General features: G+C 47.7%; 2 protein-coding genes across 2 annotated transcripts; both read left to right on the top strand.

Moving 5' to 3' along the window:
- The first annotated feature begins 1,421 nt into the window (after positions 1-1,421).
- On the top strand, positions 1,422-16,336 carry LOC144500802 (keratin, type I cytoskeletal 19-like). Its single transcript, XM_078224266.1, has 8 exons — positions 1,422-1,952; positions 2,421-2,503; positions 5,075-5,231; positions 6,450-6,611; positions 8,182-8,307; positions 8,390-8,610; positions 10,407-10,441; positions 16,119-16,336. The coding sequence occupies exons 1-8, from the start codon at positions 1,518-1,520 to the stop codon at positions 16,214-16,216; spliced, it is 1,317 nt and encodes a 438-aa protein (XP_078080392.1). The 5' UTR covers positions 1,422-1,517; the 3' UTR covers positions 16,217-16,336.
- A 15,149-nt stretch (positions 16,337-31,485) lies between these two features.
- krt222 (keratin 222) lies at positions 31,486-57,518 on the top strand. Its single transcript, XM_078224269.1, has 6 exons — positions 31,486-31,605; positions 31,799-31,927; positions 44,716-44,936; positions 47,417-47,493; positions 51,244-51,352; positions 57,305-57,518. Exons 1-6 carry the CDS (start codon positions 31,486-31,488, stop codon positions 57,516-57,518), a joined length of 870 nt encoding a protein of 289 aa, XP_078080395.1.
- The last annotated feature ends 14,571 nt before the right edge of the window (positions 57,519-72,089 follow it).

Consider the following 72,089-nt stretch of genomic DNA (forward strand, 5'->3'; position numbering starts at 1 on the left):
TTGAGGCTGTTTTCGTTAGAGGGTTAAGAAGTGACTTCATAGAGGCATACAAGATGATCAGAGGATTAGATAGGGTGGACAGTGAGAGCCTTTTTCCTCGGATGGTGATGGCTAGCACGAGGGGGACATAGCTTTAAATTGAGGGGTGATAGATATAGGACAGATGTCAGAGGTAGGTTCTTCACTCAGAGAGTAGTAAGGGTGTGGAATGCCCTGCCTGCAGCAGTAGTGGACTCGTCAACATTAAGGGCATTTAAATGGTTATTGGATAAACATATGGATGATATTGGAATAGTGTAGGTTAGAGGGGCTTTAGATTGATTTCACTGGTCGGCGCAACATCGAGGGCCGAAGGGCCTGTACTGCGCTGTAATATTCTATGTTCTATTTGCCTGGATGAGTGCAGCTCCAACAACACTCAAGAAACTTATCACTATCCAAGACAAAGCAGCCCCGCTTAATTGGCACACCTTCCATTCCCTCCACACAGCCATGTGTACCATCTACAAGATGCACTGCAGGAACTCACCAAGGTTCCTTAGGCAGCATCTTCCAAACCTGTGATTGCTACCATCTAGAAGGACAAGGATAGCAGATGCGTGAGAAGACCATCCTTTGCAACTTCCCCTTCTGAGCCCCACAATTCGATTTGATTTGATTTATTATTGGTATTATTATTACATGTATCAGTATACAGTGAAAAATATTGTTTCTTGCACATTATACAGACAAAACATACCTTCCGTACATAGAGAAGGAAAGGAGGGAGTGCAGAATGTAGTGTTATAGTCATAACTAGAGTGTAGAGAAAGATAAACTCAATGTGAGGTAGGTCTGTTCAAAAGTCTGACAGCAGCAGGGAAGAAGCTGTTTTTGAGTCGATTGGTACGTGACCTCAGACTTTTGTATCCTTTTCCTGATAGAAGAAGGTGGAAGAGAGAATGTCAACATCCTGACTTGGAATTATCTCACCGTTCCTTCACTGTCACTGGGTGAAAATCCTGGAACTCCCTCCCTAACAGCACTGTGGATGTACCTGCACCACATGACCAAAGCGGGTTCAAGAAGGCAGCTCACCACCACCTTCTCAAGGGGCAATTAGGGATGGGCAATAAATGGTAACCTAGCCAGCTACACCCACAACCTGTAAAAGAATAGAGAACAGTTATAGACTGGACATCACTGGAGGTGCCGTTGGAACCAGAATTTGCAGAAATATTCTGTGCTGTGGGTGTGTTCTGGGTGTGTGAGGTACTGATTTGGTGGTGGTATGTGGCTGGGGTTGATGTGCCATCATCTTGGTATGTGGGTGGACTAGTCCTCATTCTAACATTCTGGATCTATCAATCTTCATTGTCCTCTGAGCAACCTGATGGTTTACATTCTCCAGTTCCAACCACAGGTGGAGAGACGCCCAGACGGAGTTTGGATAAATTTCCGAGGATTTGGTCCAGGCTGCCACTTGTCTCCTGCTCTTGAGTTGAGTGACCTGAGCCTGATTGCAGTGCCCGCTAACCATGAATGCCTTGTCGGTGCAGAACCGGAGTACCTCCCGCAGAAGCCAGCACAGCAGTGGCTCTCTCATCCTCAGCTCCGCCAGGTCAGGCAAGCTGAGCACGGCCAGTGTGGCGAACAAGGGGCGGCGAGCTATCAGTGTGTACAGCAACTCAACCAGAAGCACCCGCATCTCCACCGCCGGCTCCGGCTATGGGGGCAACCTCTACTCCGGGTCCTACAGCTCTGGGGGGCTGGGAACTTTAAGCATGAATGAGAAGCAGACCATGCAGAATCTGAATGACCGCCTGGCCTCCTACCTGGAGAGGGTCCGCACTCTGGAAAAGTCCAACAACCAACTGGAACTGCAAATCAGGCAGTTCTATGAGAATAAATCAGTAACAGGAGTCAAAGATCTGGGAAGTTACTGGAAAATTATTACTGATCTCCGGCAGCAGGTAGGTAAAAACTCCCAACTCAGGATCCTTAAACCTATCAGTGCAGGGGTGTGGCCATTTATTGCCCATCGTAATTACCCCTTGAACCAAGTGGCTTGCTGGGACATTTCAGAGGGCATTTAAGATTCAACCACATTGCTGTGGGTCTGGTAAGGGCGGCAGATTCCCTTCCCTCAAGGACATTGGGGAACCAGGTGGGCTTTTCTGACAATCACAGTCATCACCACCCTTACTAAATTCATAACTTCACCATCTGCCATGTTGGGTTTGGAACCCGGGTCCCTGGAACATTGCTGATATCCTCCCCAGTGGGAGGTCATCAGCAAGTAGGTAAGTGCTTCAAAAATGTGGAACCACGGAAAGTGAGAGATCTCCTCCCTAGCTATTATTGTATTTATTAATGATTACCTTATAATTATACCCCTACTGTGTATCATTCACAATGATATTTGATGTTTTTTTTGACAGATTAATGAAGCTTCTCTTGCCAATGCCAGGATTCTGCTCCAGATCGACAATGCAAAACTGGCTGCTGATGACTTCAAAACCAAGTGAGTCTTTTTTTTTGATTTTATTGACGTAGATGTACTCATTAAAATGAGGAAAAACTCCCTGGAACAGCAGCCTTCCTCTGAGGCAGCCCCTCAGATTGGGGATGTTTGCCTCCTTACTGCTTCGATAGGTTCTGAGTTGGTTGCTAATTGCAATGTGTGATCTGCAGACTCTTCCATGCGAGGGGCAGGCAGTGTTTGCAGCGTTGGGTAGACGGGTTGTTTGAAGGCTTTTGCTTCCTCCCATGCGTCGACTTCACCTCTGCACGTTCTCCACAAAGTCTCTCGGTTTGTTTGGTGCTTTCCTGAATAAGCCTTCTGCATTTTGGTCAGTTAGAAGCCAGGGTCTCCCGTGAATCATTGGGGATGTCCAACTTCTTCAGAGATGCTTTTAGAACATCCCCAAAGTGTTTCCGTTATCTTCTTGAGAGTCTCTGGCTGTGACCCAGCTCCGAGTAAAGGAATTGTTTCAAGAGTCTGGTGTCAGATATATGAACAAGGTGCTCTGCCCAGTGCAGTTGGTTTGCAGTGATTAGCACTTTGATACTGGGCAAGTTGGTTTGGAAGACAATGATGTGATTCGACAGCCTTTCCTGACACAATGGGCAGAATTTTACGGCCTCACTCGTCCCAAAACCATAAAACCCCCTCACAAGGTCAATGGACCTTGTCCGGCCCTCGCCTGCTCCGAATCCCATGGTGAGCAGGGAGGTAAAATTCAAGCCCATGTTTGGAGGATTTTCCAATCTTGGAGATCCTCCAAGATTTGTTGAGTATAGCTGAGATGTTACACAAAAAACCAGAGGTAAAATGGGAAATGGTTACTTGAAAACAGGTCTTTAAAAATCATACAATTAAACAGCATAGACAGAGGCCATTACATAGAACATAGAACATAGAAAGCCACAGCACAAACAGGCCCTTCGGCCCACAAGTTGCGCTGATCATATCCCTACCTCTAGGCCTATCTATAGCCCTCAATCCCATTAAATCCCATGTACTCATCCAGAAGTCTCTTAAAAGACCCCAACAAGTTTGCCTCCACCACCACCGACGTCAGCCGATTCCACTCACCCACCACCCTCTGAGTGAAAAACTTACCCCTGACATCTCCTCTGTACCTACCCCCCAGCACCTTAAACCTGTGTCCTCTCGTAGCAACCATTTCAGCCCTTGGAAATAGCCTCTGAGAGTCTACCCTATCCAGACCTCTCAACATTCATCCCATTACGCCTGCGCTAGCTCTTTGAAGGAGCTGTCCAATATGCCCCACACTGCCCTGCTCTGTCTCTGTAGCCCTGCAAACATTTTCATTTTCAAACATTTATCCAGTTATTATTCAATTTGCTTCAGCTTGTAGTAACGGTGGAATTCTCCACCACAGAAAGCTGATGGGGCCAATTCGTTAGATATGTTCAAGAGGGAGCTAGACATGACGCTCGTGGCTAAAGGGATCAAGGGGTATGGAGAGAAAGTGGGAGTGGGATACTACAAGTGCATGATCAGCCATGATCATATTGAACGGTGCTACAGGCTCGAAGGGCCGAGTGGCCTCCTCCTGCACCTATTTTCTATGTTTCTATGATTCTAACTCATTGTGTAAATAACATTCTCATCACACCACAAAACCCACCCCCCTCACCTCAACACCCTTCCCCCTGCCACAACCACCCACCCTCCACAACCACCCCCCATAACCACCCAGCAGATTCCCACTCCTTTGATGGTCTTAAATCTATGCCCTTTGCTTACTGACCCACCTGCCATTCCTGTTTAGAGGTAGGGCCCTCTGAGAAGGTGGGATTCCTTCAAAGCTCCAACACACAGGGAAAAGAAAAATCAACTTAACCTTGAGATCTTTCACAAAGCTTTCAGTCACTTCACCCTCCCCACCCCACCCCTCCTTCAATGACTGCATGCTCATTCAATGAAACCACAGGGAGATAAGTGAAGGAAAAAGCTTTCCTAGAACAACATTAACCAGGAAGAGTTTCCACTGGTTTGTAATTTCCTGTCCCTATCTACAAAACAGGTGACATTTACACACATGGATGTATTGACTCTATCCCTTCAACAACATCATCAATCTCGATAGTGAAAGCCAAACCCTAAGGAAGGATCACCATTTTGCCACATTCTCCCAATCGGAATGTGTTCCTTTTTCCTTACCCTCCATTTCCTATCTCCTCACCAATCAGCAATCCATATCATTGCCTCCAATGTGTGCACTTGCTCTTTTGCAAACCTCCAACGCCTTTGGGATGTCCACACCTTCAGCATTGGTAGACATTTCCCTAACCACAGTGTTAGTGACCTCCCCAAAACTTTCAACTAGACCAGTCAGACATTTGAAATAAAAACAGAAATTGCTGAAAAAACTCAGCAGGCCTGGCAGCCTCTGTGGAGAGAGAAACAGAGTGAGCGTTTCGAATCCAATGTAACTTTTTCAGACATTTATTGGAGCCCATGGTCACAGTTGGCACTGATTACGTTGGAGGGCTGCCCGTCCAGACCTGAAAACATCTTTGAGACAGTTAAAAAGAATCTTTATTATTGGTGTCTATCTTGCAGATATGAATCAGAGTATGCCATTAGACGTGGAGTGGAAATGGACATGAGTGGGTTGCGGAAGGTCCTGGACGAAATGACCATAACTCGGACCGAGCTGGAGTCGCAGATCGAACGAGTGAAGGAAGAAACAATTTATGCCAAGAAAAACCACGAAGAAGTAAGCAGCCAATCACCAAACGGCAACAAACGTTTTGTTCTAATTTTAGTAAAATGTCATATGATTGGCCGGTGGGTGAAAAACTTTCACTTGTGATGTGGGAGACTGTGTGTTTTCCTCTGCCACCTTTAGTTGATGAAAATGACCCCTTGGTGCTGAACTTGGGGACATTGCCCAAACCTTTCACAGTTTTCAACAATTGGAGCAAATCGTTTCTCAGCCTTACACAATCCAGAGAGAAAAGACCCGGTTTAGACAATGTTTGCTTCGACACCATTCCATCCCTACACTGCTGACATAGCTTTGAAACAAGAGACTAATACTGCACCCAATGCTCTAGGTGTGGTCTTACAAGGCTAGTTTCAACAAGGTCTCTCATAGCTTATATGTTCTATTGCTTGCTCTTCCTCCCAACAATCTGATACCTTTTTCTTTCAATCTGGGGACATTGTCTGGTTAGCTTTATTGACATGTTAACTATGCCCATGATCCTCTCCTTCTCCAATAACTCAAATACGTTCCCATTTAACACTTAGTTCACTCCAATCATCCTGCTGCCAAATCTTAACAACCTTACGTTAAATTGCATCTGCCATTTCTCTGTCAATGACTGAGTTTCTCAGAATCCTTTCAAATTTATTCACCTTGGTATTCGTTATTTGTCATTGGTCCCAATTAGACATCATCCCAATTAGACATCATCCCAATTAGACATCGTCCCAATTAGACATCATCCCAGTTAGACAACATCCCAATTAGACACCATCCCAATTAGACATCGTTCCAATTAGACACAATCCCAATTAGACATCATCCAATTAGATATCATCCCAATAAGACATCATCCCAATTAGACATCATCCCAATTAGACATTGTCCCAATTAGACACCATCCCAATTAGACACCATCCCAATTAGACATCGTTCCACTTAGACACCATCCCAATTAGACACCATCCCAATTAGACATCGTTCCAATTAGACACAATCCCAATCAGACATCATCCAATTAGACATCATCCCAATTAGACACCATCCCAATTAGACACCATCCCAATTAGACATCGTTCCAATTAGACATCATCCCAATTAGACATCGTCCCAATTAGACATCGTCCCAATTAGACAGCTTTGACACTCTAACCACTAGGATGGAAGATCTATCTGCTTGTCACCCTAACTTCATCACTCTTTCCTTCTCTCCCTCATTCTCCATAGGAGCTGAAGGCACTCCGCAATCAAATCCGTGGCACAGTGACGGTGGATGTGGATTCTATCCCGGGGACAGATTTAACCAAAGTTCTGGCTGAAATTAGAGAAAAATATGAAGTCATCTCAGCGAAAAACCAGAAGGAAGCAGAAATCTGGTACAAGGAACAGGTAATGTGACCAATCAGGACAGTGCTACAAGCTGCCGTGTAAATATAAAGAACTTAGCCAATCAGATCCATAACCAAACAGAAATGAGAAATGAGAACAAAATTCATTAACAATTGTGTGAATATTTTGCCAAGAAGAATAAGTGAGTTTGTGGTTCAATTATAACAAATATTTTCCCGAATGCTCTGTAACTTGGTGATGGCAACAACAACAACTTGAACTTCCATAGAATCCATAGAATCCCTACAGTGCAGAAGGAGGCCATTCAGCCCATCGAGTCTGCACCAACTCTCCGACAGTGCATCTTACCCAGGTCCTATCCCCGTAACCCCACATATTTACCCTACTAATTCCCCTATCTTGGCACCCTAAGGGAGAATTTAGCATGGCCAATTAACCTAACCCACGCATCTTTGGTCTGTGGGAGGAAACCGGAGCACTCGGCTTACTTAAGTCTTATCATGTAGGTGGATAATGTAGATTAGGTGCATTAACCCAGGTAAATGTATAGGGTTATGGGGATAGGATGGGGGAGCGGGCTTGGGTAAGATATTCTGTCAGAGAGAGTCGGTGCAGACTCGATGGGCAAAGGCCTCCTTCTGCACCACAGGGATTCTATGATTCTATGTAATGCTGAGCCAGCCTATCGCAAGGGACCTTGTCTGTATTTTTGATACTTTTTATTGCATCCTCCTTGTAGTTGTCACAGCTTGTTACCTCCATGAACTAGCCAGCAACTATCACTGGAGTTAGGAGCAGGAACCTGGAGAGTGTCCTGATCCTGTAGGAATATTGAAATGCACTTCCTGTCATTCTAAGTACAATCCATGCATTTGATTTGATTTGATTTATTATTGATACATGTATTAGTATACAGTGAAAAGTATCGTTTCCAGTGTGCTATACAAAGCATACTGTTCATAGAGAAGGAAAGGAGAGAGTGCAGAATGTGGTGTTACAGTCATAGCCAGGATGTAGAGAAAGATCAACTTAATGCGAGGTAGGTCCATTCAAAAGTCTGACAGCAGCAGGGAAGAAGCTGTTCCTGAGTCGGTTGGTGCGTGACCTCAGACGTTTGTATCTTTTTCCTGACGGAAGAAGGTGGAAGAGAGAATGTTCGGGGTGCGTGGGGTCCTTAATTATGCTGGCTGCTTTGCCGAGGCAGCGGGAAGTGTAGACAGAGTTAATGGATGGGAGGCTGGTTTGCGTGATGGGTTGGGCTACATTCACGACCTTTTGTAGTTTCTTGTGGTCTTGGGCAGAGCAGGAGCCATACCAAGCTGTGATACAACCAGAAAGAATGCTTTCTATGGTGCATTTGTAAAAGCTGGTGAGACTCGTAGCTGACATGCCAAATTTCCTTCGTCTTTGGCACAGATCAGGAAGATTTTGGATCTTGTAGTAATTATAGTTGAGTAACTGCTGGACCATCAGAAAAGGAGACAGAGAAATGATTATATTTGAAATAACTATGACTGGAAATGGGTACAGCTAACTCCCGAGTTACTCGCGGTTTCCCACACGTTGGACTTTGTTGGATTGCTTACACTTTTAACATGTTTCATTCCAGTGTGCAAGCCTACATCACACAGTGGTGACTAGCACGGAGGTATTACAAACGGAAAAGTCACAGCTTACCGAGCAGAGACGGAAACTGCAGGCATACGAGATTGAATTGCAAACATTGTTGAGTGTGGTGAGTCCAGTTCTGGGTTAGTTTTCTGTTGTGTAGCTATGCAGCTTCTGCAATGTTCACTGATTGCTGCTCTCTGCTATAGAAAATGTCCCTGCAAGACAGTCTTCAGGAAATAGAAGATCGTTATGCTATGGAACTCCACAGACTGCAGGCAATCCTGGGAGAACGGGAAGGAGAGCTGTCAGTTATTTACATGGATATGGAGCGGAAAACTCAAGAATACGCACAGCTCCTGGACGTCAAAAGCAGACTAGAGATGGAGATTGCTACATACCGTCGCCTCCTAGAGGGAGAGGAAACCAGGTGAGGAAATAACTAAACACTGATCTCCACCCAGCACACTCTCATTAACCTCTGGCCTCACTCAGTCACCCCCTTTCCTGAAGCTTTTGTTTTGTTTGTATATCCAATTCAATCCAATCAGAGTCCAATTCAAAGTCTCCACAAGTGAGACATTCCCAATGCAGCTGACAAGACAGGGCTCTCACCTCCTGTCTTGGGCTTGGTCTACATGATCCAAGCTGATTGGAGTAGGCATTGCACCTTCTCCAAGGTTTGATCCCTTTGTATCTTAGCCAAAAGGCCGAGATGCTACTTTAAAAAATTGCTTCAAATGAAGCCTCAGTGTAACTGCATGACTTCAACCAATTGCAGCACAGCAAAACTACACTTGATCTTAGAAAAGGCTGAGAAGCTTTTTTTTAATACTTTTCCAATTCAATTAAATCGAGTCCAATTCAGAGTCTCAACAAGTTGAGACATTTCCGATCCAGGCTGACAAGACAGGACCTCCACTCCTGTCTTGGACCTGAATCTTCATGAGCCAAGCTGATTGGAGAAGGTGCAGACTCTCCTCCTTCAAGGCTTGATCTCATTTGCATCTTAGCCAAAAGGCCAAGATACCACTTTTAAAAATTACTTCAAATGAAGCTTAAATGTAACCTAATGACCTCAACCAAGCACAGCATCCTATCCATACTGCACTTGATCGTAGCCAAAAGGCCAAGAAGCTTTAATGACATTTTTTTTTGTACTTTTCCAATTCAATCAAATCAAATTCAGTCTCAACAAGTTGAGACATTTCCGATCCAGGCTGACAAGACAGTGCAAGCAACCAAATTGTCCTGTCCTGGGCCTGATCTACATGAGCCAAGCTGATTGGAGGAGGGGGAGGTTTCCTCCTCTAAGGCTTGAGCTCATTTGCATCTTAGCCAAAAGGCCAAGATGCCACTTTTAAAAATTGCTTCATATGAAACTTCAATGTAACCCAATGACCTCAACCAAGTGCAGCATCCAATCCATACTACACTTGATCTTAGCCAAAAGGCCGAGGAGCTTAGCTTGATGTAAAGGCTAAGGGGATTCTTTTGGTGAAAATGTGGGTTCAGTTGCTGTGGTTAATAAGACACACCTCATTATACCTGTTACTGAATCAGACACTCAGGCCTTTTGGCTAAGCTCAAGTGTAGTATTGACATGCTGTACTTGGTTGAAGTCATTAGGTTACATTTTAGCTTCATTTGAAGCAATTTTTAAAAGCAGCATCTCGGCCCTTTGGCCAAGATGCAAATGAGATCAAGCCTTGGAGGAGGAGCTATGCCTGCTCCAATCAGCTTGGATCATGTAGATCAAGCCCAAGACAGGAGGTGCGAGCCCTGTCTTGTCAGCTTGGATCGGGAATGTCTCAACTTGTTGAGACTCTGAATTGGACTTGATTTGATTGAATTGGATTTTTTTTTAAAGACACTCAGGTATTAGCTAGACACAATTCCCCTGAAGCTGTGGGGTGCTCCAGCTGACACGGGATTGGGAGAGAATGTACAGCTTCTCAGTTCGTTCGGAGGCTGGTTAGCACCTCTGGAATTCAGGGAAAGTTATTCATTTATTTGAAGATGTCTGGTGTCTCTGATATCTCTTCACCACTTTAATGTTGACAGAGTTCTCTCCATCTCTATATCCCAAATGTCTCACTTTATATCTCCTGCTGAGAATCCTGATTTGTCCCATGTACAGTGCTGATCGCTAATCTTCCGCTCTCAGAGAATTTCCATCGATGGGTTTGCTGCCTAATTGCTAAATATTCTTTGTTTATTTTGCAGATATGTGTCCGAAATCAAAACAGAAGTTATCCCTGGTAAGGGAATGGCGCGAATGAATGTCAGTCAGGATTATGCCAGGGTTTGACCACTTGGGAAACTGCACAGGGAGAGTGGGATCAGATCCCACACAATCTGTCCCATAGTGTACTCAGGAGGGTGGGGGTGGGGGAGGGGGAGGAGTGGGATGTGGGAGGGGGTGGGATGTGGGAGGGAGTGGGGTGGGAGTGCGGGAGGGGGTGACGGAGGGGGTGGGGTGGGGGTGCGGGAGGGGTTGGGGAAAGGGGATGGGTTGGGGTGCGGGAGGGGGAGGGGGTGGGGTGGGGGTGCGGGAGGGGTTGGGGAAAGGGGGTGGGGGAGGGGGTGGGGGAGGGGGTGGGGTGGGGGTGCGGGAGGGGTTGGGGAAAGGGGGTGGGGGAGGGGGTGGGGTAGGGGTGCGGGTGGGGGAGGGGGTGGGGTGTGGGAGGGAGTGGGGGAGATGTTTTAAATCTAGAATTGATCCACTCTCTTCACTTTGAGCTGAAGACAGGCATTGGTCAGTGTGGTTTGTAGAATTTCTCTCAGGGTCAGCTGTGTAAATTGGGCAAGATACAAGGCAGAGACTTTCAGCGTTGGATAACCTTATGTCGTGGTTCACCGCTAGTTAGTGTGATTCAGAACTGATTGAGTCTGTACATTGCGATGACAGTGAGTCACACTCCACATGCTAAAATGTTCCAGGAGCTCAGTGTAATGGGACAAAGGAGGGACAAGCTGCTCACTTCACAAACCACCCAATGTACCAACACTTAGACTGGGCCAGAGCTTGTTGGGTTGGACTCGCTGATATTGTGCCCCGTTAGACATTTTCCTGCATCCATCAGTTCAAATAGTTTCACCTTGTAACTTACTGGGTGTGAGTTGATCACAGTGAGTGGATTCTAGTGAGTCGATCACAGTGAGTAGATTCCAGCGAGTTGATCACAGTGAGTGGATTCTAGTGAGTCGATCACAGTGAGTGGATTGCAGTGAGTCAGTCACAGTGAGTGGATTCCAGTGAGTTGATCACAGTGAGTGGATTCCTGTGAGTTGATCACAGTGAGTGGATTCCAGTGAGTTGATCACAGTGAGTCAATCACAGTGGGTGGATTCCAGCGAGTTGATCACAGTGAATGGATTCCAGTGAGTCAATCACAGTGCAGTGAAGGCAGTGAGAGATCTGGAACACCAGTGAATGACGGAACCAACAAACTATCTCCTTAATCAAAGAGATTTGGGGATTGAGAAGAAATCAATGGAATGAGGGAAAGGAAATCGGGTCAATTCATAAGTTCATAAGATATAGGAGCAGAATTAGGCCATTCAGCCCATCGAGTCTGCTCGGCCATTCGATCATGGCTGATATGCTCCTCATCCCCATTTTCCTGCCTTCTCCCCATAACCCTTCAACCCCATTACCAATTAAAAATCTGTCTAACTCCTCAAATTTACTCACTGTCCCAGCATCCCCCGCACTTTGGGGGCAGCGAATTCCACAGATTCACAACCCTTTGGGAGAAGTAGTTTCTCCTCGACTCTGTTTTAAATTTGCTGCCCCTTATCCTAAGACTGTGACCTCTCATCCTAGAATGCCCCACAAGAGGAAGCATCCGCTCCACGTCTACTTTCTCCACACCTTTTATCATCTTGTAAACCTCAATTTGATCTCCCCTCATTCTTCTAAATTCCAGAGAGTATCGGCCTAAACTGTTCAATCTCTCTTCATACGACAAACCCCTCACCTCTGGAATCAATCTAGTGAACCTCCTCTGAACTGCCTCCAATGCCACAACATCTTTCCTCAAATAATGGGACCAAAACTGTGCACAATACTCCAGGTGCAGCCTCACCAATGCCTTGGAAAGTTGCAACAATACTTCCTCACCTTTATATTCTATTCCTTTAGCTATAAATGTCAACATTCCATTCGCTTTCTTTATTATATGCTGTAGCTGCATGCTGGTTTTCTGTGACTCATGAACGAGGACACCCAGAACCCTCTGTACCGGAGCTTCCCGAAGACTCCCCCATTTAGATAATAAGTCGCCTTCCCATTTTTGCGACCAAAGTGCACAACCTCACACTTATCCACGTTAAACTCCATCTGCCACATTTTGGCCCACTCTCCCAACCTATCTATATCCATTTGTACAGTTCTTAGAACATAGAACATAGAAAAACTACAGCACAAACAGGCCCTTCGGCCCACAAGTTGTGCCGAACACGTCCCTACCTTCTAGACCTACCTATAACCCTCCATCCTATTAAGCTCCATGTACTCATCCAGGAGTCTCTTAAAAGACCCTATTGAGTTTGCCTCCACCACCACTGACGGCAGCCGATTCCACTCGCCCACCACCCTCTGTGTGAAAAACTTACCCCTAACATCTCTCCTGTACCTACCCCCCAGCACCCTAAACCTGTGTCCTCTCGTAGCAGACATTTCCACCCTGGGAAAAAGCCTCTCAACATCTTATACACCTCTATTTGGTCTCCTCTCACCCTTCGTCTCTCAAGGAGAAAAGACCGAGCTCCCTCAGCCTATCCTCATAAGGCATGCCACTTAATCCAGGCAACATCCTTGTCAATCTCCTCTACACCCTTTCAATCTTTCCCACATCCTTCCTACAGTGAGGCGACCAGAACTGAGCACAGTACTCCAAGTGGGGTCTGACGAGGGTCTTATATAGCTGCATCAATATCCCCGGACTCCTAAACTCAATCCCTCGATTGATAAAGGCCAGCACACCATACGCCTTCTTAACCACCTCCTCCACCTGCGGGGCCGATTTTAGAGTCCTATGGACCCGGACCCCAAGGTCCTTCTGATCCTCTACAGTACTAAGAGTCTTTCCCTTTATATTGTACTCCTTCATCCCATTTGACCTACCAAAATGGACCATGACGGATTTATCTGGGTGGAAGTCCATCTGCCACTTGTCCGCCCAGTCTTGCATCCTATCTATGTCCCTCTGTAACTTCTGACATCCCTCCAGACTATCCACAACCCCACCAACCTTCATGTCGTCGTCAAACTTACCAACCCATCCCTCCGCTTCCTCATCCAGGTCATTTATGAAAATGACAAACAGCAAGGGTCCCAGAACAGATCCCTGGGGCACACCACTGGTGACCGACCTCCATTTAGAAAAAGACCCATCTATACCCACTCTCTGCCTCCTTTGGGCAAGCCAGTTCTTATTTCCTCATTGTAGCTTACTGGCCCTCCTATTTTCGTGTCATTTGCAAATTTGGCCATAGAGCCTTCTATCCCTGTATCCAAGTCATTAATAGAGATTGTAAATAGCTGGGGCCCAAGGACTGAACCCTGTGACACCCCCACTAGTTACTTCCTGCCATCCAGAAAAAAAACCATTTATCCCGACTCTCTGTCTTCTGTCCATCAACCAGTCACCTATACAAGCTAATAAATGACCCCTAATCCCATGTGATCTAACCTTAAGAATTTACCTTTTGTGTGGCACCTTATCAAATGCCTTCCAGAAGTCCAGATATACTACATCTACATACTACATCTATCCACTTTGCTTGTTACATCCTCAAAGAACTCTCGCAAATTAGTCAAACATGATTTGTCTTTCATAAACCCATGCTGACTCTGATGGATAGCGTTTTGACTTTCCAAATGTCCTGATATTGCTTCCTTGATAATTGATTCTAACACTTAATGAACAACAGATGTTAAACTAACTGGTCTCTAGTTTCCCACATTTTGCCTCCCTCCCTTTTTGAACAAGGGCGTTACATTAGCATTTTTCCAACCCATTGGAATCTTTCCTGTGTCCAGGGAATTTTGGAATATTATAACCAATGGATCCACCATCTCCGCTGCCATTCCTTTTAATACCCTAGGATATCGGCCATCAGGCCTGGGGGAACTTTTCTGTCCTCAATCCCAATAGTTTGCTGAGTACCTTTTCCCTATTGATGTTGATTGTTCTAAGTTCCACCCTTTCTATTACCTCTCACTTGCCCGTTCCCATAGGAATCGTTTAAGACTTATCTAGATGACCACATGAACAGACTGGGAATAGAGGGATACAAAAGAATGGTCTAGTTGGGCACATTAGCGGCGCAGGCTTGGAGGGCCGAAGGGCCTGTTCCTGTGCTGTATTTTTCTTTGTTCTTTGTTCAGCAGGTAGATGGAGCTTTGTTTATTCTTTTATCCAGAAGACAGTGCCTCCAACAGTGCAGCACTCCCTCAGTAGTGCTGAGGTCAGTACTGAGGGAGTGCCGCACTGTCAGAGGGTCAGTGCTGAGGGAGTGCCGCACGGTCAGAGGGTCAGTGCTGAGGGAGTGCCGCACTGTCAGAGGGTCAGTACTGAGGGAGTGCTGCACTGTCAGAGGGTCAGTACTGAGGGAGTGCTGCACTGTCAGAGGGTCAGTGCTGAGGGAGTGCTGCACTGTCAGAGGGTCAGTGCTGAGGGAGTGCCGCACTGTCAGAGGGTCAGTACCGAGGGAGTGCTACACTGTCAGAGGGTCAGTACTGAGGGAGTGCTGCACTGTCAGAGGGTCAGTGCTGAGGGAGCGCTGCATTGTCAGAGGGCCAGTACTGAGGGAGTGCCGCACTGTCAGAGGGTCAGTATTGAGGGAGTGCTGCACTGTCAGAGGCTCAGTACTGAGGGAGTGCCGCACTGTCAGAGGGTCAGTATTGAGGGAGTGCTGCACTGTCAGAGGCTCAGTACTGAGGGAGTGCCGCACTGTCAGAGGGTCAGTATTGCGGGAGTGCTGCACTGTCAGAGGCTCAGTACTGAGGGAGTGCCGCACTGTCAGAGGGTCAGTATTGAGGGAGTGCTGCACTGTCAGAGGCTCAGTACTGAGGGAGTGCCGCACTGTCAGAGGTTCAGTACTGAGGGAGTGCCGCACTGTCAGAGGGTCAGTGCTGAAGGACTGCCGCACTGTCAGAGGGTCAGGAGTGAGGGAGTGCCGCACTGTCAGGGGGTCTGTACTGAGGGAGTGCCGCACTGTCAGATGGTCAGTACTGAGGGAGTGCCGCACTGTCAGATGGTCAGTACTGAGGGAGTGCCGCACTGTCAGATGGTCAGTACTGAGGGAGTGCCGCACTGTCAGAGGGTCAGTGCTGAAGGACTGCCGCACTGTCAGAGGGTCAGGAGTGAGGGAGTGCTGCACTATCAATGGTGCTGGTTTTAAATGAAGTATCAACGTAAGATTCCACCTGCCTACTCAGCTGGGCTTTATAGATCCATTGGAATTAATGTGATGGAGAGCATGCCTGGGTATTGTTGAAATAGAGAGACATCTTGCTGAATCTATTCAGCTTTGCCCATCGGGACAAACACAAGAACACCAAATTTCAAATAATCACACCAATCTCTGTGACAGGAGTAAAGGTGGCTGATTGTTGGCAAGTTGACTCTGGCACTGTCACTCTTTTCAGGAAGATTCAGTTTAGTGTAACCAAGAACTGGGGAGATTTGCCCAGAGTGTTGGTCAAATTTATCCCTTGGCCGATATTGGAAACAGATTAGTTATCACATCACTGCTTGCTGAATCCTGGTGTGCTGAAATTATCTACCATCTTTCCAATATTCCAACAATGGCTACACTTCAAACGTATTTCATTGGCTATGGGGCTCCTCAGGTCTTGAAAGGTGCTATATAAATGCAGGTTCTTTCTGCTGGTTTATTTACACTGTTTTTAAAAATTTCTTACAGATCCAACAGTGGTGACAACCAAAAAAGTCGTGACCATTACTGAAACCATTGTTGATGGGAAGGTTGTTGAGTCACATCAGGAAGTTAATGTGAAGTAAACACCTCTTATCCAGTTTTGTTCTTGGTGATGATCAGAAGATTCTAAAATCTGTGAAACTTCGACAATGCTTTATTCTTTGGGTTTTTCCTTTTCTTTAATAAAGTAGATTTGAGAGTCACATCATTTGATTTGATTTGATTTATTATTGTCATATGTATTAGCATACAGTGAACTGTATTGTTTCCTGTACACTATACAGACAAAGCATACCGTTCATAGAGCAGGAAAGGAGAGGGTGCAGAATCTAGTGTTACAGTCATGGCTAGGGTGTAGAGAAAGATCAACTTAATGCAAGGTAAGTCCATTTAAAAGTCTGACAGCAGCAGGGAAGAAGCTGTTCTCGAGTTGGTTGGTACGTGACCTCAGACTTTTGTATCTTTTTCCCGAAGGAAGAAGGTGGGAGAGAGAATGTCCGGGGTGCATGGGGTCCTTAATTATGCTGGTTGCTTTGCCAAGGCAGCAGGAAGTGTAGACAGAGTCAATGGATGGGAGGCTGGTTTGAGTGATGGACTGGGCTACATTCACAACCTTTTGTAGTTCCTTGCGGTCTTGGGCAGAGCAGGAGCCATACCAAGCTGTGATACCACCAGAAAGAATGCTTTCTGTGGTGCATCTGTAAAAGTGTCCTCACCTAAAACATATAACCTAAAAGTAGTCATAACCTTTGTCTGCTTTGTCAGTGTTCGGCTGGTCGACGAATGGTTGGGATAATCTGTAAGCAGTTGCTGAGAGTGGTATGGAACCATCCGGAAGATTCTGGTTCCAGTCTCCGGCCTGCCTGAAGCAGAGCATCACGAGGGTTGTCATAATGAGGTTCAAAGCTTTGAAGAATGGATAGTAGCATGTCCCTGATTGCTGTGCAGTGATCCCACTCCCACCCCCAGAAATTCGAGACACTGGCACAGAACTGGAATGGGTATCTTTCTCACATTTCCGATAACGAGTTGCTTTTACCGTAGTCAAACGTCCCAAGCTGCTTCACAGCAACATTAGCGGGTGGGTGAACCAAAAAAGGAGACGGGGGGGTGAGAAAGATCTCAGTCTAACTCGGCCTTGAATGTATTCAATGACTCAGCCTGCACTGCACTCTGGGGACGAGGGTTCCACAGAACCACAACCATAGAGTCATCGAGGTTTCCAGCATGGAAACAGGCCCTTCGGCCCAACTTGTCCATGCCGCCCTTTTTTTTAAAAACCCCTAAGCTAGCCCCAATTGCCTGCATTTGGCCCATATCCCTCCATACCCATCTTAGCCATGTAACTGTCTTAAATGCTTTTAAAAAGACAAAATTGTACCGCCTCTACTACTACCTCTGACAACTTGTTCCAGACACTCACCACCCTCTGTGTGAAAAAATTGCCCCTCTGGACACTTTTGTATCTCTCCCCTCTCACCTTAAACCTATGCCCTCTAGCTTTAGACTCCCCTACCTTTGGGAAAAGATGTTGACTATCTATCTTGTCTATGCCCCTCATTATTTTATAGACCTCTATAAGGTCACCCCTCAGCCTCCTACGCTCCAGAGAAAAAAGTCCCAGTCTATTCAGCCTCTCCTTATAACTCAATCCTCTGGGAGAAAGTCCTCATCTCCGTTTTAAATGGGAGACGCCTTATTTTAGACTGTGTCTCTGTCTGAAAGGAGAGGGAGAACGGAGAGATGGAGTCCGAGCACCAGCAGAGGGACACAGGTCATTGGCAGAAGAATCAATAATGATTGGCCGCATTCCTGGTGGTTTCTTCACATGACCTCCTGCCATTGTCCATCCAACATGTCCGCCCTCACAGCTCATCGTCTTCCTCCACCAATGGGAAAGTGAATAGACTCATCGATGCCTGACATCCCCAAGTTATAAGAAACAGGTGTGTTTGAAGAATGTTTGAATAATAACTTTATTTAATACCCAATGATGGAGGGTACAGGAACAAAATAAAAAGAAAATAAGGAAGTGAAAGGTGTTAAGTTCTTCAGTATCGAGGAGTAGCTTCAAGAACTCACTCCACAGACAGGTGCCAGGGAACAGAGATCTCTGTTGCAGTCTGACTCGCTCCACACTCCAAACCACAACTACCCTCTCAGGGCAGTTCGCGGCAAGATCACCCCACACCCCGGCTCACCTGACCTGTTCCCTTAAAGGGGCTACACCCCAACATACATAACTCCCCTCCCTCTAAACATCAATCCCCGGTAACTGCAATAGCATTTTTAAACGCTTTACCTACAATTACACATTTCTTGTTTTTACATAATTTCAAAATACTTTGTGAGGAAGCCACAGTATATGTACAATGTGATGCAGTCTATCCTTTAGTTCCCCCATCCATAGGCCCATCTGACACTGACATGGTCAACCTGTCCAGGGGGGGAAGGGGGGGGGAGGTCCGGTGGGGGTTGGTTTCCTGGGAACTGGAACCAGCCTCAGTTTCCTCTCTGGTGATTGTGGTCTTGATGAATCCACCACCGGTGACCTTTCAGCCTGGACATTGTCAGTCGCCAATGCCGACTCCCTCCCGGTTTCCTCTGTGGAAGGCAGAGCTGTAGATTCCAGGCCTCCCTCTGCTGGCACCGTCCGGAATACCCCTCGATGTGGGATCACCAGCAACTGGTCCACGTGTCGTAACTGTTCCCGCGATTCCACCGTACAGGCCAACGGCCCTGCCTCAGCTTCTTTCATACTATTTACTCTTTTTCAATAAACAATTATAATAGTTTAGAGATGAAGGGCGAAATTTTACCAGCTTGTCCTGCCCATCGATGGGCGGAGCGTGCTGGTAAAACCACGCGAGAGCCGAGAACTCAGGATCACGCTCGATTCCTCGGCTCTCGCGATTTTACGAAAGCCGGATTTCCGGTGAGGTCAGTCTCTCACCGGAAATGGGTGAGCGGCGAATAATTTATTTAAATATATTATAATGTTCATTTGCATGTGATTAGTGAGCTCGGCGCTCAATCGTCCCAGCTCGCCTTTACGGCCTCGCCTGGAAAGGTTCTGTCCGGCGAGGAAAACACCTGCTCCCCGTGTGCAGTAGCTCCCTCTGCAGGCTGGCTGGTGAATTAAGGCCCACCCACTGCCTGCAGCAGCTAGAAACAGTCCACAACATTTTTTCAATGACTCAGTAAGTAAGAATGGATCAGGAAATCTCCCATTTTCACGCTAGCCGGACAATTAGAATCATTCGTGTAAAATTCCACCCTGTAATTCTAGCCTGTATCTTATTTCACATTCTCCCAGATCATTAAAAGAACAAAATAGAATACAACTGGCGCTGCGAGCAGGGTCCGCTAGAATGTTTAAGAGACTGTTTAAGATAAAGGACAAACCTGAAGCACCTGAGACATTCCAGAAACTGGGTTGGGCCAGCAATGCGGAAGGCTTTGGGTCATAAGCAAATTGGCGGGCCCAGCTGGGGCCTCCCCAGCATCGGGATACTCCCTTAAAAGAGAAACAGCAAGCGCTCCCTTGCGCTGTGAAGGAGTGTTTGGTGGAAACGGGTTTCCCAAAGCAGAAGGATAGCATGTCACAGATGGGTTGGATCGCGTTAACCGCTCTGAGGGATGCATGTACAGCATTAGAAAAATGTGAGCAGGAAAAACAGAGGGTTGCAGGTGCCCTGGACCTTCTCTGAACAACACAATGTAACATTAACTGAAACAGACAAAACTGCCCAAGAAAGGGCTGATAAAGCGGAACAGAACAAACACTGATTGCAGGTTAAGCTACAGGGCAACGTAAGAGGAAAGCTATACACCAGCAGGTGAACCCAGTAGAAGTGTGCGCTCTACTGAACTCAAACTGGGGCCCTGACCATTGGGATGGAGGTATTTGGTATTTGTCTGATTCGGAGTACAAATGGACTGATGGGAAAGATGATAATGAGACAGATCGGAAGCAGACAGCTGCCCAACCTCTAAATACCAATAATCAAACTGCACAACGCGTGCACACTGATTATACAAAGACTGAATTACAAGATTTGGGGAACAGATTTAGACACAGGTGGGGGGAGGTTTAGTCGCGTGGCTGATGAGGTTATGGGATCAGGAGGCAGCGAATGTGCAAGTCACTAATGATGAATAGAAACATATGGGGTCTCTGGGCTCAGACCCCCACATTAATAATGTGCTGCACAACACTGCTGGTTTCGCTCCCCTCTGTCAGCACATTAACCAGGCTGTGACCCATAAATACCCTTCTGCTATGGCCTGGGAATCAGATTTGTTACCCGAGAAAACCAGACAGGAAGGCAGAGCCCGTTTGTGAGATTTAGCCTCATCTACCAACCGCGGTTTCAGGGGCTGGGCCAGAAGATCTTTACAGCTGGTATGCGCAGTAAACCTCTACACCATGGACCCCCTCAACTGCAAGAAGCCCTCCTGACTTTCTTGGGACCAGCACAGGGACGAGCCGTAGGAGACATAATATTGTTGTCTGGACGTCTGGAGGATGTGGAAGAGGGAAAGGCTAGAGTAACAAAGCAAAAGTAACGGAAGAAGTAGGCGCCACGGTAGCACAGTGGCTAGCATTGTTGCCTCATAACTTCAAGGATTTGGGTTCGATTCCGGCTCGGATCACTGTCTGTGTGGAGTTTGCACATTCTACCCGTGTCTGCATGGGCTTCCTCCGGGTGCTCCAGTTTCCTCCCACAGTCTGAAAGACGTGCTGGTTAGATGCATTGGCCATGCTAAATTCTCCCTCAGTGTACCCGAACAGGCACCGGAGTGCGGTGACTAGGGGATTTTCATAGTAACTTCATTGCAGTGTTAATGTAAGCCTACTTGTGACAATAATAACTTAAAAGGAGGAGACAGAGTCATACCCAAGAAAGTAAAGAATAAGATACATGAAATTTGATTTGATTTATTATTGTCACATGTATTAACATACAGTGAAAAGTATTGTTTCTTGCGCGCTATACAGACAAAGCATACCGTTCATAGAGAAGGAAATGAGACAGTGCAAAATGTAGTGTTGCAGTCGTAGCTAGGGTATAGAGAAAGATCAACTTAATGGGAGGTGGGCCCATTCAAAAGTCTGACGGCAGCAGGGAAGAAACTGTTCTTGAGTCGGTTGGTACGTGACCTCAGACTTTTGTATCTTTTTCCCGACGGAAGAAGGTGAAAGAGAGAATGTCCGGGGTGCGTGGGGTCCTTGATTATGCCGGCTGCTTTTCCGAGGCAGCGGGAAGTGTAGACAGAGTCAGTGGATGGGAGGCTGGTTTGTGTGATGGATTGGGCTACATTCACGACATTTTGTGGTTCCTGTGGTCTTGGGCAGAGCAGGAGCCCAGACCAAGCTGTGATACAACCAGAAAGAATGCTTTCTATGGTGCATCTGTAAAAGTTGGTGAGAGTGTAGCTGACATATCAAATTTCCTTAGTCTTCTGAGAAAGTAGAGGCGATGGTGGACTTTCTTAACTATAGTGTCGGCATGGGGAGACCAGGACAGGTTGTTGGTGATCTGGACACCTAAAAACTTGAAGCTCTTGACCATTTCTACTTTGTCCCCATTGATGTAGACAGGGGCATGTTCTCCTTTACGCTTCCTGAAGTCGATGACAATCTCCTTCGTTTTATTGACATTGAGGGAGAGATTATTGTTGCCGCACCAGTTCACCAGATTCTCTCTCTCATTCCTGTTCTCTGTCTCGTCATTGTTTGAGATCCGACCCACTACGGTGGTGGCATCAGCAAACTTGAAAATCGAGTTGGAGGGGAATTTGGCCGCACAGTCATAGGTGTATAAGGAGTATAGCAGGGGGCTGAGAACACAGCCCTGTGGGGCACCGGTGTTGAGGATGATCGTGGAGGAGGTGTTGTTGCCTATCCTTACTGATTGTGGTCAAAATGTAAAACCCTCAGCACCAAGGAACAGATGCAGCAGTTTACTGGACAGTTAGGCTATTGATGAGGATACATACCACACTTAACTAGCTTACTGCAACCCTGTATGCAATCAGTAGGAAAAAGGTACAGTTTGAGTGGGGATACAAGCACCAAGTATCTGATGTTGCAAAGGAGGCTACAGTACAGGCGATGTATTTGATCCCCGTCTACCAAATGTGCCGACGGAGTTACCGGTATCCGTTACTGGGGATGTTGCTACATGGAGCTTGTGGAAAATACAGCATGGGAAGGCTACCCATTAGGATTTTGGTCGAGGAAGCTACCGGAGGGAACTACTCGCCATACCTCGTTTGAGAAGAAATCGTTAGCGTGTTACGGGGTTCTGGTTGAAGCAGAGAGCCAAACAGAAAATGAAAAGATTACGACCCGACCTCCCTATTTTAACATGGGTCCTTTCAGACAATGTCACCCATAAGGTCGGGAGAATGCAGCAAAGCTCAATCGTCCAATGGGAATGGTACATTGTGACAGGGCCATCGAAGGAAAAGGTGGAATTTTGAAACCACATGAGCAAGTGGTGACTTACCCCAGTGAAGGGATGAAAGGTGAACTGAATCCTCTGTCCTGAGCCCATTGGAAGGTTCCTTGCACCCCCAGTTGTCCAGATTTCTGACGTGCCCATTTACTTAATTCTAACGCATCTTCTGCGCATGCAGCAGGACGTACTGGCAGATCACCGGTGGTATATTGTGTAGATTGGGATGGAGTCGCATGCGGGCGTCAACATGGTAAACAGTTATTGTTGCCACCTGGGCTTTCAGCCAATCTGTTGCCAGAGGGGTTTCCCCACAAGGATTTTCCTAAAATTGTGACATGGTGCAGACATGGTGCCAGAAATTGCGAATCAATGTGAAGTCTGCCAAACAGGAAAGAAACATCCTGTATAAGGAAATGTGTTTGGCCATAAAGCGAGGTACTGGGCCCTCCCAAATCTGGATTCCACTGGACTCCTACTGTCACAGCAGAAATACCAATATTTATTGATTATAGTCTATTGATTAGGGGCAGCACAGTGGCACAGTGGTTAGCACTGCTGCCTCACAGCGCCAGAGACCCGGGTTCAATTCCCAGCTTGGGTCACTGTCTGTGCAGAGTCCGCACGTTCTCCCCGTGTCTGCGTGGGTTTCCTCCGGGTGCTCCGGTTTCCTCCTGAAAGACGTGCTGGTTAGGGTGCATTGATCTGGACAGGCGCCGGAATGTGGTGACCAGGGGAATTTCACAGTAACTTCATTGCAGTGTTAATGTGAGCCTTACTTGTGACTAATAAATAAACTGTAAACACCTATTCTGGGATATTATTCGCTCAGCCGTGCACTTGAGCCAATCAACAGAATCCTATTAGGGGCTTTGAACAACGAATTGCCTGTCCTGGTGAACCAGTAGAGATACAGTCAGATAACGGCTCGCATTTCACTGGACCAATGCTGCAAGGGTGTGCAGCTGACAATGGAATACATTGGGGATTGTCTGTGACTCTCAGACAGCCGGTCTGATTGAACACATGAATGGGCTGTTGAAACAACAAATCCAGTTTCTGACCAATCAGCACACACTCAAAGCGTGGCTAAACATATTAGTCATGATGTGGAGATGCCGGCGTTGGACTGGGGTAAACACAGTAAGAAGTTTAACAACACCAGGTTAAAGTCCAACAGGTTTATTTGGTAGCAAAAGCCACACAAGCTTTCGAGGCTCTGAGCCCCTTCTTCAGGTGAGTGGGAATTCTGTTCACAAACAGAACTTATAAGACACAGACTCAATTTACATGAATAATGGTTGGAATGCGAATACTTACAACTAATCCAGTCTTTAAGAAACAAAACAATGGGAGTGGAGAGAGCATCAAGACAGGCTAAAAAGATGTGTATTGTCTCCAGACAAGACAGCCAGTGAAACTCTGCAGGTCCACGCAACTGTGGGAGTTACAAATAGTGTGACATAAATTCTGATTCTAGGATCGCATGATAAAGACTCAGGAGGAAAAAAGCAGAAATATTTATGTGAAATAGTGTGACATAAACCCAATATCCCGGTTGAGGCCGTCCTTGTGTGTGCGGAACCTGGCTATCAGTTTCTGCTCCGCGACTCTGCGCTGTCGTGTGTCGCGAAGGCCGCCTTGGAGAACGCTTACCCGAATATCAGAGGCCGAATGCCCGTGACCGCTGAAGTGCTCCCCAACAGGAAGAGAACAGTCTTGCCTGGTGATTGTCGAGCGGTGTTCATTCATCCGTTGTCGCAGCGTCTGCATAGTTTCCCCAATGTACCATGCCTCGGGAGCAGAGCAGAAACTGATAGCCAGGTTCCGCACACACAAGGACGGCCTCAACCGGGATATTGGGTTTATGTCACACTATTTCACATAAATATTTCTGCTTTTTTCCTCCTGAGTCTTTATCATGCGATCCTAGAATCAGAATTTATGTCACACTATTTGTAACTCCCACAGTTGCGTGGACCTGCAGAGTTTCACTGGCTGTCTTGTCTGGAGACAATACACATCTTTTTAGCCTGTCTTGATGCTCTCTCCACTCCCATTGTTTTGTTTCTTAAAGACTGGATTAGTTGTAAGTATTCGCATTCCAACCATTATTCATGTAAATTGAGTCTGTGTCTTATAAGTTCTGTTTGTGAACAGAATTCCCACTCACCTGAAGAAGGGGCTCAGAGCCTCGAAAGCTTGTGTGGCTTTTGCTACCAAATAAACCTGTTGGACTTTAACCTGGTGTTGTTAAACTTCTTACTAAACATATTAGCACAGGCCTCATATAATCTGGATAATCGGCCACAAAAAGGAGGAACCCGCATGAGGAAGATGATAAAAGAACTTGCCCCCTTTCGGTTCCAACATCAGACCGGGAACAGAATACGCCTGTATGTAAGGGTGGCAAAGTGTGGGTACATATCCCAATAAGAAGTTTAACAACACCAGGTTAAAGTCCAACAGGTTTATTTGGTAGCAAAAGCCACACAAGCTTTCGGAGCTGCAAGCCCCTTCTTCAGGTGAGTGGGAATTCCCACTCACCTGAAGAAGGGGCTTGCAGCTCCGAAAGCTTGTGTGGCTTTTGCTACCAAATAAACCTGTTGGACTTTAACCTGGTGTTGTTAAACTTCTTACTATGTTTACCCCAGTCCAACGCCGGCATCTCCACATCATGGCTACATATCCCAAACCAGGCCCCACACAAAGGGGAAATAATTGCTCCAGGACAAGGTGATGCCATTTGGATTATTGTTCAGGGACAGGACGTATCTATCTGCATAAACTGCAAATAACCAATCTTGATGTTGTAGATGATGTGGCTGCTTGTGTGTCTGACTGTCTGCTCTGGATACACTTGGCCAAGACCTCCGAAGTTACCAATCACTCTGTACGGGGGATGGAAGCCATCCAGTAAAATACTCACTCAAAACGATAGTACTTGTGCAGGAGGAGAGGAAGGTTATTTGTATAATGTAACTGTGTATTGCAATCATTGTGTGGATAAAGCTGGGCCGGGTCGTATATTGATAATCACCCAATGTGCTAATTCATTCTTAAATATTGTCTCTTTGGACCATGGCACAATATTATTCAATGTAGGCACGCCCACGGAATCGCGCATCTGCCTACAACAATCGAACTTACCAAGTCACGCACATTTATTGAACAAAACTCACGAGCTTCGGTACACCAAAGTCAAGAGAGGCAGAATGAGCTAATGACCTCTGCTGAAGGCAAACTTGAATGGATATCGGATGAATTCAATCCCCTCACTGTCTCCCACTGCTGGGGTATTTTTAATGGATGGTCACCTGGAACATCCACTGTTTTTACTTCAATATTCCATCCCGTTATACTGCTACTTTGTACCCTTTTTTGTTCATTCTTTTATTTGTCCTGTGGTGCAGAGTGTGTGCATTGTGAATACAAGTCTCTGTCGGGAGGGAAGCTGTACAGGTACAGAGCGGATTGCTGCATTGACTGTTGAATCTAAGGGTGGAATGTATAGAAATTAAAGAGATAATATAATCACCAGCCAACTGAGCAATATCCGTGCCCTGGGAATCTAAGGATGGGCTACAGCTGTATTTTGCACCATAAGATAGTTGCAATGTAATAAGTTCATAAGATATCGGAGCAGAATTAGGCCATTCGGCCCATCGAGTCTGCTCGGCCATTCGATCATGGCTGATATGCTCCTCATCCCCATTTTCCTGCCTTCTCCCCATTCCCCTTCAACCCATTACCGATTAAAAATCTGTCTAACTCCTCCTTAAATTTACTCATTGTCCCAGCATCCACTGCACTTTGGGGCAGCGAATTCCATAGATTCACAACCCTTTGGGAGAAGTAGTTTCTCCTCAACTCTGTTTTAAATTTGCTGCCCCTTATCCTAAGACTATGACCTCTCGTCCTAGAATGTCCACAAGAGGAAGCATCCGCTCCATGTCTACTTTATCCATACCTTTTATCATCTTGTACACCTCAATTTGATCTCCCCTCATTCTTCTAAATTCCAGAGAGTATCGGCCTAAACTGTTCAATCTCTCTTCATACGACAAACCCCTCATCTCTGGAATCAATCTAGTGAACCTCCTCTGAACTGCCTCCAATGCCACTACATCTTTCCTCAAATAATGGGACCAAAACTGTGCACAATACTCCAGGTGCGGCCTCACCAATGCCTTGTATAGTTGCAGCAATACTTCCTTACCTTTATATTCTATTCCTTTATCACAGGTTAAGTTGTCCTGCTATTGTTCCAAGCCCGTATGTCTATACCAAGTCTCACACAATGGTGTTTTGTGCTACATTAGAAAAGGGGGGGGCTTCGATCTGAGTAAGTTGGACTTCACCTTGGAACGGGATCGCGAATGTGCCAGGACCGTTTGAGCTCCAGACCAGCCGTTGTTCGTGGGGTCTCTGATGGGCAGGAGGGTGCGAGACTCGTTACTTGTATTTCTTTCATATTATTTGCTCTTTTTCAATAAAGCGTTAGAGTAATTTTGAGGTTATAATTCTCACCTGTCTCTTATTTAACATTCTCCCCCAACATTAAAAGAACAAAACGGAACAGCTGGTAGGATGCAGCCCTTAAACGATGAATTCCACGCAGCTCTGTGCAGTCCTCAAAGTCCCACGACATGAATTGTGGTCCGTTGTCACTTACAACCACGTCTGGATATCCAAACATCGCCAACATGTCATCCAACTTGTCCAGAGTCGCTTCTGTGCTCGTCAATTTCATACATATCACTTCCGGCCACTTCGAATGCGCATCGATGGCCACCAGCAACATCTGACCTTCTACTGGCCCTGCAAAACCTATGTGGACCCTTTCCCAAGGCCCCTTTGGCCATTCCCATGGGTGCCATGGCAACGCAGGTGGTGCCTTCGGGATTTTGGAACATAACTCACACTCGCCTTTTCTCCTCAATGCTGACTTTTGGCCACCGTACGTAACTGCAGGCCACCCCTTCACCCGCACCACCCCTGGGTGCCCTTGGTGCAGTTGCTCCAACGCTTTTCTCCTCAAGGAAAGAGGAATGATGACCCAATGCCCCACAACAAATAACCATCCTGCACTGATAATTCTCACTGCTGGCTTCAACGTTGCCTCAGTTCCAGATTGTTCTGTCAGCTTGTCCTCTCCTTGTGGACCAGGTTGACTACTTGACTCAATATGGGATCCCTTCCTGTGGCTTGTTGCACGTTAGAAGCTGTAACCGGTACCCTATCATCTTGTGCAAAGTACATGATCTGGATGACCTCATCCGGAACCTCTGTGACACGGCAGCGGCAGCCTAGGTAACGCATCCGCATTTATATGTTGCTCCGACTGGCGATAGCAGATTTCGCACAAACAGTCTGACAATATTAACGCCCACCTCTGCAACCGAGCTGTGGCCACCAATGGAATCCCTGAGGGAGGTCCCAAAATCTTAGTCAGTGGTCTGTCAGTAAGACAAATGTCCTGCCGTACAGATAGTGGCGAAACTTGGTAACCCTGAGATTGATGCCCAGTGTACGTGGTTCTCCTTCACCTTCGAGAGTGACCTCGATACAAATGCAATGGGCCTCTCTTCTCCATTCACCATCACATGGGATATCACCACTCCTACGCTCTATAGTGACACATCGCAGGCCAGCTGTAGAGATAATTTGGGGTTAAAATGGACTGGGAGCCTGGACTCCTTCAATGTCTTCTTCGCTGTTGGGTAAGACCTCTCACACTCCGGTGCCCACTGCCACACCTCGCCCTTCACAAACAATCAATGCAGGAATTTCAACATTGTCACCAAGTCAGGCACAAATTTGCCAAATAGTTTATGAGTCCCAGGAAAGACCTCAACTGGGACAGGCTTTCCAGTCTTGCCGCCTTCATTAAGGCTTCCAGTTTCTTTGGTGCTTTATACAACCCTCTGCACCAGGACAGCCGGCTCCCTCTGCACCAAGACAGCCGGATCCCTCTGCTTTAGGACAGCCGGATCCCTCTACACAAGGACAGCCGGATCCTTCTGCACCAGGACAGCCGGATCCCTCTGCACCAGGACAGCCGGGTCCCTCTGCTTTAGGACAGCCGGATCCCTCTGCACCAGGACAGCCGGATCCCTCTGCACCAGGACAGCCGGATCCCTCTGCTTTAGGACAGCCGGATCCCTCTACACCAGGACAGCCGGATCCCTCTGCACCAGGACAGCCGGATCCCTCTGCACCAGGACAGCCGGATCCCTCTACACAAGGACAACCAGATCCCTCTGCATTAGGACAACCAGATCCCTCTGCACCGGGACAGCCAAATCCCTGTGCATTGGGACAGCCAGTTCCGTCTGCACTAGGACTATTAGATCCCTCTGTACCAGGACAGCTGGATCCCTCTGTAACTCAGAGTGCTGAAATCTCTCTCCATTGAAACAAACTGGCTCGTGTGTCTCTGGTGGTGGGTATGGCTTTCGGATTCTGCACATTTACTCCTGTATTTTTTTCGCTGTGCTGTCCTCGCTCTCTCGGGCTTGTGTTGGAGGTGGAAAGAGCATCTTGTCTCCGGGCTCCTGTCCTCTTCCCAGTGGCCCCCATAAGTGACAGGGGAAAGAGAGCGAGTGACGACATGAATTTCCCCCAACATGGGGGCAGCCTTGGCCCTGACGTTACTACCTCCATGAATCCTTCCTGGTTGGAGGCCCAAATCCAGTCTCCCTACCTCCAGCGGCCCAGTCCCCTCCTCCCCTGGCAGCCAGGCTGGCCTCTCCCCAAACTCTGTCACTTCCTTTGAGTGTGGGTGATGCCCTCCCCTCTCCTCCCCCTCGCTGGTTACGGCTGAACTCCTCATTCCCAAAGGGAACAGGGAAATTGGGGTCCCGAGCGATTGTATCGAGCTTTTATTTCCACACTGAGATTTCTCATGCTTCTAGTGTGGGGATAAGCCACCAGGCTGTGTGGAATCTGCAGGTTGTCCACAGGGTTCAGAGCCGGCACTCTCCAGGTCACTGAGCCCATACACATACAGGAGTAAATCTCAGAGGGGAATGTTATTTGTTGGTAGCCCCCGGCATGTCCCACCTGCAGACGCTGTGACTCTCTCCGTGTGGAGGGGTGATGGAGGCACACTGGCCTCTGCAGACTGGATGGACTGATTGCAATGAGGCTGTGAGGCTTTGTGTCACCTCCGAGGCCCACATTCCTGCACGGTATCACGGTGAGTGCGAGCAGCTGAACATTTACTGACCCTGACAGCACCGATTAGATGTTTTTATATTTTTTATTCGCTGGCTGGTCCAGCATTTATTGCCCACCCCTAGTTGCCCTTGGAGGGCTGTTGAGAGTCAACCACATTGCTGTGGCTCTGGAGTCACATGTAGGCCAGACCGGGTAAGGACGGCAGATTTCCTTCCCTGAAGGACATTAGAGAGATTGTTCTTCCCACCACCCCGCCAACCGCTGCACCACCCCCACAACCACCCCCACCGCCCCCATCCACCCCCCTCACGCCCCCCACTCCCCGTCCACCCCCAGTGACCTGTGCTGGAGGCCCCTCCCCCCTCTAGTGACCATCCCCCAGGGCGGCACGGTAGCACAGTGGTTAGCACTGCTGCTTCACAGCTCCAGGGACCTGGGTTCGATTCCCGCCTTGGGTCACTGTCTGTGTGGAGTTTGCACATTCTCCTCGTGTCTGCGTGGGTTTCCTCCGGGTGCTCCGGTTTCCTCCCACAGTCCAAAGATGTGCGGGTTAGGTTGATTGGCCATGCTAAATTGCCCCTTAGTGTCCTGAGATGTGTAGGTTAGAGGGATTAGTGGGTAAAATATGTAGGGATATGGGGGTAGGGCCTGGGTGGGATTGTGGTCGGTGCAGACTCGATGGGCCGAATGGCCTCTTTCTGTACTGTAGGGTTTCTATGATTCAGACAGGGTTGGTCTCCCCGCCCGGCCTCCTCCTCCCATCAGCTGCTACGGGATGTCCCTCCCTCCTGTCCTGTTCAAGAAGATGCCCAGGAATGAACTGTTAAACTTTGGTGCCCAGGTTCCCTGCAGCCCCCATGGCCCCTGCTCTCCGCACCCTGCCCGCCTCACCCCCCCCCTCCCCTCCCACCCCCACTTCCTGCTGTATCGACCGAGCTATTTGTTAAGTTTCTGCCAGGAGCCTGGGTCTGAGGGTGGGGTGTGAGCCTCTAGACTGCCCCACCACCCCCCAGGGAAACCCCTGACAGCATAATCAGTGACTACCCCCCCCCCACCCCCCCAGGATCACGTGATGCCTGGCAAATTCCCAGCAGCCTCTGCAGCATTCCCACCCCCGCCCCTCCTTTACCCCCCTCCACCTCACCGCAGGGTGGGAAAACCCTGCCCCGTATTTCAGGCAGGGAAGTTTCATTGGTTGGGAAGCACTTTGGGAATGCCCCGAGGCTGCAGAAAGCAGGGTAAACACACAAACCCCTCTGAGGGCAAACCAATATTCCTGAATCTGCGTGTGTCGCTGTGCGGTTGGTTTGTGTGAATCTGTACACACACACAGTTCTGTGTCGATGTAGGAAAGTGAGTGAATGAAGAATTGGACTGACAGAGCAACTCAGGCCCAAACAGGCAGCCTGCTGCTCAGCAGGAAACTCAGCCCCACGTGTCCTGATAGGCTGCATGATTTAAAACTGCACAACATTAAATAACTGAGGTGCCTCAGTGTGGACGGGACGGGGCTTTCGGAGCGCTGATTGTTGCTGCCTGTGCGCAGGTTGATGTTGTCAGTGTTAGCTGCGCTGGGTGCTGGGGGTATTTTAACGGGGTTGTTTTTGAGGGCAGTGTTGCTTTATGTTCAGGATGCTGCTGCCTTTGCCCTGCAGTAGGTCTGAGCTCCGCAGTCTCTGCCAGCCTCTTCATACCCAGTTAGTGCCATGGAAGATGGAAGCAGAAGAGGGCTGGAATTGTCCCAGCTCTTGGCGGACATTAAGAAGCATTATGAGAAGATTATACACAGAAGTCGGATGGAATTAGATGCATGCCTTAGCACTCAGGTAGATTTCTTTGAATAAGGCCTCTCGGTCTCTGTGGGAAAGGCTGTGTTGGATGATTACCTCATTGCAATACTGGACCCTGATTCCTATTCACCTCGTCGTGTCTGGGATGTCAGGGCAGGGACGCAGTATTCCGGACACTGGGTGGGAAATGCAAACACTGTCGGTTATTTCTCATTCTCTCTCACTGCAGCTACTGGAAGTCAGTGATGCAGAGGTGAATAAGGATGAGGATTCTCTGCGGGTTGCCAGGGCTGAGTTAAACGATGCCAGACGCCAGTGGCAAAGCCTCCAGGTGGAAATCGAATCTCTCCTCGCATTGGTAAGAATGACTGCGAGATATTGATTAGAACTATTTTTAAAAATTGTTCCTCTGCCTTGACTCCTGGTTTGAGTGAAGTCCCAGCAGAGCCTCTCACTGTCCCGTCTCTAACACACAAGCCCTTCTTCATGCACGAGTCTTGACAGAAAGTGGCTGCAGCAATTCCACTGTAGTGGGCTTCACACGCAAAGCAGACTCCTCTTTGCCCAGTTTCCTTATTGGTTGACTTTCCAGTAATGGTCAGTGATCAGGGCGGTCACCCCTTGTCCATTCACCCACACGGCAATTCAGGGCCACTGGATCGACTAACTGAACATTACCCAACATTCAGTCTACTGGAGGTTGGCCATTTGTCAGTCCTGTAGGTGGGATTAGGCCTGTGGTTATCAGTGTGTGAGGCCCTGTACACCTGGCAACAGCACCCAGAGAATAGACTCAAATGTTAACATGATTCAGCATCTTGAGTTAACAGAATGGGTGGGTGCAAAGAGTAGAACATAAGAACGAGGATCAGGAGGAGGCCATTCAGCCCCTCAAGCCTGCTCCACCAGTACAATCATGGCTGATCTCATCCTGGCCTCATCTCCAGCTTCCTGCCCGTTCCCCATAACCCCTCATCCCGCTACTAATTAAAAACCTCTCGATCTCCTTCTTCAATGTGTTTAATGTTACGGCCTCCACTGCACTCTGAGGTAGAGAATTCCACAGATTCACAACCCCTCAGATAGAGTCATAGAGGTTGACAGCATGGAAACAGGCCCTTCGGCCCAACTTGTCCACGCTGCCGTTTTTTTTAAACCCCTAAGCTAGTCCCAATTACCCGCATTTGGCCCATATCCCTCTATACCCATCGTACCCATGTAACTGTCTAAACGCTTTTTAAAAGACAAAATTGTACCCGTCCCTACTACTACCTCTGGCAGCTTGTTCCAGACACTCACCACCCTCTGTGTGAAAAAATTGCCCCTCTGGACACTTTTGTATCTCTCCCCTCTCACCTTAAACCTATGCCCTCTAGTTTTAGACTCTTCTACCTTTGGGAAAAGATATTGACTATCTAGCTGATCTATGCTCCTCATTATTTTATAGACCTCTATAAGATCACCCCTCAGCCTCCTACGCTCCAGAGAAAAAAGTCCCAGTCTATCCAGCCTCTCCTTATAACTCAAACCATCAAGTCCCGGTAGCATCCAAGTAAATCTTTTCTGCACTCTTGAGTGAAGTAATTCCTCTGCATTTCTGTTTTAAATCTGTCACACCTTAGCCTATTGTTCTAGAATGTCCAACAAGGGGAATCATCCACTTAACATCTACCCTCTCAGTCCCCCTTTAGCAACACCCACCCCACCCCCCAGCCCCTCCCCACTCACTCCCTCCCCCCTCCTCCCAAAGGGTCCCCATATACAAACTGGAGCGAGAGCCTGTTGTTGATACACTTGCTGCCAGTCCTGGGCCACTTGTACCGGCTTGGCTGCCTCCATAGGCAGTTCCTCTGCTCATATCCGGAGCTCCTGACAGATTAAATACAGAAAATCAAACAGCCAGGGATGGGAAACATCTCCAAATGTCAGGTTCCAGGCTGTGCCGGCTAAACCTTCTTCAGATTCCACCTCAGACCTCCTTCCCCAAACTGGAGCAAATTGCTGCACTTGTTTCTGGGGAAGTTTTAAATCAGCTTCACCCAGGTGTCCGTGTTTCCTGGGTTAGAGAGAATTACAGCAGAGAAACAGGCCATTCGGCCCTTTGGGGCAATGCTGCTGTTCCTGTCCCACTTGAGCCTCTTCCCCAGAGCCAATCAGCATCCACCCCCAGTCAGCAACAGGTTGAAGGAAAATCTGAGTGTTCAGAACTCGGGTCAGGGCTGAAAGCAGGAGGTAAGGGGTGGGGGGGGGGGGGGGGGGGGGAGAGAAGGGGGAGGGAGGGGGGAGGGGGGGTGGGGGGGAGCGGGGGGGGGGGGAGTGGTGGTGGGGGGGCACTGGGGGGGGGTGAGAGGGAGAGACAGGAGTGAGGGAGAGGCAGAGAGAGTGTGGGAGAGGGGGAGAGTGGGGAGGGTGATGGGGGAGTGAAGGGGTCTAGTGGGGAGGGGAGGGGATGAGTTTGTGGTAAACCACTGTTAGCTTAGTGCCTGTGTGTGTGTGACATGCCTGGAATGCCCCTGCCGGCTCGGCCTGGGACTCCTCTCCCCTGGTCCAGGTATAAAGGTGACTGCTCCCCACCCCCTGCCTCAGTCTCTGGGACCAGTTCATCGGCATGGGTGTGCTCCAAGTCTTTTGCTAATAAAAGCCTATTTGTTCCAGCATACATACTAGTCTTTGCTTGATTGATAGTGCATCAGAGTTGGAAGAGGAGGTGAGGGGCGAGGGTTAAGCTGGAAGGGAGTGAGAGGGAGCGGGTGAATGTGAGTGGGAAGGAAGGAGTGGGGGAGAGAGGAGAGGAGGAGGAGGGAGTGAGGCGGAGGGGCTAAAGGGTTTGTAGCTGTAATTGGAAAGGTATGAAGTTTAGCAGTGTCACAAATAGGCTTCCATTAACACTGCAATGAAGTTAAAAGGAGTTGAAATTAAAGCATGTCCAGATGATTGGAGCAAAGAGTAGAATTTTATGAATGCAGAATGAGATTCTGGAATGTTCTGTCTGAGATGGAAACAGGTTCAAGAATAACTTTCAAAAGGGAATTGGAGAAATCCAGTGAGGGGAAGCACTTCAGGATGTGGGCACAGAGCTGTGCAGTGGGAGCTCCTTCCAGACACTGGGATAGGGCCTGTGAGACAGGCCTTTCCCCTGGGGGCCTTGTGAGAGATGCCAGTCAGAGGTCACTGGGAAGGACTGGCTGCTGCTGGAAGGACAGAAACTGAAGTCCCAGGGTCGCTGAGCGACCCAGGCTGCAGGGGTGTGTGTATGTGTGTGTGTGTGTGTGTGTGTTGGTGGGGGTTCACAGGCTGGGGGTCAGGGAGGGCCCCCTTCCCGACTTCCCGATGTTCAGCCTCTTGATCAGGCACTGAGTGCCTTTGATTGAGGGAATCCTCCCCCCCAACCTCAGTCTCCATGGCGACAGGCCTATTTTCAACCAGCTGCAGTGGGACGAGTCCCATAAATCTTCATTAATCAGACATTTAAGGGCCTCGGTTGACAGTGGGTGGGGAGTTTGACCATGGGCCTTCCTGCCCAGAACTTAATTCCAGTGGAGGGGGGGGAAGGTAGTGGGGTTCCGGTACATTCTCTGCCCCTCTCTCCCACCTCCAAACTCACCACAGCCAAAGCATAAAACTCCGCCCTCAGAATCTGAATCAGTGAAATGTTTGACCCAGCACTATCTCTGAGCATTATAATCTGCCAGAACAATTTCTTCACTGGGGTTTGTAAGTTGGACAAGCAATGAAAAATGGCAGGAGTTTTACTCTGCAGTCTGAATAGACAATCTGCTGTTACCCAGATTCCCACTTCCAAACAGCTAATTACCGCAGAGACATCCTGGGATCACTTCAAATCTACCTTGTGTTCGAAAGGCCCCAGATCTATTTGGATGCAAGTAATTGGCTGTAAATGGTCAGCATTGGGAAATCAAACACTGTGTTTTTCTCTGTTTGAGTTGTATTAATCAGCAATAAAGTGTGAAGGGATTCCAAGGAGACAGACCTGGTTTAATATCTCATCCAAAAGACACGGGTCCCACAGTGAAGCGTTCCCTCTGACACTGATTGCAGTCCTGATCCAGCACTGCCCCTCCAACACTGCAGCCCTGTCTCTGTACCAGCCTCGGAGCGTCAGCCGAGATTAAGTATTTTGAGTATCAAAGAGTCACCTCAACCACAACCTCCTGACCCTGAGGTGGGAGTGCTTTGCACTGAGCTGCCAGATATATCTAATATACAGATGGGAGCGTATGGTGTGCTGAGGGAAGTCATTATACAAAGTTACAGCGAGTAACTCGGGGAGAGATACAACAAGGTCCAAAGGGGCAATTTTTTCACAGAGGGTGGTGAGTGTCTGGAACAAGCTGCCAGAGGTAGTAGTAGAGGCGGGTACAATTTTGTCTTTTAAAAAGCGTTTAGACAGTTACATGGGTAAGGTGGGTATAGAGGGATATGGGCCAAATGCGGGCAATTGGCACTAGCTTAGTCGTTAAAAAAACAAGGGCGGCATGGACAAGTTGGGCCGAAAGGCCTGTTGCCATGCTGTATACCTCTGTGACTTTGACTCTATGAGTAAATATGTAACAGGAAACACAGACTGTGCACAAATCTCCTCATGTATGATGTAGATATGGTAGAGGATGTCTTGTGGTATTGTTTTGGGTTAGGGCGGCACGGTGGCACAGTGGTTAGCACTGCTGCCTCACAGCGCCAGGGACCTGCATTCGATTCCCAGCTCGGGTCACTGTCTGTGCGGAGTCTGTACATTCTCTGTGTGGGTTTCCTGCGGGTGCTCAGGTTTCCTCCCACACTCCAAAGATGTGCGGGTTAGGTGGATTGGCCATGCTAAATTGCCCCTTAGTGTCGGGGGACTAGCTAGGGTAAATGCATGGGGATAAGGCCTGGGTGAGATTGTGGTCATAGAGGTTTACAGCATGGAAACAGGCCCTTCGGCCCAACTTGTCCATGCCGTCCTTTTTTTTAAAACCCCCTAAGCTAATCCCAATTGCCCGCATTTGGCCCATATCCCTCTATACCCATCGTACCCATGTAACTGTTTAAATGCTTTTTAAAAGACAACATTGTACCCGCCTCTACTACTACCCCTGGCAGCTTGTTCCAGACACTCATCACCCTCTGTGTGAAAAAATTACCCCTCTGGACACTTTTGTATCTCTCCCCTCTCACCTTAAACCTGTGCCCTCTAGTTTTAGACTCCCCTATCTTTGGGAAAAGATATTGACTATCGAGCTGATCTGTGCCCCTCATTATTTTATAGACCTCTATAAGAGGTTTCATTGAAACCAAATAAGGTCTATAAGTGGTGGTGGAGGCGAACTCAATAGGGTCTTTTAAGAGACTCCTGGATGAGTACATGGAGCTTAATAGGATGGAGGGTTATAGGTAGGTCTAGAAGGTAGGGATGTGTTCGGCACAACTTGTGGGGCCGAAGGGCCTGTTTGTGCTGTAGTTTTTCTATGTTTCTATGCTTCTAAGATCATCCCTCAGCCTCCTACGCTCCAGAGAAAAAAGTCTCAGTCTATCCAGCCTCTCCTTATAACCCAAACCATCAAGTCCCAGTAGCATCCGAGTAAATCTTTTCTGCACTCGCTCCAGTTTATGTTTAATCATAGAACCCTACAGTGCAGAAAGAGGCCATTCGGCCCATCGAGTCTGCACCAACCACAATTCCACCTAGGCCCTACCCCCATATCCCTACATATTTTACCCGCTAATCCCTCTAACCTACGCATCTCAGGATACTAAGGGGCAATTTTAGCATGGCCAATCAACCTAACCTAATAATATCATTTCTATAATAGGGTGACCAGAACTGTACACAGTATTCCAAGTGTGGCCTTACCAATGTCTTGTACAACTTCAACAAGACGTCCCAATTCCTGTATTCGATATTCTGACCAATGAAACCAAGCATGCCGAATGTCTTCTTCACCGCTCTGTCCACCTGTGACTCCACTTTCAAGGAGCTATGAACATGTACCCCTAGATCTCTTTGTTCTGTAACTCTCCCCAATGCCCTACCATTAACTGAGTAAGTCCTGCCCTGTTTCAATCTACCAAAATGCATCTCCTCGCATTTGTCTAAATTAAACTCCATCTGCCATTCATCAGCCCACTGGCCCAATTGATCAAGATCCCGTTGCAATTGAAGATAACTTTCTTCACTGTCCACTATGCCACCAATCTTGGTGTCATCTGCAAACTTACTAACCATGCCTCCTATATTCTCATCCAAATCATTAATATAAATGACAAATAACAGTGGACCCAGCACTGATCCCTGAGGCAGACCACTGGTCACAGGCCTCCAGTTTGAAAAACAACTCTCTACAACCACCCTCTGGCTTCTGTCAAGAAGCCAATTTTGTATCCATTTAGATACCTCACCCTGGATCCCGTGAGATTTAACTTTATGCACCAACCTACCATGCGGTACCTTGTTAAAGGCCTTGCTAAAGTCCATGTAGACAACATCAACTGCACTGCCCTCATCTACCTTCTTGGTTACCCCTTCAAAAAACTCAACCTAATCAGTCCAACTGATTAGGGACCTGGCTGGTGCAGACTCGATGGGCCGAATCGCCTCCTTCTGCACTGTAGGATTCTATGAGGGCAACTGAAACACGTTTAGCAGCAAATCCTTTAAAAATCAAAGCTGGACAAAGGGTCATCTGGACTCGAAACGTCAGCTCTTTTCTCTCCTTACAGATGCTGCCAGACCCGCTGAGATTTTCCAGCGTTTTCTCTTTGGGTTTCGGATTCCAGCATTAATTTTCTTTTATCCTTTAAAAATATTGTTGTTAAAGTCAGTGGGTTGGAAAGTGCGGAGTTGAATCTGGCAGCAGGTTTTGCCTGTTTTTAAGTTCCGGCTCCCGGTCTGTGACTGAGATTCTCTTCTTATTCTCAAGATTGTTTCACACAAATTCTAATTCAGACAGATCGGCACCAAATCATTATATTCTCCCAAACCTCCTCCTGCTGGTAAAGGAGAGGACGGATTTTGGGAATTGTCAGATTTCCTGCTATTATTCAGTCCTTAAAGATAGAGGACAGGCTGTTTGCCAGAGTTAAATGAGGGCCAATCATCCGGATAGGAGTACAGGGACAGGAGGAGGCTATTCAGCCCCTCACACTTGTCCCATCATTCAGTGAGGTCACGGCTGATGTGTGAACTCCCTCCACCAAGTTGCCAATAGCCAGCGTTACTCAAATCATTACCCTCGCTGATCCTTTATCTTCTCGTATAATTGTTAAAATCTTTTAGTGATAATCTTGATATCCCAAACAAATTGCTTTTGGAATTCCTTTTCTTCATCTCTCACTGTCTTCCTTATCTTCCCCTGCTCTTTGTTACATCTCTCCCAGACCCTGGATCTACATTATTCATTGTATTTTTAACTGTTCGTTCCTTTGTTATCTTTCATCGCTTTTGTGAAGCAGGGTTGTTTTATTCAGTAACTGGATCTCTCTCCCCTTGGGGCCTGGATGAAGCGAAATTCCTTTTTGAAAACCTCACACTGTTTGCCCCCCTATCAGCTTTGACCAGGATTCTGTCAGTTTGCAGGTATGCAATAAACCACCCCTCCCCCCGCCCCCTTCACCAACACTGACACACACACACACACACACTGACACACACACACACACACACACCAACACTGACACACACACACACCAACACTGACACACACCAACACTGACACACACACCAACACTGACACACACACACACACACCAACACTGACACACACACACACCAACACTGACACACACACACACCAACACTGACACACACACCGACACTGACACACACACACACCAACACTGACACACACACACTGACACACGCACACACCAACACTGACACACACACACACCAACACTGACACACACACACACCAACACTGACACACACACACGCACACACCAACACTGACACACACACACGCACACACCAACACTGACACACACACACGCACACACCCCTCCCCCCACCAACACTGACACACACACACACCAACACTGACACACACACACACACACACTGACACACACACACACCAACACTGACACACACACACACCAACACTGACACACACACACGCACACACCAACACTGACACACACACACGCACACACCAACACTGACACACACACACGCACACACCCCTCCCCCCACCAACACTGACACACACACACGCACACACCCCTCCCCCCACCAACACTAACACACACACACACACACACCCCTCCCACCATCAACACTGACACACATACACGTACACACACAGATACACACACATACCCCCACCCCCCCCTCCCCCCGGTCTCACTCTCTGGTAGCTCACAGCTAAGCATCTCCACCATGAGTTACCAGAGGGAGTGTTGAGGGATACGTGGAGAAGGGGGGGGTGTAATGGGTGTGTGGAAGGAAATGCTGGTTGTGGCTGGCTTTGCTCTGCTCCTGCACCTTCTCGCTGTGTGGCTAAATGCTCAGTCACTGAACCCTGCACACATAGAACATAGAACAGTACAGCACAGAACAGGCCCTTCGGCCCACGATGTTGTGCCGAGCTTTATCTGAAACCAAGATCAAGCTATCCCACTCCCTATCATCCTGGTGTGCTCCATGTGCCTATCCAATAACCGCTTAAATGTTCCTAAAGTGTCTGACTCCACTATCACTGCAGGCAGTCCATTCCACACCCCAACCACTCTCTGCGTGAAGAACCTACCTCTGATATCCTTCCTGTATCTCCCACCATGAACCCTATAGTTATGCCCCCTTGTAATAGCTCCATCCACCCGAGGAAATAGTCTTTGAACGTTCACTCTATCTATCCCCTTCATCATTTTATAAATCTCTATTAAGTCTCCCCTCAGCCTCCTCCGCTCCAGAGAGAACAGCCCCAGCTCCCTCAACCTTTCCTCATAAGACCTACCCTCCAAACCAGGCAGCATCCTGGTAAATCTCCTCTGCACTCTTTCCAGCGCTTCCACATCCTTCTTATAGTGAGGTGACCAGAACTGCACACAATATTCCAAATGTGTTCTCACCAAGGTCCTGTACAGTTGCAGCATAACCCCACGGCTCTTAAACTCCAACCCCCTGTTAATAAAAGCTAACACACTATAGGCCTTCTTCACAGCTCTATCCACTTGAGTGGCAACCTTCAGGGATCTGTGGATATGGACCCCAAGATCTCTCTGTTCCTCCACAGTCTTCAGATCCCTACCTTTGACCCTGTAATCCACATTTAAATTAGTCCTACCAAAATGAATCACCTCACACGTTGCAACACTCTCCATAAACCACTGCTTCTCACCTCTCTCCACTTTCCAAAGCCTCCGAAAGATGATCTCTTCAGTCTGTATCAATGTTAGTTTATGGGTGTTCCTGATTTCACTTTGTGGGTTCCTAAAGCCTCCCATCAACGCCCCGCCTCCCCCCCCCCCCCCCATTCAGCCCATCGAGTCAGTGCAGACTCGATGGGCTGAATGGCCTCCTTCTGCACTGTAGGGATTCTATGATTCTAAACATCATCCCGATGGTTGCACGGTTCACCAGGAAAGTTCAGTGAATATTTTTAATGCAGCACTGAACAGGAATGAACAATTAGAGAGGATTTTTCACAGCGGGTCCACGTTAGCCACACACAGAAAGAACAGTTCTGTCCACGGTTAATGCAGACAGGGGCAACACGACTCAAACCCAGTGTTGTCAGGAACGTCCTCTCTGACAAATCCTCGGGAGGTGACCACTGTGCGTCCGGGAGAGGAAGCAGAAACCCTGAACAATGCTCCCAGAGATTGTAAGGAGTCTCACAACACCAGGTTAAAGTCCAACAGGTTTATTTGGGAGCAAACAACACTGTCGATTGCGACTGGCATTTGCTACCAAATAAACCTGTTGGACTTTAACTTGGTGCTGTTAGACTCCCCAGAGATTGTCACAGACTCAGAGTGTGAAGGGTTAATTTTGACCAGGTATAACAAAGTATTTACAGCCCACCTGATCCATCCCACTCAACACGAGGTTCCTCAAACCCTCCCTCATCTCATCCCATCACAATAACATTCCATTCCATTTTCCTTCATGAACATGTCCCATTTCCCTGGAAATGCCACACTGTCAGAGGGTCAGTACTGAGGGAGTGCTGCACTGTCAGAGGGTCAGTACTGAGGGAGTGCCGCACTGTCAGAGGGTCAGTACTGAGGGAGTGCCGCACTGTCAGAGGGTCAGTACTGAGGGAGTGCCGCACTGTCAGAGGGTCAGTACTGAGGGAGTGCTGCACTGTCAGAGGGTCAGTGCTGAGGGAGTGCCGCACTGTCAGAGGGTCAGTACTGAGGGAGTGCCGCACTGTCAGAGGGTCAGTACTGAGGGAGTGCCGCACTGTCAGAGGGTCAGTGCTGAGCGAGTGCCGCACTGTCAGAGGGTCAGTACTGAGGGAGTGCCGCACTGTCAGAGGGTCAGTACTGAGGCAGTGCCGCACTGTCAGAGGGTCAGTGCTGAGGGAGTGCCGCACTGTCAGAGGGTCAGTGCTGAGGCAGTGCCGCACTGTCAGAGGGTCAGTACTGAGGGAGTGCAGCACTGTCAGAGGGTCAGTACTGAGGGAGTGCCGCACTGTCAGAGGGTCAGTACTGAGGGAGTGCTGCACTGTCAGAGGGTCAGTACTGAGGGAGTGCTGCACTGTCAGAGGGTCAGTACTGAGGGAGTGCTGCACTGTCAGAGGGTCAGTACTGAGGGAGTGCCGCATTGTCAGAGGGTCAGTACTGAGGGAGTGCCGCACTGTCAGAGAGTCAGTACTGAGGGAGTGCTGCACTGTCAGAGGGTCAGTGCTGAGGGAGTGCCACACTGTTAGAGGGTCAGTACTGAGGGAGTGCTGCACAGTCAGAGGTGTTGTCCTTCAAATTAAATGTTAGCAGTGAGTTTATCAGTTGGTTTATTTTGTTTTGCTTTTTCTGAACATATTTCAAAAAATCTGAGCACTGCATTTCGTTAATCTTTCTTTCGCTTAAGTTTAATATTCATTTTGCTCTGCTGAACCTCACTCTCGCCGCTGGCATTGAGTGAAGCAAACAAAGACAGTTCATTGAATATTAGTTTCTGGAAAAGTCGAACAGGATTTCAGTTTGTTTTCTGAAGTGTTTGAAGCCACCAGCAGCAAGAGAAACTCTGGTTATCTTCTTCCCGCTGACAATCGCCTCACCATCACATTGTGGCTCCAAATTCAGCTCCAAAATCATTCTGTCCTGAGCGGGAGAGTGAACCAACTTTGCAGCTTAATGATCAATGTTTGGAAAGAAATCTGAATAAGCGTGGATTCCCGAGCATTCTGGATGCAGCTTGTTTCCTGGTGGAAGTTGCCAGTGATTAATGACAACAATCCATCTCACGGTACTCCGGGTTTCTCAGCCAGGCCGAGGCAGCAATCATCTGACTTTCCAAACAAAGTTAGTGAAATATCTGAGAGAGAGGCAGGAAAATAATAAAGGGACGTTCCTTTGGTTCTGCCACGGGATGTGGGCATCGCTGGCTGGGCCAGCATTTATTGCCCATCTCTAACTGCCCTTGAACCGAGGGTCTTGTTTGGCTATTTCAGGAGGCAGTTGAGAGTTGACAACATTGCTGTGGCTCTGGAGTCACATGTGGGCCAGACCAGGTAAGGACGGCAGATTTCCTTCCCTAAAGGACATGGGTGAACCAGACGGGTTTTTAACGACATCAAAAGAGAAAATGCTGGAAAATCTCAGCAGGTCTGGCAGCATCTGTAAGGAGAGGAAAGAGCTGACGTTTCGAGTCCAGATGACCCTTTGTCAAAGCTGACTGTTTTTCCTGGGTTTTTACGATAATTGATGATGGTTTCCTGTCACCATTACTGAGACTAGCTTTATGTTCCAGATTTACTCATTGATTTCAATCACATTAGCTGCCGTGCCAGTGACTCCAACTGACTCTGGTCCCATCTTGACTTCCAAATCAGCTCACATTCCCGATTCACTGCCTGGGATCCTCGACAAGACTCACCAACACTGTTCACAATGCTCCAAAATCCCAATTCAGACCCTGAGACAAAGCCCAATAACACAGCCTGATCCCAGGAGTCCTGTCCCCAGAGACACGCTGCCCCCCAGTGCTTCCAGACCCCGGGTCTCTGCAGTTCCAAAGGGGAGGTGACAAGTCTGAAAATTGGGTGAAGAAAATAGAGTTAAAAAGCAAAGTGAAGCAGAGATGTGGGTGTGACAGCTGCTTTAGCATCTCCCTCTTCTCCACTTGGAATGTTCACATCGAGATTCCTGTTACAAAATAAATGAAAATACTGCAGAGCCTGGAACTCGAAAAAACCCCAGAAAATGCCGTAAATACTCAGCAGGTCTGGCAGGACCTGTGGAGACAGAAGCAGAATTAACATTGGGCTCAATGTTCTGGAACGAATCATGGAATCACAGCACGGTGATAGCACAAAAGGAGGCCATTGGGCCCATTGTGTCTGTGTTAATCCTCTGCAAGAACTGCTCAGCTAGTCCCACCACCCCCACCTTTTCCCCAGAACCTCACAAATTCCTTTCCTTTTAGATGAGGGAACGGTGGCACAGTGGTTAGCACTGCCGCCTCACAGCGCCAGGGACCTGGATTCAATTCCAGCCTCAGGTCCCTGTGTGTGTGGAGTTTGCACATTCTCCCCGTGGGTTTCCTCCCACAGTCCAAAGATGTGCGGGTTAGGTGGATTGGCCATGCTAAATTGCCCCTCAGTGTCCAAAGAAGTGTAGGTTAACTGAATTAAACTTGGTAAATGTGTGGGGTTATAAGGAGAGGGTGGAGAGGACGGCCTGGGTGGGATGCTGTTTCGGAGAGTCAAACTCGATGGGCTGAATGGCCTCTTTCTGCACCATAGGGATTCTATGGTTTTGGTTCTATATGACCATAAAAATCATCAGTGAGAAACTGTGACCATTAGAAATAAAGGTTTGTGCAACATTCGCTAAACTTTTACAATTACAACAGAGATAGAGCAATGAGTGTGTGCGTGATGGGCGAGTCTTGTGAAAATAAAAACAGGTACATTGATTGAGAGATTCATTGCCCTGGGTTGAGAATGATCACGGCTCCTGTTTTGAATTGATGTGTTTTCACAGCAGAAGGGTTTGGAGAACTCACTGCAAGTGACTGAGCAGAGGTATGAGGTCCAGCTGAAGGGACTGGGCTCCGTGATTCACCAACTGGAGGGAGAGTTACAGGACGTCAGGAAGGACATCGAGACCCAGGCCTGGGAACACGAGCTATTGCTCAACACGAAGATGAGATTGGAGAGAGAGATATCGATGTACCGCAGTCTCCTGGATAGAGAGGAGAGCAGGTGACATTCCACCATTCCCATTCCCTCAGATCTGTTTGATTTGATTTATTATTGTCACATGTATTAGTATACAGTGAAAAGTATTGTTTCTTGCGCACTATACAGACAAAGCATACCGTTCCTAGAGAAGGAAACAAGAGAGTGCAGAATGTAGTGTTACAGTCATAGCTAGGGTGTAGAGAAAGATCAACTTAATACAAGGTAAGACCATTCAAAAGTCTGATGACAGCAGAGCCTAAGAATCACCAAATCTGTAAGAGATTGTAATAGTGCATTGTTAGAGAGTTTAAAAGAGTTAGAATGAAGTTTTAGAAGCATAGAACCAGAGTAAAAGATAGAATTAGAAAGTTTGCTGGGCACAGCTCACAAGAAGTTGCCTCACTCCGGTGCCATCTTGGATGAGTCACTTGAATTCTTAACATCACCTTTATGTTAAATCGCGTTTTTGTAACTTTGGAATTTGAAATTTTCTGATATTTAGTATCCACCTTGCTGGTAAGGTGGATACAAAACCGGCTCGGTCAAAGAAGACAGAGGGTAGCAGTGGAAGGGTGGGTTTCTGAATGGAGGGCTGTGACAAGTGGTGTTCCTCAGGGATCAGTGCTGGGACCTTTGCTGTTTGTAATATATATAAATGATTTGGAGGAAAATGTAACTGGATTGATTAGTAAGTTTGCGGACGACACAAAGGTTGGTGGATTTGCGGATAGCGATGAGGACCATCAGAGGATACAGCAGGATATAGATCAGTTGGAGACTTGGGCGGAGAGATGGCAGATGGAGTTTTAATCCGGACAAATGTGAGGTAATGCATTTTGGAAGGTCTAATACAGATAGGAAATATACAGTAAATGGCAGAACCCTTAAGAGTATTGATAGGTAAAGGGATCTGGGTGTACAGGTACACAGGTCACTGAAAGTGGCAATGCAGGTGGAGAAGGTAGTCAAGAAGGCATACGGCATGCTTGCCTTCATCAGCCGGGGCATTGAGTTTAAAGATTGGCAAGTCATGTTGCAGCTTTAGAGAACCTTAGTTAGGCCGCACTTGGAATATAGTGTTCAATTCTGGTTGCCACACTACCAGAAGAATGTGGAGGCTTTGGAGAGGGTACAGAAAAGATTTACCAGGATGTTGCCTGGTATGGAGGGCATTAGCTATGAGGAGAGGTTGGAGAAACTTGGTTTGTTCTCACTGGAGAATACTGATGCAAAGTACTCATTTAATACCTCGCCTATTTCCTCTGGCTCCACGCGTAGATTCCATCCCTTGTCCTTGAGTGGGCCAATCCTCTCCCTGGCTACCCTCTTGCTCTTTATATATGTATAAAAAGTCTTGGGATTTTCCTTAATCCTGCTGGCCAATGCTTTTCATGACCCTTTTTAGCCCTCCTTACTCCTTGCTTAAGATTCTTTCTACTTTCAGTGAGTCAGGAATGTGCAATATGAGAGGTTAAACCTATCAGGGAAAGCTGGAAAGGATATGCAGTGTCAGGGTCTGGCACATATCGGGTTAATGTGGGATTGTGTACAGTATTACCCACACAGTGAGTAATATTGACTATGGGTGAGTGTCATGTTGGGCAGAGGTCTGTGTACCGGTCAGCTTGGACACAGCTTGTACCCTTGTTTGTATATTTGTACATCGTTCGAAGAGTCGATGAGGAATTCTAGTTAATCCACATGTGACAATCAGACATCAGACCGACAGCCTTCAGCCGACTGGCTCCTCCTTTACTCTGGAAAAGAAATGACTGAGGAGAGGCCTGATGGAGAAATAGACAAATGAAAGGTTTTCATTTAAAGGGACTTCCAGCCCCATAACCCTCTGAGAGCTCTGTGCGCATCTCATTCAGGCCATTTGAACATCCCCAGTGGAATTGCTCTGTCACTGCCTCAGCTTCCTGTACCCAGAGCTCAGAAATTCCCTCAATAAACCTCCCCACCATCTGCCCACCTCTCCCTCTTTAAGGAACTGATTCAAACCTTTCGCCCAAGTCTCATCCGACACATCTCAGCACCAAGCTGTGTTATATTGTGTCCGTGTGAAGCCCCCGCGGAACATTCGTTAAAAGTGTGATATAAATAAAGGGAATTGTTGTTGAAAAGTGGAATTTAACACGCTGCAGCTTCAATAGCAATGGAGGTCAGGAATTTACCTGGCAGGATGGATACTGGGGAGAGGCTGGAGGTGACCCAGTTGCTGTGTAACAGACTGAGTTTTAATCAAGACGCTCATTAACCACTGGCTGGAATATCAGAATAATGGGGAAACCGCTGGAATTCCCCTGGATTTAACCCCAGTATCCATGTGTCAGCGTGGCTTTGAGAGTGTTGTTGTTGGATATAAGATGACATAAGCAAGGTTGCTGGTGGGCCATCCACGCAATGATGGTCAATGATGGTCAATGATGGTCAACAACAAATGTTTACTCGATACTAAACAAACATTTTACAGCTTTTACACATTTTCTATATTTCAGACTCTCTGGTGCCGGCTCTGATAGGCAGCTACCTTCCCACAGCAGCTTCACTCAGAGAGACATAACCCTGCCTTCGGGTAAGTCTGACATGTGCCTTAATTCACAGTTTCGTGTGTGAGGCTTGTCCACACAACAGCCAGGAATTTCTAACCCCGTGCCGCAGACAACACCATATAGCTGGACGTACATGTCTCAGCGACAGTGTAAAGGGAGCTTTACTCTGTATCTAACCCTGTGCTGTACCTGTCCTGGGAGTGTTTGATGGGGACAGTGTAAAGGGAGCTTTACTCTGTATCTAACACTGTGCTGGACCTGTCCTGGGAGTGTTTGATGGGGGACAGTGTAGAGGGAGCTTTACTCTGTATCTAACCCCGTGCTGTACCTGTCCTGGGAGTGTTTGATGGGGACAGTGTAGAGGGAGCTTTACTCTGTATCTAACCCCGTGCTGTACCTGTCCTGGGAGTGTTTGATGGGGACAGTGTAGAGGGAGCTTTACTCTGTATCTAACCCCGTGCTGTACCTGTCTAGATCATAGAAACCCTACAGTGCAGAAGGAGGCCATTCGGCCCATCGAGTCTGCACCGACCACAATCCCACCCAGGCCCTACCCCCACATATTTACCTGCTAATCCCTCTAACCTACACATCTCAGGACTCTAAGGGGCAATTTTTAACCTGGCCAATCAACCTAACCCACACATCTTTGGACTGTGGGAGGAAACCGGAGCACCCGGAGGAAACCCACGCAGACACGAGGAGAATGTGCAAACTCCACACAGACAGTGACCCGAGCCGGGAATTGAACCCAGGTCCCTGGAGCTGTGAAGCAACAGTGCTAACCACTGTGCTACCGTGCCGCCCCGGCTTACACAGAGTAAAGCTCCCTCTACACTGTCCTGGGAGTGTTTGATGGGGACAGTGTAGAGGGAGCTTTACTCTGTATCTAACCCCGTGCTGTACCTGTCCTGGGAGTGTTTGATGGGGACAGTGTAGAGGGAGCTTTACTCTGTATCTAACCCCATGCTGTACCTGTCCTGGGAGTGTTTGATGGGGACAGTGTAGAGGGAGCTTTACTCTGTATCAGATAGAGTGTACTCAGTGCCTTCAGAGACAAAGGATGGAATTGTATGGCCTCCCGCCGCTGGTATCTTCCTGTTCTGCTGAAGGGGGTGCTCTTTAAACGACTCCCTGTATTCTCTGCTCCTCCCGCATCACGATATGACTGTCAAATTCCACTCACAGAGAGAATCTAATATTTTCCCAAGTGCACACTGGTTTCAGACCACAGGAAACAGGAGCAGCAGTCGGCCATTCAGCCCCTTGAACCTGTTGTGTCAAACGACCAGATTGTGGCTACTCTGGTTATGGTCTCAGCTGGACTTTCCTGTCTGTTCCCCGTAACCCCCGACCCCCTTGTCGATCAGACATCTCCAAAGTCAGGCTTGAACAAATTCAGTGAGACACCCTGTACTGCTGCCTGTGGGAGAGAGTCCCACAGACTAACCTGCCTGTGGGAGAAAGAATTCCTCCCCAGGTAGAAGAGTCTAAAACTAGAGGGCATAGGTTTAAGGTGAGAGGGGAGAGATACAAAAGTGTCCAGAGGGGCAATTTTTTTACACACAGAGGGTGGTGAGTGTCTGGAACAAGCTGCCAGAGGTAGTAGTAGAGGCGGGTACAATTTTATCTTTTAAAAAGCATTTAGATAGTTACATGGGTAAGATGGGTATAGAGGGATATGGGCCAAATGCGGGCAATTGGGATTAGCTTAGGGGTTTAAAAAAAAATAAGGGCAGCATGGACAAGTTGGGCCGAAGGGCCTGTTTCCATGCTGTAAACCTCTCTGACTCTATCTCTGACTCCACAGGGAGAACTCTTACTTTGAATCTCTGCGTCCTAGTTTCAGATTTCTGCATGAGGGGAAACATCTTTTGAGCACTTGTCCTGTCAAAACACCCCAGAATCTTATATGTTTCGCAGAGTCACAGATTTGTTATGGGATAGAAGGAGGCCATTCAGCCCATCGTGTCTGCACTGGCTCTCCAAATGAGCATCGTGACTTAGCGCCACTCCTCGGACTTTTCCCCGTATTCCTGCAGGTTATTTCTATTCAATTAATCACCTCATGCCCTCGAATGCCTCGACTGAACCTGCCTTTGTCACACTTGCGGCCAGAGCATTCCAGACCCCAACCACTCGCTGTGTGGAAAATTTTTCTCTCACATCACATTTGTTTCTTTTGCAAATCGCTTTAAATCTGGACCCTCTCGTTCTCGATCCTTGTACGAGTGAGTTCAGTTTCTCTCTATCTACTCTGTCCAGCCCCTTCATGATTTTGAACATAGAATCACAGAATCATAGAATCCTACAGTGCAGAAAGAGGCCATTCTGCCCATCGAGTCTGCACCAACCACAATCCCACCCAGGCCCTATCCACATACCCCTACACATTTACCCATTAACCTCTCTAACCTATGCATCCCAGGACACTAAGGGGCAATTTTAGCATGGCCAATCAACCTAGCCTGCATATCTTTGTACTGTGGGAGGAAACCGGAGCACCCAGAGGAAACCCACGCAGACACGAGGAGAATGTGCAAACTCCACACAGACAGCGACCCGAGCCGGGATTCGGGATTCGGTCCCGGTCCCTGGAGCTGTGAAGCAGCAGTGCTAACCACTGTGCTACCGTACCGCCCCGTCTTGATCAAATCTAAAGGTTTCAATGAGATTGCCTCTCATTTTTCAAAACTCCACGGGTATAGACCCAACTGTTTAGTCTTTTCTCATAAGACAATTCTTTCATCCTAGGAATGAACCTAGTGAAACTTCTCTGAACTTCCACCAGTATCCTTCCTTAAATAAGGAGGCGAGAACTGCAGTTGGTGGGGGGGGGGGGGGGGGGAAGGGAACGGACGAGAACTGCAGTTGGTGGGGGGGGGGGGAGGGAAACGATTCCCCCAGCCACTGCGCTGCTCAAATGGCATTCTGAATGCACCGGGGCTGGCCAGCGAACAGGCCATAGGGGAGGTCAGAGAGACAGCGATGCGGGGATTGTGGGGCTGGCCAGCGATCGGGAGACCGGCAATGTGAGGCTACTGCACATGTCCTGATCTCCGCTCTGACAGATCAGCGCATAGTAAGAAGTTTAACAACACCAGGTTAAAGTCCAACAGGTTTATTTGGTAGCAAAAGCCACACAAGCTTTCGGAGCTCCAAGCCCCTTCTTCAGGTGAGTGGGAATTCTGTTCACAAACAGGGCATATAAAGACACAGACTCAATTTACATGAATAATGGTTGGAATGCAAATACTTACAACTAATCAAGTCTTTAAGAAACAAAACAATGTGAGTGGAGAGAGCATCAAGACAGGCTAAAAAGATGTGTATTGTCTCCAGACAAGACAGCCAGTGAAACTCTGCAGGTCCAGGCAAGCTGTGGGGGTTACAAATAGTGTGACATGAACCCAATATCCCGGTTGAGGCCATCCTCGTGTGTGCGGAACTTGGCTATCAGTTTCTGCTCAGCGACTCTGCGCTGTCGTGTGTAAGGCATACCTTTCTTCCTGTCCAGTGCGAGGAGTTTCTCCCCCATTGGACATTAATTTTTAAACAAAGCCGAATCAAAGTTTCTGTGAGAGTTGTGGGGCCAATCCCAGTCCACCATTCCCCCGCTCCCTCACAAGGCAGTCATCCCATCGGCGTTAGGGAGTGGGCTGCTCCTATCCCTCCTAAACACCATCGCCTTACGGTAAAGGATGGATAGCCACTGAGTTCTGACTGTTGATAGACTTGATCCGCAGGGTTTGATGGGACAGCATCTCCAGCAGTTGCTGCCATCGCGAGTCGCCTGGAGCAGAGGATCGAGATGGTGACAACTCAGGAAATATTAGGGTGCAGTTCAGTGGCTGAGAGTTCGAAAGCTCATGGCAAAATTCAGTAAGTGTGACCATTCCTATTCCGTTCTTAACAGAGCATTGAGTATGTCAAACAAAACTGCTGCCAAACTCATGGCCCATTCCTCATTATTGTGGTCGATGGTCATTATTCCTCCACCAAGTTACCGGTTTTCACTGAGCAAAGTGGGTTGGATTTTCACCACCAGGAAGGGTAGCTCCAGTTGGTTTAAAGGGCCCCATTATGCTCAGTCTTCACTCGGGGTGGGGCAGGGGGTGGGGGGCGAGGGGTTGGGTTGGGGGCAGGGGCAGGTCGGTCCCGCCAACCTTGAAAGCCGATCACAGGGGGCTGCGGTGGTGGAGCTGTGCCAAGGTGAGCTGATTAGAAAGCCATCTGGGAAATCTCACCTGTACTCATTGGCTGAGCTCCAAGACTCACAAATATATAAGCTTAAAAAGGGGTTCTGTTTTGACAACTGAATTGGGTGTTTACTTTGTTGATTGCCTTTTATTTGGTTAGAAAAAGTTATTTTTTCTGTAATCTCTGTCTCCATGTCTGTATGCTTATTTGGACAAGATTGAGAAGTGTGAAGTGGGTTAAGCTTCTTTTATTAATATTATAATTGCCATATCAGATTGACACTTTAGGAACTTTAGGAACTTTAGGAACAGCAATTTATTCCAAAGAGGATTTCTGAATGGGAGATTCTTTTCTCAGCATTTCAACACTTGCTGCTTTTTTGTGATTCATTGGTCCTGTACACAGTGAATACTGGGTGAATGGGCAGAGAGGGGAAATAGAAGCCATAGAGGGGGCATCGGAAGGGCGTGGAGGCTATGGACAAGACCTTTTGAACTCACCTTTCAAAAGCTTCCCGAATGGTTCATGATTCCTGTGAGGGGTCTGGAACCCTGAGTCACGGAGAGTTTGGCCCAGCTCCAGTACAATATTATTAAACTAGAAAGAGTGCAGAAAAGATTTACTAGGATGCTACCGGGACTTGATGGTTTGAGTTATAAGGAGAGGCTGGATAGACTGGGACTTTTTTCTCTGGAGCGTAGGAGGCTGAGGGGTGATCTTATAGAGGTCTATAAAATAATGAGGGGCATAGATCAGCTAGATAGTCAATACCTTTTCCCAAAGGTAGGGGAGTCTAAAGCTAGAGGGCATAGGTTTAAGGTGAGAGGGGAGAGATACAAAAGTGTCCAGAGGGGCAATTTTTTCACACAGAGGGTGGTGAGTGTCTGGAACAAGCTGCCAGAGGTACTGGTGGAGACGGGTACAATTTTGTCTTTTAAAAAGCATTTAGATAGTTACATGGGTACGATGGGTATCGAGGGATATGGGCCAAATGCGGGCAATTGGGATTAGCTTAGGAGTTTAAAAAAAGGGTGGCATGGACAAGTTGGGCCGAAGGGCCTGTTTCCATGCTGTAAACCTCTATGACTCTACAATCTGCGCCTGGATCTCTCTCCAGAGGGCAATTCTGAGGGACCAATGTCGCTGAGGAGCTGGAGCCACATCTCGATGCAAAGCCGAAAAGGACAGGAGCTGTCCTTCCCGACTGACACTCGAGAACCAGCTGTTGTTTTCAGATTTTTAAAACTAACTTCAAATTCCTGCCCTGCTGGGATTTGAACTCACATTCACCTGGTTATTCTTTCAGCACAATAACCCCCACATTACTGTACCCTGGCCAGTATGAGGTGATCTGGTTTCTTTCGATGGCATGCTGTTATCAGTGAGTTAATTTGTCAAACTGAACACTATGGGCGGTATTTTACCGGCACGCCCGCCCAAGTTCCGTCCGATCGCGCCCGAGGCCAACAGAGAACGCTGTTCTCCGAGCCGAGCCTGCCCCCGGAATCGGGGCCGGTAAAACTCCGGCCAATGTGAGCACTCGATAGGGATCTTGTATCCACTATCTACAGCAACACATGTTGTATAAAGAAAGAATTGCATTATGTCGCACTTTACGCAACTTCAGGATGTCCCAACATTCTTCACAGCCAATGAAGTACTCTTGAAGTGTAGTCACTTTTATAAAATAGAATTTGTTGCAGAGAATTTGTGCCCAGTAAGCTCTCACCATCAGCAATCCCATTCTAACCAAATATTCTGTTCTTTTAGTGACATTGGTTCAGGAGTTAAATATTGGCCAGGGCTCGAGAGAGAGAACTTCAAGTTAGTGCAGTGGGATCCTTTATGTCTCTCTGAAAGAGACAGTTTAAAGATTTATCCAAAATCTGACACTTCTGGCAGCCTCACACTCACTCAGTACTGTGCTGGAGTTTCAGTCCAGAGTTTGTAGACTCTAGGTTAGGGTTTGAACCCACAACCTTCTGATTCAGAAGTAAGTCCTTTACCTACAGATTAACCAATAGGGTAAGGTGTTGGAGAGCTGTTAAATGGAGAACCAGCACAAATCAATTTATTTGTTAGAGAAACGGCAACGGCTAGATGATAAATATCAAATTCGCATACATCAGCAAGTTGTGGGGATTAATGCAGAACTTTGAGATTTGCCAGAAATGATTCAGTTGAAAATTATCAGCGATTAGACAATAAATTTAGGGATTATGTCAACCAACTTTCCCACCAACTCACAAAGGTTTGCCTCCACCCTACAAAGCTCCTTTCAAAATGCTATCTTGTGAAAGAATTCTGCCCTCCCGCCCTGGAAACACAGCGACAGATTCTCCACCAGACAGACACGGTGCACCCGGGGGATCCCAGGAACTGCAGACACCGACCCGTTCTGTACTGAACAGTCCACAAGTTGTCAGCGTAACCTGGGGCTTGAGAGGAATGGTTAAAGAACGGAAAAGCAAAATTTACAATTCTATAGTCTTTCACAACCTCAGAATGCCTTAAAGCATTTCACAGACAATTATTTTCTGAAGTGCTGTAAAGCAGGAAACGTAGCAACTAATTTGCCCGGAGCAGCATTTCCACAAAGGACAATGTAATAACAACCAATCTGTTTTACTGATCTTGGTTAGGGGATAAATGTTAGTGAGGCCAACTGGGAGAACCCGTCTCCTCCTCTTCAACACTGCGACACAGAATCGGTCTGCCTGAGAGAGCAGATGGGCTCTCAGCTTGAATCCTTTTCCAAAACGTTGTCATTTCTAATAGTGCAGCTTCCTGTCAGTACAGGAATGAAGAGTGTCGGCAAGGATAAGGAGCAGAACTCTCTGATGTGAAGCTCTAACATCCATAATTTCAGAGCACTCCTCACTGAGCCACAGTTCGAGGTGTCTGGGGGCACATGAGGAAGACACGATGGGTGTTGATTGTCCCCTTCACCCTGTGAGCAACTCCTGTTATCACCCGGTGCGGAGAGGGGAGGGGAGGGATGGCGACCTCCTCGTGAACCTGCTCCTGGGCCTGGCGAAACGCGCCATTTACCGGTCCAGGCAGCGGGCGATCAAGGGGGCCGTCCATCCTGACTGTCTGCCCCTCTGCCGCGGCTACGTTCGCGGCCAGGTGTCCATGGAGAGGGAGCATGCAGTGTCCACGGGCGCGATTGACGCTTTCCGCGCCCGCTGGGCACCGCAGGGGTTGGGGTGCGTTATAAACCCTAATAATCACATTTTAATTTGATGTTTTTAAGTTTCCTTTGTACTTTGATTTCTGTTCGGGCTGTTCCCCCTCCTTTTTGGGGAGCTGCCCCTTTTACTTTGTCCTGACTTAACCTGAGTTTGTTTATTTGGTTTGACCTAAAAAGAGGGCAACTCCTGTTATGGCCACTAAATCTTGCAAGAGGGTCATAATGGGATTTACGCCGGCAAAATTTCAGGACGCGATGTTCCTGGGTCCTCCCAGAAAGGGCAAAGTGCATGAACCGAATTTCCATAGATTAGAATAATGTTTTATGACATTAACGGCTTTACGCCAGAGCTTCAGGCGACATCTGATGCTCCCGCTGCTGGAGTGATGTCGCGTCAGCGGCAATCGCTTTTGGTTTCCAAGAACAATGGGGGAAGGGGGGAGGTTGGCCTTCTCTGTTCCAGGGGTTCAGGGTGCTTCCCTTGTCTGCCGGGGTCCCGATGTTCGTTGCGGGGTGGGGTGTCCTTTAGCTTTGAGATTGGGGGGTCCTTTTAAAAATGGCATCCCAATTTCCTGATTTCCGTGGAGCCGGTGCAAAACACACCCTCCTGCTTTATTTTCACAAAGTGTCAAAAGATCTGGAGTGAAAACCTGGCTGTGTTTCTGGGGAGTGACACGCCAGTTTTCAGTCAGAAGCTGACACTTTGCCATTTTTTTGGAAAATTCCGCTGGATAGCTTGTTCATCTGTTGAAGGCTGCAGATTATTGCATCGCCTGATCTATACCGCTATGTAAGGGAATATTGAGCGGTCAAGTTAACAACAGAACATCTGAATTTAAGCAGACCGGAATTGCTTGGTTCTCAGAGTTTGAGGTCAGAAACATAGGAACAGGAGGAGGCCATTCAGCCCTCAAATCCTTAACACCATTGAATGAAGTCATAGCTGAACTACAACCTCGTTATCTATCTTTGACCCAAATCCCTTAATAAGTTTGGATAGCAAAAGTCAATGGCTGGAGTTTTACCGGCACACCCGCCTGAACCTGGGGGTGGGCGAGGCTCGGAGAACGGCATTCCCCGTTTGCCTCGGACGAACCTCGGGCGGACATGCCAGTAAAATTCCCCCCTATGTATCTCAGATTGAAATGTAACAATTAACTTGGCAAGAATTGTAGTTTGCAGAAGCAAGTTCAGAAATTCTACCTCCCTTTGTGTGTCGAAAGATTTTCTAACTTTATTCCTAAATGGTCTGGCTCTATTTTTAAAATTCATAGAAATCATAGAAACCCTACAGTGCAGAAGGAGGCCATTTGGCCCATCGAGTCTGCACCGACCACAATCCCACCCAAACCCTACCCCCATATCCCTACATATTTACCCCTTGATCCCTCTAACCTACACATCTCAGGACATTAAGGGGCAATTTTAGCATGGCCAATCAACCTAACCCGCACATCTTTGGACTGTGGGAGGAAACCGGAGCACCCGGAGGAAACCCACGCAGACACGAGGAGAACGTGCAAACTCCACACAGACAGTGACCCAAGCCGGGAATCGAACCCAGGTCCCTGGAGCTGTGAAGCAGCAGTGCTAACCACTGTGCTACCGTGCCGCCCATTCTGCCCCTAGTCCGAGACTCTCCAACCTGTGGAAATAATTTCTATCTATCCTCTCTCTTCCCCTGAATGCCTCAAAAACTTGGATCAAAGCATCCCTCAAGCTTGTAAACTCCAGGGAATACAGCCTTAGGTATTGAAATTTCTCCTCAAGATTTAATCCTTGATGGCCTGGTCTCATTCTCGTGGATCTACGCTGCAGTCCCACCAAGAACATTGTACCCTTGTGGCGTCTGGAACAACTGACAGTAACTCCAAGTGTGGCCCAACCAGTGATTTATATATCAGTATACATGAAGAGTTATATCAGATAGATAGGGAGAAACCATTCCCCCAGGGACAGAATAACGCGAAGAAAGAATTAAGATATTCAGAAACAAAGTTGTGATCTGGAAAGTTCTCCCTGAGAGGGTGGTGGAGCAGGTTTGATAAGGGAATTGGATAAATGCTGGCTGGGTAGACATTAGTCATGATGTGGAGATGCCGGCATTGGACTGGGGTAAACACAGTAAGAAGTTTAACAACACCAGGTTAAAGTCCAACAGGTTTATTTGGTATTCCGAAAGCTTGTGTGGCTTTTGCTACCAAATAAACCTGTTGGACTTTAACCTGGTGTTGTTAAACTTCTTACTGTGGGTAGACATTTTCAGGGTATGAGGGAAGATTAGGGCAGTGGGACTGACTGGATAACTCTTTCAAAAAACCAGCACAGGCCCAGTGGGCCGAAAGCTTCATTCAGTGTGCTAGGTTCTATCAAGTCTATCAATCAATGCTGTGCTAACGTGTTCAAAGTCTGTCTGCTCAATGTACTTGTGATTGTTTCAGAACAGAGAAGGTGGACGAGGTTATCAAAGAGTGGGAATGTTCCTTTTTCAAGGATAATCCACACCTCCGGAAGAAATCCACCTCACTGCGGTTTGACCTGCACCTGGCTGCGACAGATGAAGGTTGCTCGCAGACCAAGCAAGGCAGCCTCCCCGACATCGAACTCAGGCTGGTGATGAGAAAGTCAAGCAGCATTCCATCTCTCAAATCATAACTGTCGCCAAAGCACAGCGTAACGAGCGCGACATACAACACGCACTATCCTCCATCTCTACTTGAAGCTCTCGCATTGTACTAATCGGTGTATAAGTGGGGGTTCAGTGTGGGGGAGGGGTGTTCTTTCAATATTTATTACATTTCTAAATGAACGAAGGTGCATGAAAAACCGACTGTAAGTTTATCAGTTTATCCGAGAAGTGTTACTGCGAATCAAAATACTGCAGATGCTGGAAATCTGAAATCAAAACAGAAAACTGTGGGAAAACTCTACAGGGTCAGGCAGCATCTGGAGAGAGGGGATTAGCCTCAATGTTTCAGGTCTGATGAACTTTCTGAAGAACTGGCCATCGACCTGAAATGTTCACTCTCTTTCTCGCTCCCCAGATACTGACCAACCAGCTGAGTATCTTCAGAAATTTCTGCTTTTAATTTTATTCTCTCGCAAGTTGTTTTTCAGTCGACTGTTTCCCAGTAATATTTTCCGGGTGGAAGTGGGACTCACTCATTATTCTGTTTCAAATTACAGAGTGCAAAGAAAATGATCTGTGAACCCGTGTTGCATCTGACAAAGCAGACGGCAGGTTTCATTCAGGGAAGGAGGTTCCTTGGTGACGATACTATCATTTCTTCATTGACGTTATCTACAAGGCAGGGAAAATGCTTCGGACTAGAAACGTATCTGAAATGGCAGGGTGCAGCTCGCGATACAGGACTGGCTGCTCATCATCCCGCGCTGGACAACCAGGTCCATTGGTGAACTCCTACCCCTGAGTGACCCTGAGTCTGGGGTTAGGCAGGAAACCAGCTGATTAGGCAGGCAGCGTGTTGTTGAGTAAAGAAACCCACCCATTTCATTCTGATTTTCATTACATTATTTCATATCGAGTTGACGTTTGAACAAACTTTGGGTTTAAGGCCAAATGTCTCCTGGGTTTTCTCCACTGAGGGAGTGAACCAAGGTGACACTGGGTTCAATCCTGGCCCTTACCAGAGGTTATCTCTTTTTAGCAGCGGCTGATAGTTCCACAGCTGGAATTGACCTCAGCACTTTCGTCGGGGGGGGGCAGGGAGTGATGACTAAATCAGACCTAGCTCCTGCTCCTGATTCTTAATTATTTCCCCTGACTATATAACTGCATAGAAAATGCCAGAGTGGCCAAGAGTGGGCAGTGTTCCTTCTGAGAATTACTGTCAAGATAAGCGCTGGCAAGCAATGATCGCAGCACCTTCAGGGGGAGGGAGATAAGAAAAATAAGGAAAAATCTATAGTCAATTCAATGTGAATATGCAAGGCCTTAAATAGCTAAATATTGTAAATGATAAGTTGGTTCCTATAATACTCAGAGATTGAATGTACTCAGGTAGGCTAACACCCTTACCTGTGGAATGTATCATTTATTGTTTATTCAGCAAGCAGGGATTAAAAGTGAGGAGCCAGGCTGAGATGGGCAGGGAAAGTATGGATTGTGTTGTACAGGGAAGGCTCCGACTTCAGAGCCGAGTTTTACAGGGACTGGACAAAACTTCTGGTCCACCTCACTTAATAGTGATTTTTTTGAAGTTAGAGTGGTTTTTTTGGAGTGAGCAGGGTGAATGCTGTATAAATTCCATGGGCGCCTGTTAGTCTGATTTCTGTACCTGTAGCCACTTGATGCAGATCTTCGTAACAACAGTAACAATTGAAGCCATCAACATTTGAAAAACAAACAAGGAAGGATTCAAAATGCATGAAATGTGGGCAGAGTTATTCAGAGCAGTGAAAGGTAAATGAGAAAGGGCAGAATGTATTCTATTCTAATTCGGCAAATTAACCAGACAAGTTGCAAAGTACTTGGATGTGGCAAGAGATGATTGGATTGTCAGACCTGTGAATAGATGAGATGTCAAAAATCCACAGTGAGAAACGAGGAGTGTTCCCATTTCACGCTCTCACCTTTTAACACGAAGCATTTAACATGAAGGCGGCACGGTAGCACAGTGGTTAGCACTGCTGCTTCACAGCTCCAGGGTCCCGGGTTCGATTCCCGGCTCGGGTCACTGTCTGTGTAGAGTTTGCACATTCTCCTCGTGTTTGCGTGGGTTTCCTCCGGGTGCTCTGGTTTCCTCCCACAGTCCAAAGATGTGCGGGTTAGGTTGATTGGCCAGGTTAAAATTGCCCCTGAGATGCGTAAATTAGAGGGATTAGCAGGAAAATATGTGGGGGGTAGGGCCTGGGTGGGATTGTGGTCGGTGCAGACTCGATGGGCCGAATGGCCTCCTTCTGCACTGTAGGGTTTCTATGATTTCTATGATTAGTTTGATTATTTTCTATCGTTTGATAAGTGCATTTGTCCACTTTGAGAACCAGCAGTGTCTGTGGCAGAGTTCCTTCGAGGATCGGCCAAATCTGCCTGTGACAATATACTTCAAACAGAAGCTGCCAGTAATTTAAAAATATAACTTATGCCGGCGACGGATTAATATCTTAGAGAATTCAGGGTGCAGCTGTGTTCTGACAACATGTTTCCAGAATGTCCTGTTTTTAATTACACACCTGTCTAATAGCACCTGTCACCCTGTCTTACCCAGCTCCCCGCCTGCGCTCACTGACTTACGCTGGCTCCCAGACAACGCCTCAATTTTAAAATTCTTATCCTTTGCTTTCAAATCTCTAAAGAGCTGTCCCTATCTCTATAATCTCCTACCGCCCTATAGCTCTCACATATCTGCGTTCCTCCAATTCCATCCTTTTGTCCAACTCCCAATTTTAATCACTCCACCATCAGTGATCATATCTTCAGCTGACTAAGATCTGGAATTCCCTCCTTCAACCTCTTCAGCTCCTTTAAGATGCTCCTTAAAATGCACCTGTTTGATCAGGTGGCACAGTGGTTAGCACTGCTGCCATTGGGACCCGGGGTTCAATTCCGGCTTTGGGTCACTGTCTGTGTGGAGTTTGCCCGTTCTCCCATGTCTGCGTGGGATTTCTCCAGGTACTCCGGTTTCCTCCCACACTCCAAAGATGTGCAGATTAGGCGGATTGCCTATGCAAAATTCATAGAAATCATAGAAACCCTACAGTGCAGAAGGAGGCCATTCGGCCCATCGAGTCTGCACCGACCACAATCCCACCCAGGCCCTATCCCCACATATTTACCCACTAATCCCTCTAACCTACGCATCCCAGGACTCTAAGTGGCAATTTTTAACCTGGCCAATCAACCTAACCCGCACATCTTTGGACTGTGGGAGGAAACCGGAGCACCCGGAGGAAACCCACGCAGACACGAGGAGAATGTGCAAACTCCACACAGACAGTGACCCGAGCCGGGAATCGAACCCGCCCCTTAGTGTTGCCCCTCAATTGCCCCTCAATTGCCCCTTAGTGTCCCAAGATGTGTAGGAATTAGCGGGGTAAATGCATGGGGTTATGGGAATAGGGTGGAGGTCCTGGGTAAGATGCTCTGTTGGAGAAACGGTGTAGACTTGATGGGCCAAATGGCCTCCTTCTGCACAGGAGGGATTCTATGATTCTATGTACCCTAATATCTCTAAATAACACTCCTTTTTCTATGGAATGCTTTACTCTGTTAAAGACACTTTCTGAACATTGTTGTATAGCTACTTCCTTCACACATGATCTGCACCAGTCAATTCCTGATAAAACTGGCTCACAGAGGGGGAAACAGGAGAGATATTTGAACAAGGTTTTGTCGCTAGCTCCAGCTAAGCATTCTAAGGGTTAATTTAATAATACAATCCAACATTGCAAACTGCACAACTCATCTATCAGGATATTGTAATATTGAATTTACAACATGTAAATTGTCACAGAACCTCGTAGTGAATGCACCTGAATTAGAACCAACATGATCTGGAACAAGAAATCTTAACCTGAAAGCTTGGACAGGCTGGGCTTGTGTCCGCTGGAGTTTAGAAGAGTAAGAGATGATTTGATTGAAACATATAAGATCCAGAGGGTTATTGACGGTGGATGTGGAGAGGATGTTTCCTCTTCTGGGAGAATCTAGGGCGAGGGGTCACCGTTTAAAAATAAGGGGTCGCTCATTTAAAACAGCTGAGGAGAAAGGTTTTCTCAGAGGGTGGTGAGTCTTTGGAACTCTCTTCCTCAGAAGGGTGGTTGATGCGGCATCTTTGAGTATTTTAAAGACAGAAATAGGTTCTTGATAAGCACGGTCATCAGGTAGGCGAAATGTGGAGTTGAGGTTACTGTCCAATCAGCCATGATCTTATTGAATGGTGCAGCCGCCTTGAGGGGCTGAGTGGCCTCCTGTTCCTGATTTGTATGTTTGTAACAGGAAGAAGGAACAGATTTTGGCCACAGGTGAGATTTATGGAATGATATTGATGATGTATATTTGGTCCAATCGGACCCCGTTATGGTTTCTGCTCCACACCCACATGGAAACACTGTGATTGGTGGGCTAGTTGTGCTGAGAGTATTTTGTTGAAGCTCTCTTTGTTAATGCCACCAGCTGATGTGAAATAATTGCATCTGTGTTCCCATTAGAGTGATTTGTCATTTGAATATAACATTGTGTGTGGGAGTCACTCGACAAATCATCACCACCCTGAGCACAGACTCACAGGAGTGGGTGAAACGGGAGGATGCCTGAGAGCAAGCTTTCCGCACGGAACATGTACTTGTGGAATGCAGTGATTGTTGCAAAGCTAACAGTGTTTTCAGGGAATGATTATAACTCGAGGGTTGGGTTTTGAGTGGATTCCATGTTTCCCAGGAAGTTGCATTTCCCTGAGCCCCAGGAAGCTCGGGCTCGGAACATTGCTAACCAATTAACTGTGATTATTGTCACCTACAATACCATTGACAGGGAACATAAGGCAGCCAGATTTGTGGATGAGATTGTTTCTCAAGATGCTGTTACGCAAGTAAACAGCCTTCCTCTTTCTGGGTTACATCATCTCTAACGGCCAAACTGGTTCCATCAGCTGGTGTGCTTTGACAACACTTCCCGAGACAGGGGCAAGATCAGTAACCCCCAGCCGGGATGGTCAATTGTACAAATTCCTCAGCCCCTCAGTTCCACCATGCAGTCTAGGATCAGGTGTAGACCAGTCTGGTTTTGGACAGCAGGTTCCCTTCCTCTGGCCATGGACAGAGTGGATAGTCAGAAGCTTCTTCCCAGGGTGGAAGAGTCAATTACTAGGGGGCACAGGTTTAAGGTGCGAGGGGCAAGGTTTAAAGGAGATGTACGAGGCAAATCTTTCACACAGAAGGTGGTGGGTGCCTGGAACTCGCTGCCGGGGGAGGTCGTGGAAGCAGATGCATGAATAGGATGGGAATGGAGGGATATGGTCCTCGGAAGCATAGGGGGTTTTAGTTCAGACGGGCAGCATGGTCGGTGCAGGCTTGGAGGGCCGAAGGGCCTGTTCCTGTGCTGTAATTTTCTTTGTGCTTGTTCCCTGAGGACATTAGTGAAGAGACTGTGGGAGTTTTATGACAGTTTTTTATGGTCGTGTTTTGTGGCTCCCGCCCCCTGATTACTGATGTATTGAATTCAGTTTCACAAGTTGCAGGATTGAGTTTGCACCCACAGCTTGTGAACCAGCATCATAACCACAACCCACAACACCTCACAACATCATTAGAAATCCAAATACACCTATTTGCTGAGATATTTTTAAGGTGATTGGAACCACTGTAGTTTTTAAAGGGTTAATATAACAAGCAACTAATTAATTCAACATTACATTTTCTGGTCTGCTTTCAGTAAATGGGAAATATCCACAGTCCAAATTAGAAAGGGTTTACACTTTCTGTTTCCCAGCAGTTTATAACAATGTGATGGGATCAGGGTTGAATAATGAGAGGTGAAGTTTACCTGGAGGTCCCATCGCTGATATTAATGAATGAACCAAATTCCCATTTGTGTAACTTTCCTCTGTACAGTTTTAATGGACGCAGTTACCAATTTAAAATCATCGGGGCAATGTCTCTGTTGTAACTGCAGAGGAATATAACCAGCAAAGTATTGGACCGTTAATACTGGCAGTTTCTGAGTCCCTGCCATTCATAGAATCCCTACAGTGCTGAAGCAGGCTATTCGGCCCATCAAGTCTGCGCTGACTCTGACAGAGTATCTTATCTCGCCTCTCTTCCCCACCCTACTGTCGTAACCCCACACACATTTACCATGGCCAATCCACCCAAACTGACACGCCTTTGGACACTAAGGGACAATTCATTCTAAAGCTTTACAATAAAATCCGTTAATTTAGATTTGGAAAACATACCATTGAGAGAAGTAGCATTCTTTCAGTTTTGGAACTGACTCATCAACAGTTCAATTGATGATTGGTTTGCAATAATTATATAAGAAAGAATTACTTTTCTCAAGAACTATCCATAATCACAGGATATCTCAACATTTTACAGTCTAGAAAAACATTGAAATGCAGTTACAGTGAGAAACACAGCAGCTAATCTGTACACAGCAAGATCCCACAAAGCAATGTTGCGATGACCGGATAATCTTTTCAGTGACATTGGCTGAGGGATAGGTATTTCCCAGAACAGAAGGAAAACCTCTCCTGGTCTTTTTGGAATAGGGGCAATGGGGTATTTTACATCCACCCTGCAGAGCCTTGGATATGTCTCATCCAAAAAAACCCAGCACCTCCTACAATGCAGCACTCCCTCAGTGCTGCACTGGGAGGATCCTGTGGAACTCAAGCCCACGGGCCACTGACTCAGAAACATGAGTACCCACCCAATGAGCCTCAGCTGATGATAAAATCTGCCTAGAGTATCAAACAACAGATAGGTCCACACGGCATCACAGGTCCCTTTCTGGCAGTTTTTAATGCCTAACTCAATCCACTCTTGCCAGTTGCCATTTTGAAATGGGAACAAGGTCTCACTGATTTGAGAGCAGCGCCTTGCACCTGTCAAAGTCATTCTAATTCAGGATGTGTCCATTCCTTGGTTCTGTGTCTAGAATGGCAATTTGGAATTAAGTTTATTTATTAGTGTCACAAGTAGGCTTGCATTAACACTGCAATGAAGTTACTGTGAAATTTCCTGAGTCGCCACACTCTGGCGCCGGTTCAGGTACACTGAGGGAGAATTTAGCATGGCCAATCCACCTAACCAGCACGTCTTTCGGACTGTGGGAGGAAACCGGAGCACCCGGAGGAAACCCACGCAGACACGGGGAGAATGTGCAGACTCCACACGGACTGTCCGGGAATCGAACCCGGGTCCCTGGCGCTCTGAGGCAGCAGTGCTAAACCACTGTGCCACCGTGCTGTCCACTTAGCAGCATTGAGACTGCAGCTACTCCTCTCACACCAGAGAGGTTGTGAAGTGAATGGAGGCTTGGAGCACAGTGACTGGAGCAGGAGTTGCCTATGCTGCGAGCTGGAGCCAGCACCCAACCTCGCAGGCTCAATCAGCATCACCAACAGAAGCAGACGGCTGATTATTTGCCCGTTTGGAATGTGGAATCTTGCTCAGTACAAACCAGCTGCCGTGTGCAAGAATAACACGGGAAGGGTTTCCGGGTTTCCTGAGAAATTATATTGGGTAAAAATGAATCGATCCGAACCAATCAATTATTAGCAAAATCAGAACAGCTTCAATAAGTATGAACTGTACGATATTTGTAAATCTAAAACCCTGCACCAGCTCCCTCTCCATCAGGCACATGTTTATTTAAATTGTATACACCCTGCAGCATACTAAAAAAATCAAACTATGAGGTGATTAAACTCAGGGGTCAGTGCGTTCTGCAGATTCCTGCTTTTCAGGTACATGACAGATTGTGAATTCTTTTCTATAACAGACTAAGCTGATTTCTCTGCAGGCAAACAGTGTCCTCTCTGCTGGGGTGCTGCTGCCGAGGTAGCTGGCAGCTGCTGCCATTTACAGCAGGGGGCAGTAGTTCCTGCCAGAGTCAGGACACCGAGTGATGACCAGCTGTTTGGCAATGGGAGCCATCGCAGCCCTGCGCCTCTGTCATTCAAACCTGCAGAAAGGGGTGAATTTGGCAACAATCAGAACTGAGAGTCTGTGGGCCCGTGAGCTTTTCTAGTAACAGTTGGAGGCCATTCAGCCCCTCATCATCCAATCAGATCACGGCTAGTGTGTATCTTAAATTCATTCACCCTCCTTGCTTCCATGATCCGTGATATCCTCACCCTCAAAAACTCTTATCAATCTCAGTTTCGAAATGTTCAACTGACCCCCAGCCTCAGGAGTTTTCTGGGAGAGATTCCCAGATTCCCATTCCCCTTTGTCTGAAATGTTTCCTGAACCCACACGAGAGGCCTGGCCTGAATTTGAAAGTTCTGCTCACCTTGTTCTGGACTCCACTCCCCCATCCGAGAAAATACTTTCTCTTTCAACTCCTTTCATCACCTTAAACAGGTCAATTAGATCACCCCCAAATCTTATAGGGGTCTAGATGGCTTTTAAACAATAAAGGTCTTTGCTCAGGGACAGAGTATGTGCTCTGGGGCAGTGTATGAGCTCTGGGGCAGTGTATGTGCTCTGGGACAGAGTATGGGCTCTGGGACAGAGTATGTGCTCTGGGGCAGTGTATGTGCTCTGGGACAGAGTATGTGCTCTGGGATAATGTATGTGCTCTGTGACAGAGTATGTGCTCTGGGACAATGTATGTGCTCTGTGACAGAGTATGTGCTCTGGGACAGTGTATGTGCTCTGTGACAGAGTATGCGCTCTGGGACAGTGTATGTGCTCTGTGACAGAGTATGTGCTCTGGGACAGTGCATGTGCTGTGGGACAGTGTATGAGCTCTGGGACAATGTAAGTGCTCTGTGACAGAGTATGTGCTCTGTGCAGAGAGGAAAGATCTGATTTTAACTCGAAGTGAATGTTTACACAAATAGGGTAACACATACCCACATTAGCACAACTGCAGAACCAATGCATTTTACAGTTCAGGCAATGACGAAATGCAGTCTGCAGTGGAGTAATGATGCAATTTGATTCAGCCACAAGTCCAACTAAGTTTCTGACCATTAAAATGATGCACCTGAAAAATCAAAAGCACCAGAAGGGTGAGTTTCTGATATGTGATTCCAGAGAGAAAGGTCTCCAGTGACAGCACAGACATTCCCACTGGGCCCAGATACTATCCTTCGGGATTTGAGATCATTGATATAAGTCTGAGGAGTGGACAGCATGTTGACTGACAAACTGTTAGGCTGTTAGCTCCAACCTCACCTATTATGCAACAAGAGTTATGTGTTGTGAGAATCATTTTCAGGTCACCAGTTTCAGCACACGTCCATTCTCAGCAGATTTATTACATTCAGCTCTTTCCCTTCATTTTGCAGCATTAACTCTCACTCCAGCAGAGCCGGGGAAATGAAAGCAAGCTGATGACAATGACCATCACTGTCGGGTACTCACCACAGGCTCAGCTTCCAGAGATAGAAATGTCACACTGCAGCTAGAATACATTTCTGAGACAGAGTGAGGTCAATCGATAGGATATAATAGAGGGAGCTTTACTCTGTATCTAACCCCGTGCTGTACCTGTCCTGGGAGTGTTTGATGGGGACAGTGTAGAGGGAGCTTTACTCTGTATCTAACCCCGTGCTGTACCTGTCCTGGGAGTGTTTGATGGGGGACAGTGTAGAGGGAGCTTTACTCTGTATCTAACCCTGTGCTGTACCTGTCCTGGGAGTGTTTGATGGGGACAGTGGAGAGGGAGCTTTACTCTGTATCTTACCCCGTGCTGTACCTGTCCTGGGAGTGTTTGATGGGGACAGTGTAGAGGGAGCTTTACTCTGTATCTAACCCCGTGCTGTACCTGTCCTGGGAGTGTTTGATGGGGACAGTGTAGAGGGAGCTTTACTCTGTATCTAACCCCGTGCTGTACCTGTCCTGGGAGTGTTTGATGGGGACAGTGTAGAGGGAGCTTTACTCTGTATCTAACCCCGTGTTGTACCTGTCCTGGGAGTGTTTGATGGGGACAGTGTAGAGGGAGCTTTACTCTGTATCTAACCCCGTGCTGTACCTGTCCTGGGAGTGTTTGATGGGGGACAGTGTAGAGGGAGCTTTACTCTGTATCTAACCCCGTGCTGTACCTGTTCCTGGGAGTGTTTGATGGGGACAGTGGAGAGGGAGCTTTACTCTGTATCTAACCCCGTGCTGTACCTGTTCCTGGGAGTGTTTGATGGGGACAGTGTAGAGGGAGCTTTACTCTGTATCTAACCCTGTGCTGTACCTGTCCTGGGAGTGTTTGATGGGGACAGTGTAGAGGGAGCTTTACTCTGTATCTAACCCTGTGCTGTCCCTGTCCTGGGAGTGTTTGATGGGGACAGTGTAGAGGGAGCTTTACTCTGTATCTAACCCCGTGCTGTACCTGTCCTGGGAGTGTTTGATGGGGACAGTGCAGAGGGAGCTTTACTCTGTATCTAACCCCGTGCTGTACCTGTCCTGGGAGTGTTTGATGGGGACAGTGTAGAGGGAGCTTTACTCTGTATCTAACCCCGTGCTGTACCTGTCCTGGGAGTGTTTGATGGGGACAGTGTAGAGGGAGCTTTACTCTGTATCTAACCCCGTGCTGTACCTGTCCTGGGAGTGTTTGATGGGGGACAGTGTAGAGGGAGCTTTACTCTGTATCTAACCCCGTGCTGTACCTGTTCCTGGGAGTGTTTGATGGGGACAGTGTAGAGGGAGCTTTACTCTGTATCTAACCCCGTGCTGTACCTGTTCCTGGGAGTGTTTGATGGGGACAGTGTAGAGGGAGCTTTACTCTGTATCTAACCCTGTGCTGTCCCTGTCCTGGGAGTGTTTGATGGGGACAGTGTAGAGGGAGCTTTACTCTGTATCTAACCCTGTGCTGTACCTGTCCTGGGAGTGTTTGATGGGGACAGTGTAGAGGGAGCTTTACTCTGTATCTAACCCCGTGCTGTCCCTGTCCTGGGAGTGTTTGATGGGGACAGTGTAGAGGGAGCTTTACTCTGTATCTAACCCCGTGCTGTCCCTGTCCTGGGAGTGTTTGATGGGGGACAGTGTAGAGGGAGCTTTACTCTGTATCTAACCCCGTGCTGTCCCTGTCCTGGGAGTGTTTGATGGGGACAGTGTAGAGGGAGCTTTACTCTGTATCTAACCCCGTGCTGTCCCTGTCCTGGGAGTGTTTGATGGGGACAGTGTAGAGGGAGCTTTACTCTGTATCTAACCCCATGCTGTACCTGTCCTGGGAGTGTTTGATGGGGGACAGTGTAGAGGGAGCTTTACTCTGTATCTAACCCCGTGCTGTACCTGTCCTGGGAGTGTTTGATGGGGACAGTGTAGAGGGAGCTTTACTCTGTATCTAACCCCGTGCTGTACCTGTCCTGGGAGTGTTTGATGGGGACAGTGAAGAGGGAGCTTTACTCTGTATCTAACCCCATGCTGTACCTGTCCTGGGAGTGTTTGATGGGGACAGTGTAGAGGGAGCTTTACTCTGTATCTAACCCCATGCTGTACCTGTCCTGGGAGTGTTTGGTGGGGACAGTGTAGAGGGAGCTTTACTCTGTATCTAACCCCGTGCTGTCCCTGTCCTGGGAGTGTTTGATGGGGACAGTGTAGAGGGAGCTTTACTCTGTATCTAACCCCATGCTGTACCTGTCCTGGGAGTGTTTGATGGGGGACAGTGTAGAGGGAGCTTTACTCTGTATCTAACCCCGTGCTGTACCTGTCCTGGGAGTGTTTGATGGGGACAGTGTAGAGGGAGCTTTACTCTGTATCTAACCCCGTGCTGTACCTGTCCTGGGAGTGTTTGATGGGGGACAGTGTAGAGGGAGCTTTACTCTGTATCCAACCCCGTGCTGTATTTGTCCTGGGAGTGTTTGATGGGGACAGTGTAGAGGGAGCTTTACTCTGTATCTAATCCCGTGCTGTATTTGTCCTGGGAGTGTTTGATGGGGACAGTGTAGAGGGAGCTTTACTCTGTATCTAACCCCGTGCTGTACCTGTCCTGGGAGTGTTTGATGGGGGATAGTGTAGAGGGAGCTTTACTCTGTATCCAACCCCGTGCTGTATTTGTCCTGGGAGTGTTTGATGGGGACAGTGTAGAGGGAGCTTTACTCTGTATCTTACCCCGTGCTGTTCCTGTCCTGGGAGTGTTTGATGGGGACAGTGTAGAGGGAGCTTTACTCTGTATCTAACCCCATGCTGTACCTGTCCTGGGAGTGTTTGATGGGGACAGTGTAGAGGGAGCTTTACTCTGTATCTAACCCCGTGCTGTACCTGTCCTGGGTGTGTTTGATGGGGGGACAGTGTAGAGGGAGCTTTACTCTGTATCTAACCCCGTGCTGTACCTGTCCTGGGAGTGTTTAATGTGGTCACTGGGTCCATTTTTATTGCAACAAATACCAGACGGAATCAGCTTAAAAAAAATCAATTTCAAGCTGTCAAACCCTGACCCCTCAGCCTTGGTCATTGCAGCAAATGTGCATCTCTGAGACAAGTCAGGAAAAAAGCTCAATAAACTTTCATGGTATCTGAGCCCCTGTCAGATTGTGGTTTCAGGCAGTATCTACAGAAAGAATCTTCAGGCCGAGTGTTTTCAGATGATGTGAACATTTCCTGAATGGTTTTCTCCAGTTGCAAGATCTTTATGGCAGTATTTGCTGAATGATTGGGCTAAACATCCACACTCTTGCCTTGCTTTCTCTCAGACAACTGCTTGTATCAGTACGTAAATCTGAATTTATTGTATAGTTAGAATCATTGTTGCAATGGAAATGAGATGTGGAAACTATATTTATTAATATCATATTGACTTACTAAATAAAAGTTCTATTGTTTCTATGGTTTCTTGTGACAATTCGATAATATTGGTTGTGAAAAATTCCTTTCGTTTTCTCCCCAATCCCTATCCTTGTGGAGTGGAAATGAAGAAAGCAAAGTCTGTGCCTGGAGTGAGGCATTAGCTCGGAGTGTATCCCCTCTCCTGGGGCAGGGGGTGAAGGGTTCAAACCCCACTCCAGTTACTCTCTGCAAATGGAAACTTGGACGGAGACTTTCACCAACCGGTGTTGACTCTGGAGCCCTTTCCAAACAGTGGGCGTTTCCCGATTCTGGGATTCCTGACCACATTCCCAAGCTGCTGGGGTTTTGGGAGTGCCTTGAGAGAGCACGGATGGTCCCTGTCAGGAGCCTCCACCTTATCCTCCATCGTAAAATGGGAAACACCATAGTTTTAAACTGTGTCCCCTAGTTCCAGTCTCTCCCTTGAGGGAAACATCCTTTAGCACCCACCCTGTCAAATCCCCTCAGGATCTTGTATATACCAATAAGATCACCTCTCAGTCCTCTAAACTCCAATGGTAGAGGCCCAACCTAACCAACCGTTTATCATAAGATAATCCCCCCATTCCAGGAATCAGTTCACATAAACATTCTCTGAACTGCTTCCAATACAATTATGTCCTTTCTTACATAAGGAAACTAAAGCTGTACGGAGTATTCTGGGCGTGGTCTCACCAAAGCCCTATCCAACGAAGCAAAAGATCTCTACTTTTATAATTCACCCCCTTGCAATAAATGACAACATTCCAGTTGCCATCCTAATCACTTTCTGTAACTGCATACTAACGCTTCCTGCTTCATGTACCAGGATACCCAGATCCTTCTGTATCTCAGAGTTCTGCAATCTCTCTCCATGTAGATAATATACTACCATTCTATTCTTCCTGCCAAGTGGACATGTTCGGATTTTCCCACATTATACTCCATCTGCCAGATTTTTGCTCGCTCATTTAACCTGCCTAAATCCCTTTGCAGATTAATTGGGGGTGATCTCACCATCGCGCCCCGCTGGCCAATGGGTAGGGTGATCCAGTAAGATTGCAAGAGAGCCAAGAAATCAACCGGATTTCTCGTCTTTCGCAATCTTACCAGCACCGGATATCCGACACAATCAGCCTCGCACCCATTTCCGCCGTGAGGCTGAATAATTTATTTAAATACATTTAAAGCCTGTTTACATAGATTTAATGAACCCGGGGTGGAATTGTCCCAGCTCACTTGTCTTTATGGCCTCACCGGGAGAGGTTCTCTCTGGTGAGAATCACAGCTGGTCCACAGCAACAGGGACCAGTCGTGATGGCCTTGCCAGTACAACCGGAGGCCATTGAGACCCACCGGGAGCAATTGGGAGTGCCCCTTGGAAAGTGCCAGCCTGGCATCCTGGCACTGCCCACCTGGCACCACAGACTGGGGAGCGGGCAGTGCCAAGGGGGCAGGGCCAGAGGGGGCAAGGCCTATTGGGGTAGGACGAGACTAGGGGCGGCCGATCAGTGCAGAGGGGAGACCCGCTGTGCATGCTGCATCAGGGATCGGTGGGGGGAGGGAGGGAGGATTGGTCCAGGTGGGTGCGGAGGGTCATGATAGACCGCAGACCCCTGCGGTATCGGGGGGGTGCTGTGTGTGAAGCTGGCTGACAGCAGCAGAGGCTGGGTGACAGGTCTCCGCCACTAGCGACCTGCACGTGCGCAATGGCGCCCTCTGTTACTCACAGCCAGTGTTCGGGCAACTTAAGCACCGCCCTCACCCTCTACAGGCTCGAACCCGTTTCTGCTGTTT

Source organism: Mustelus asterias, chromosome 11 (genome assembly GCF_964213995.1).
Source record: "Mustelus asterias chromosome 11, sMusAst1.hap1.1, whole genome shotgun sequence".
NCBI classification, from domain to species: Eukaryota; Metazoa; Chordata; class Chondrichthyes; order Carcharhiniformes; family Triakidae; genus Mustelus; species Mustelus asterias.

Bases quoted from the DNA above. Each gene is read 5' to 3' on its own strand.
- krt222 (XM_078224269.1), top strand. From the start codon at position 31,486: ATGGAAGATGGAAGCAGAAGAGGGCTGGAATTGTCCCAGCTCTTGGCG. The intron at 31,606-31,798 runs GTAGATTTCTTT...CTCTCACTGCAG, and splicing joins ATGCATGCCTTAGCACTCAG to CTACTGGAAGTCAGTGATGC. The intron at 31,928-44,715 runs GTAAGAATGACT...GTGTTTTCACAG, and splicing joins TCGAATCTCTCCTCGCATTG to CAGAAGGGTTTGGAGAACTC.
- LOC144500802 (XM_078224266.1), top strand. From the start codon at position 1,518: ATGAATGCCTTGTCGGTGCAGAACCGGAGTACCTCCCGCAGAAGCCAG. The intron at 1,953-2,420 runs GTAGGTAAAAAC...TTTTTTTGACAG, and splicing joins TTACTGATCTCCGGCAGCAG to ATTAATGAAGCTTCTCTTGC. The intron at 8,611-10,406 runs GTGAGGAAATAA...TTTATTTTGCAG, and splicing joins CTAGAGGGAGAGGAAACCAG to ATATGTGTCCGAAATCAAAA.